We start from the raw sequence: 62,925 nt of genomic DNA on the forward strand, positions 1-62,925 counted from the left end.
AAGATCACTATTAGAATGAAATGAAAAGGGTTTGCGGTGTTGAATGATGTGTGGCAAAATTCTCAAAGTCGACGAATATAGGTTAAACATTCCTTGTGTGGCAGACTTTTTTTTCACTTTCGAAAAAGGAAAGACTCATACGGATAGTGTGTTCCTTCAAAAACAATATTTAAGTGGTTGGAGAATCTGACTTTTTTATATCTCTCTTATTTTACCAATTGCGCATTGAAATGCATGTCGTTTTTAAAGTTTTTAGTAAAATTTTGCCTCTAAGATGACACGCCAGGGTAATATCACTCAAGTCTACTTCACTAACTACTTGAACTAAGAGACGTGCTGCATGTTCCGCGAATTTGAGATCATCTTTCCCTTTCTCAAAGTGAAAAAAAGTGGCAAACACGGAATTCTTTGCCTATATCCGTCTACTTAGAGAATTTTGCCAATAATGTACAATGTAGTATACCTGCCTGCCATAAGATTGGAGAGAGAAGCGCTGCGATGGGCTCTGGGGGAGGAATGGGAGTCTCCTCGGGCATCACGTAGAGCTCCGGTGGGCAGTAATCGGGATCAAGCAAACCGCGGTCAGGGATGTAGTTTTTCCCTATGCGGAGATCTGTGGCTGCCCCGAAATCAATCAGTTTGATCCGCCCTTTCTTGGTGACTACCAAGTTTGAGGGCTTCACATCACGGTGAACTATTCCCGTGTTGTGAATCTTCTTCAACGATGTTATTATCTGACGCATTACTTGCTTGATTATCAGAGCATTCCTCTCCATTGATTCCACCCCTTGCAGAACTCTTCCAAACATCACAGACTCCAAATTCAAAGGAAAGTTTCGATCTTTCATGTAATCTCCCAAGTCCAAATCTCCCTAAATCAAAATTACTCACTCAATTAATCAAAAACTAATTTATCATGCTTCATCTTCACAAAGGAAATTAAGAATGATCACCTCGTATTTCCAAACAAGCCATTTCTCCCCCTTTGTGAAGAGAGTGTTGGTTTTATCTGCAACAAAACTACCAAGAAATTCTGCACAAGTTTCTGGAGCTGCTCGAGATAGCCTGTAATTGAACCACTCTTCAAACTCTCCACACTCCACAGCGCCTTTTACCCCAAGTTTGACCTGAATTCTGATGATCAATAGAGCAACGATTTAACATTAATGGCGGATTGAACTATTACCTTTTTGAGGATAACCTTATCCTTAAAGCTGTCGTCAATCCGATTCCGTCTCGATTTACTCCGGAGATTCTCATCAACGGTGTAATTTTTGGGCACGACTACTCCGGAGTAGACGATCCCAAACGAGCCCTCGCCGACTCTATCGCCGACTAAGAAATCGGTCCTCTTCAAACTCCGCCGCCCGCTCAGCGCGTCCACTCCCGCCTGCAGGGGAGCTAGAATGTAGGCGTCAATCGCTCCGACGAGGACCCCGGGCCTCGCCGTTAGGTAAATCCAGGAAATCCCTGCGAAAACTAGCAATCCCCATTTCTCGACCTCCGGAAGATCTGCGGCGAGGTGCTGGAATTGGGTGAGGGATTGCTCCAATTGGATGGAATTATAGGTCAATAGATTGTCGTTGAAGAGCGCATTGCATTTGATTGAGAAATTCCTTCTGGCAATGGACCAAATCAAAGGCAAATTAGGGTTTGAGCGGCGGAATTGAAGCGCAGTGGCGGTGGGGGATACGAGAGAGGCCATGGAAATTGGGCGTTGTTTGGTTTGGAATTGGCGCCTCAATCAGTTTATCCTTTACCATGTCTCCGTTTGTGGACTTCATTCAAACAACAATGCTTTTCCTCCAACATTCAATTTTAACCATTTTCCAATCTTATTTTTTTCCCCTAAAAATAAAATCATCTTTTCTTTGATAGGTTAAAAAGAACAAAAAAAAAGTGGGTAAATGTTTGAATTTTGAAGGCTTTGCAAATCACAACTTTTATATTTCAAACCACTCTCCCTCCATGTTTTAAGGTGCGAGGAGGCAAGGAATGACGAGGCACGTCCCTGATGATGGATTCGGCAATCAAGGAGATTCTAAACCGAGGGGAGGCGCAGAAGCAGCTCGACCGCCTCAACCAGATCAACTTAGCTTGCATGGTTATAACTAATAACCATCTTCCTTTGATCATTTTCAATCACATTTTAGAAACAAATTCGTCAATATATATCTGTGGCTACTGCAGATGACATCTCGTCTTCGATCACTGAGAGACAAGGAAGAAGAGAAGAAGATGAAAATGAACAAGGTAAAACCTTTTAATTGCTGCATTTATCTTCTTTTTACACCAATAGTTTCTCACCTATTTTTTTTTAATATTTCAGCATATATTTATATTCAAGGCAGGGAGAGTCTGAGGCCATCCACTACGCTGTCTCTATACCGTCCCTTAAACCGTCTCTTAACTACTATTTGAGCACTATTTGAGGGCCCCACTGTCCTTTTTTCCTCCATCACTTAACTAAGGGACTGAACCTGCAACGCTCCGTCTCTTAACCGTCTCTATACCGTCCCTTAATTACTATTCATTCAATTTCATTTATAATTTTTTTCTACCCAATTCAATTTAAACAAACACGCTTTATTAAAAATCACACTTTATTAACAAACACACAAACTAAATAAACACACAAAATAAAAAAGAAACAAAATAAAAAAACACACAAAATAAAAAAAAACTACTCCGCCGGCGAATCATCCTCTGGAGGCGGTCGAGGTTTAGGGGGTGTCGGAAGGTCAAGTTGTGCTGCCATAGCAACAATTCCATTCCACCAGGCCGTGAATTGGGCGTACGAGAAGTGGGAAGTGTCCGCCATTGTGGCGGTCATGTACGCCACCATAAGTGTGTCCGAGCCTCCCCGCGAGCCTGAGGCCGGCTGGCTTGATTCGCCTCGGCCCTTCCTTGCTCTAGCCGCTTTCGCCGCCTTCGTCTCTTGCGGCCGACGGCGCCCACGCACGGATCCTCCAGCATCGCCGACCGTACCCGCAAACTCCCGGGATTCAGCCTCAGGTTGGCTGATACCATCGGTGTCACCACCAGACGCACCACCAGACGAGTATTGGCCACTCGCCGTATGCTTCGTGCGCTTCGAGGTTGAGCCCGAGCTGGAGCGGAAACCTCCGGCCCACCGTTCCTCGTCCTTGACGGCCTGCCAAACATCAACAAATCTGAATTGATGACCCTCGTCCTGGTAGTAGGCGCGCAAAGCGGACGTCAAAATGTCGGTGGCCGTGGCGCCGCTTTGGTAGCGCGCCTCTTCAGTCGAGTAGATGCCGCAGAATTTTTTGATCTGTCGGTCGACTCGGTCAAAGTGAGAGCAGAACATTTTAACTTTGCGCTTGCGGGAGCCTTTCAGCTTTATCTGGTGGTAGACCTCGCAGACCTTTTCCCAGAAACACTTCCGGGTTTGTTGATTCCCGAGGATGGGATCGTACGAGACCGTGATCCAGGCGTTGTACACCGCCATCGTTTCGAAGTTGCTGTACGGATGCCGGCCAAGATCCTCTTCTTCTTCTTCCTCCTCGTCCTCGCCCGCCTGGGGTTGTACACCGCCAGTGCCACCTCCACCGCCTCGGCCACCTCCACCGCCAGTGCCACCGGGAAAATCCTCCCGGATCTGGGATAATCCCTACGAATACCGCGTGGCGGAGGGACGGACATATGCATCAAGGTCAAAATTGGGTGGTTGGTACCCCCCGGCGTCGCCGAACCCTGAGTCCCAGGGGTTGACGAACCGGAACCGCCCAATGTGTTGATCATGGTCTCCCAATCGCCGAACGCGTTGAGATCCCACCCGCCGGAGCCGGAACCGCCGTAGTTGCCGTCGCCGTCGCCGGACATCTTGAGTTGGTTTATGAAAATTTGAGAGAAAATTTGAGAGAAAATTTAGATGATAGGAAGAATAGATGTGTTGTTGTGTGTGAAATGAGGATGAGTTTAGGAGTATTTATAGAGTAAAAAAATTAATAAAAAATCAAAAAAATTATAAAAAAAAACAAAAAAAACGGTATTATTGCCGTTACAAATTTTTTTTATTTTTATTTAAATTTGAATTTTTTTTAAAAAAATATTTATTGCGTCAGCACGTGACGACGCCCACTCGCGGGCCGGCGAGTGGGCGTCACGCACGACGCCGGGTTGCTCCACGTCGCCTCGGCGCGTGGCGAGACGGGACGAGATGGAGGCTGCAACGCGTCGCGCCGGCGTCCCGTCTCGCCGGGACGAGACGCGAGACGCCGGCGAGACCCGTAGTGGATGGTCTGAGTCCACAAGCTGCTTGATTTCAATTTCGAATCAATCCGTTTGTTGTGTTGAGTTTTTCTTTTCTTGTCTAGTTTCATTTGAGAAATGAAACTCAATTTTCACTGTCATGAGACTTTAATTAATTCCATTTGTTTCACTATATTTTCGTGAAAATCTTATTGGGCCTACTTTTAGCTCTTTTCTTCACCTGTGTATGCACTTTATATTTTTACTCAAGATTTAAAAACCATCGACGGCAAATGAATAAATAGTTTAAGTGATATCATAGTGTTTTAATATAAAATTTAATAAAATAATAAAAGTTTTAATGTTCACGTTTCAATGTAATTGACTCATATTTTTTTAAAGGTTATCTCTAAGTAGTTGAATTATTTTTTTTTAAAAAAAAACTTATCTCTCGCTCGAATAGAAACATACCTCTAACAGGTTAGTATTGTGTGTGACTCATCATATTCATGCTTGAATCTAGCATGTCGACATCGTGTTCGGATTGAGGATTTTCTTAAAAGGTCGTATTCGATTGAATTTAATGAGTTGGATCATTATCAAGTCAACTTGTTAATAACCAAACTGTATGAATAGTGGAGTAAGTCCCAATCGATATCTAATATTAATTGTTTTCCTATTTTAGTTTTGATTAGTTCTTGTCGGTTAGCTTAATTTCATGAGTAAAACTTATCTAATCTAAACATATTAAGTTTGCAAGTTGGTGCGTCCCAACTAATATGTTTTTGATAAGTGTAATTATTTAGTACTCCCTCCGTCCCGAGCTACTCGCTCATTTCCTTTTCGGCACGGAGATTAAGGAATGAGTGTATAGGAAAGTAAAAAATGACGGCTGTAGGTGAAAATTTTTACTAAAAATGGAAAGAGTGCAAGTAACTTGGGACGCCCAAAAAGGAAATACGTGTGAGTAGTGCGGGACTGAGGGAGTATAATATAAAATCTAAATGTACCTAAAATATGAAAACTTTCCTTAACTTTTTTGGCCTTTATTTCTTTTATTAAATTTTTTGATGCATATAAAATTTATTTTTCAATGTACCATTTTGTTCGTATATTAATGGATAATGAAGAACTTAAATTTTCTTAGCATATTCATTAATTAATTAACTAATATGCATCAAAAAATAAGTTTTCTTGCACCTTCAATATTTAACTATATTATTGAATATTTTGGAGCATTTACTTTTTTTTGAAGTAAATAAAATAAAAGTTTCTTCTGTATTTAATATATTTTATTTTCTTGCTTTAAATATTTCTTAAATTTTTTATATGTTATAAAAAATAATAAAAATTGTAATTAATTAAATAATATGTTAACAAAGTTTAAATTATTGCCAAAAACCCGAGGATAGTTTTTACTATATTTTAGGTTTAATTTTTCACATTCGATAGGATTATACTTGTAAAAAATATTGGTTGAACACAACAATTCTTATCGCAAATTTGATATGTATCAAGACTAGTGATTTTTTACTTTTTATTGTAGTATAAGGTAACTCTCATATGCTCCTTCCGTCCCACTCAAGATGGTCACATCCTTGAATGACACGAGATCTTAAGAAGGGTTGTTAGGTGAAATAAAGTAGAAAGGAAAAAAGGTAGTTGAATATTTTAATGAGGAGAGAGGAGATGAGGTTATTTCCAAAATTAAAAAGTGATCATCTTGATTGGGACAAACAAAAAAGGAAAGATGGTCATCTTGAATGGGATGACGAAAATTCGAAATGAGCAAAAACCATACTTTTACCTTACAAAATTTCCTTTGGGTATAACGAATTTTCGATATGACCAATTCAGTACTGATTTTGTATTGATTTTTGGTATGCCTAACCGAAATTCATTATACTGGATTATAACGACATACCAAATATGGGAAGGGTATAACACGATATTGTGATATAATATTATATTTAAATATAAATATATTCGGTATTCATGATATATATTGTTATTACGGTGCATACACCACATACAATATCTCATACTGTATCATAAAAACACGGTATGACCAAAGTTCGACATATTTGGTATTTTCGATGTGATAAAATCCGGTATGCTGATATTTAAAAGGGTAAAATAAGTCAAACAAAAAAAATGAAAAAATTATTATTACGACAATGCAGTAAAAATATCAATCTGATTGTAAAAGAAAACATTTTCTTATGACTAATCGATAATTTTTGATAATTTAGTTTAGCTAATTAGTTGTAGCAGATCGTTCTCGTCCTGGGTTTCTGGTGGGACACAAGATTGTAATTTGTATCATCTGAAGGAGTTCGACATAGATTCTGCTTTAATCGAAGGTGAAGCTGTTTCAGGAAATTGACCAGAACACCCTCCTTTCCATCCTGGAAAAAAGGGTTTTTTGTCATTTGATCTCCGTCAGCAATGCCCCCTGAGAGCACGGGAACGCTTTGTTTCATGGGGTGGTGCAATAGATGTGCAGCAGAACTATAAAGCCGTTGAAATTTCTGGGGCTTCATCTCCCATTTCTTGATTACAGGTAGTGAGAAAACCTCAGACAACTCAGAGGTCTGAGGGGTTTCTTGACTTAAGCATGCATCTTGAAGCTAATATAGCACGTCATGATAACCCCAGGTTGATACATATAAATGATTCAAAGAAGACATGTGATAACTCTCAATTTTCTGGGAACGAGATTAGGACGAGCAAGTACACATTGCTTAACTTCTTACCCAAAAACCTTTTCATTCAGTTTCACAGGTTGGCTTATTTGTATTTTCTAGCCATTGCCGCTTTGAACCAACTTCCACCTCTTGCAGTATTTGGCAGAACTGTTTCCCTGTTCCCTCTTCTTTTTGTGCTCACTGTCACGGCTGTCAAAGATGGTTATGAGGACTGGCGGAGACACAGGTCTGACAGGAATGAGAATAATCGGGAGGCACTAGTGCTACAATCAGATGGATTCCTTCCCAAAGGTGGAAGAAGATTCAGGCTGGTGAGGTATTGAAGATAAGTTCCGATGAAACTATTCCTTGTGATATGGTGCTGCTAGGAACGAGTGATCCTATTGAAATTGCCTACATAGAGACAATGAATTTGGATGGTGAGTCAAACTTGAAAACAAGGTATGCTCGACAAGAAACTAAACAACTTTTTCTTGGAGGGACTATGATATCTGGTACCATAACTTGTGAGCAGCCAAACAGGAATATCTATGAGTTCATGGCTAATATGGAGCTGAATGGGCATCGTCTTCCTCTTAGCCAATCCAATATCATTCTGCGTGGCTGTCAACTTAAGAACACGGAATGGGCAGTTGGGGTTGGGGTTTATGCTGGGCAGGATACGAAAGCTATGATGAACAGTGCAATATCCCCTTCTAAAAGAAGCAGACTGGAGACCTACATGAACAGGGAGACATTATGGTTATCAGTTTTCCTTTTAATCATGTGCTTTGTTGTTGGCCTAGGGATGGGTTTATGGTTAAACCGCCACAAGTTTCAGCTTGATACACTGCCTTACTACCGAAAAGTTTACTTCCAAAAGGGAAAAGATGACAAGAAATACAAGTTTTATGGAATTCCTATGGAGACATTTTTCTCGTTCTTGAGTTCTATCATAGTTTTCCAGATAATGATTCCGATATCCCTCTATATCACGATGGAGTTGGTGCGGTTGGGGCAATCATATTTCATGATTGGTGATCAGCATATGTACAGCAGTTTGAGCGATTCTAGGTTTCTGTGCAGATCTCTGAATATTAATGAGGATTTGGGACAAATACGATATACACTGTCTGATAAGACAGGGACACTAGCAGAAAACAAGATGGAATTCAAGAAAGCAAGTATCTGGGGAAAAAGTTATGGTGACACTAAAGCTGGTTCACATGATACAGTTGCTAGAGGTATAATATGAAAGTCTTGCTTTACTTGGATGATAATGTGAATTTATGTTGATGCTGTTTTATTATGCATAAATTCAATTATTATTGCATTTTTATCTATTAGGAAAACAATCTATGGGTATTCCTATAGCTAATCAGAAGAGTCTACGGAGTGACACTTATTCTTTTGTAATTTTATGAATCTAACTTGTAGAAGTTGTGAAGATGGAATCCACGAGCTCGGCGCTGCATGACAAGTTCGGTATTACATATCGGTTGTTAGCCGAACTGAATCGAGTTCGGTGATTAGCCGAGCTTCATCGAGTTCGGTGATTAGCCGAGCTTAATCAAGATCGGCGAAGTAGCCGTTGTGAAGTAGCCGTTGCTCAGTCATAGCCGTTGAAGTATTAGTTAATTTTCGGTTAGAGTTAGTTTGTAACTGCAGTGTGTAGTTAGTGAGCTGTTGAGCGCGGTTTTTTGTAGTAGTCTAGCTCAGCTACATATACTCTACTTCTACTTGAAGAGAGAGTAATCCATTGTATCAAGATCAATATTCAATAAGAGTTTTTCATTGTTTTCTCAATATCGTGTGTTACTCCATACTTATCACAAATCAAGTTCTTCATTCATTCTTGCAATTGTGGCTTGTTCATTCCTGATACGTCTTGATTTTATAACAAGTGGCGCCGTCTGTGGGAACGAAGAACAAAGCTTAGGCAATTGAAATTGTTTCCTGGCTGTTTTGAGGTCATTTCTGCTACTGCACATCATCCGTTTGAAGAATGGCTACTGCAAGGCTAGAGGCTGAAAAATTCACCGGTTCCAACGACTTTGGACTTTGGCGAATGAAGATTCGTGCAATGTTGATCCAGCAGGGGTTGTCTGCTGCCCTTGAAAAGAAAAAGGAAGGTGATGAAGGGAAGGCCGAGTTGGATGAGAAGGCTGCGGCCAAGTTGGCAGAAATTCAAGCTAAGGCTCACAGTGTTGTGATCCTTTGTTTAGGCGATAAGGTGCTACGAGAAGTGGCAAAAGAAACCACTGCAGCAGGCGTGATAGCAAAATTGGAGAGTCTTTATTTGACTCGCTCTCTTGCTAACAGGTTGTGCATGAAGCAGAGGTTATACGCCTATAGATTCCAGGAAGATAAAGGCATTTGTGAACAAATGGAGGAGTTTTCGAAGATGATTGATGATCTTGAAAACATAGATGTCACTATAGGAGATGAAGACCAAGCTATCCTGCTGCTCAACGCGTTGCCAAAGAATTTTGATCATCTTCGAGATGCGATGGTGTATGGGAGGGAGAAAACCATCACCTTATCTGAAGTAAAGGCCGCATTGAGAGCAAAGGAATTGCAGAAAGGTGCTTCAAGATCTCAAGAGAGTGCAGCTGAGAGCCTACACATCAAGAAGTTCAAGAAGCCAAAATTCAAGAAGAAATTTGAGATTTCTAAGCCTTCAAGCTCTGAAGTAAAGGAGTCAAGATCCTGTTTCTGGTGTAAGAAACCAGGACACCTCAAGAACGATTGCTTTGCTTGGAAAAAGAAGCAAGCATCTGAGGGGAAGAAACTGAACAATGCGGATTGTGTTGAGCGAGTAGAGCTTCCAGAAATCATGAATGTAATGGATGGTGGAGTTAGCGGATCTTGGATAATGGATTCGGGGTGTAGTTTTCATATGTGCCCACATGAACATTGGTTCCAAGATCTAAGTCCTGCTACTGGAACGGTGCTCTTAGGGAACAACCAAGTCTGCAATGTTAGAGGAATAGGAAAGATAAAATTCAAAATGATGGATGGATCTGTGAAATTGCTCAGTGATGTGAGGTACATTCCTGAGATTAAGAGGAATCTCATATCATTAGGCTTGTTGGAAGTAAAGGGGTTTTCATTCTCATCTCATGAAGGCAAGATGATGATCAAGAAAGGAGATCAGATGGTTATGACTGCAGAAAGGAGAAACAGCCTGTACTATCTGATTGGAGAGGTTGTGATTGGTGATTCAAATGCTGTGGCTGCTGAAAACTTGAATCTATGGCATCTACGGATGGGACATCCAGCTGAAGGAAGCCTCAAAGAACTAGCCAAGAAAGGTCTTATTTCTGGAAACACATCAAGCAACCTTGGTTCCTGTGAACAGTGCATCTTGAGCAAATCAAAGAAGAAGCCATATCCATCTGGTATGCATTTATCTACATCTCCTTTAGAGTATATCCATGCTGACTTATGGGGGCCAGCTCCAGTAACCACTCTTGGTGGAGGGAAGTACTATCTGGCAATTGTAGATGATTATTCAAGGAAGCTATGGGTTTATATCCTAAAAGAAAAATCAGACACTTTCTCTAAGTTCAAGAATTGGTGCTTGGAGGTAGAGCTTGAGAAAGACAGCAAGGTGAAGTGTCTTAGAACAGACAATGGAATGGAGTTTCTTTCTAGAGATTTTGATGAGTTTTGTAAGGAGAAAGGGATCAAGCGTCATAGGACAGTACCCACAAATCCCCAACAAAATGGGGTTGTTGAAAGAATGAATCGAACAATCTTGGAAAGAGTTCGGTGTCTCCTTTTCGCTTCTGGTCTGAGCAGTAAATTCTGGGGAGAAGCAGTTTGTACTGCTGCATATCTTATCAACAAATGTCCCTCTTCTAGCCTAAAGTCAGATACACCAGATTATAGGTGGTATGGGACTCATGGTGACTACTCAAAGTTCAGGGTTTTCGGATGTGCAGCATATGCACATGACAGAAAGAGTAAGCTTGAGCCTCGGGCAATAAAGTGTGTGATGCTGGGGTATCAGAAGGGGGTGAAAGGTTATAGGCTATGGAGTGTTGAGCCTGGTAATCAGAAGGTTGTATTGAGTAGGGATGTGGTTTTCATTGAAGACCAGATGCCTTACTTGAGCAAGGGAAAACAGAAAGATCAAATTCCCTATGATATGTTTGAGGTGGAGCTAGGGAAGCTAAGCCTGAATCCATCTGCGCGTGACAGTGATTCAGAGAGTGATGAGCTCAGTGATGAGCAACAAGGAGACTCCATTTCTGATCAAGGTGGAGTAAATCCGCAGTCTGCTGATGGTAACCTAAGGAATTACCAACTTGCTAGAGACAGAGTAAGGAGAGAAAATATAAGGAAGCCAGCTCGGTATGCTGAAGCAGATGTGGTATACTATGCATTGTGTGCTGCTGAAAATCTGGAGTATGCGGATCCTCAGTCTTACAAAGAAGCAATGGTGAGCAAGGACAGAGAAAGATGGATAGAGGCTATGAATGAGGAGATGAACTCTTTACTCAAGAATAACACTTGGGTTCTTGTGGATAAAAGCAGCTTGAAGCAAGAATCTAAGGATAGAAAACTCATAAGTTGTAAGTGGATCTTCAAGAAAAAGGTGGAGACAACAGATAAAGGTAGGATCAGGTTTAAGGCTCGGTTGGTAGCTAGAGGCTTTACACAAGAAGAAGGTGTTGATTTCACAGAAGTATTTGCTCCAGTGGTAAAGCACACCTCAATAAGGATTTTACTTGCTGTTGTGAACCACAGAAACTGGGAATTGCAGCAGCTTGATGTCAAGACTGCATTCCTTAATGGGGACCTTGAGGAAACCGTCTTCATGAGTCAGCCTGAGGGATTTATAAAGAAGGGAGAGGAGAACAAAGTCTGCTTGTTGAAGAAGAGTTTATATGGCTTGAAACAAAGCCCAAGGCAGTGGAACAAGAAGTTCAATGAGCAGATGGTTATTCATGGTTTTCTCAGGTCTGAGTATGATGATTGTATATACATCAAGAAGGCTGGAGATACTCCTGTAGCATACCTCTTGCTCTACGTAGATGACATGTTACTAGCTGGTCCATCTGTGGCTGAAATCCAGAAGATCAAAGCTGATTTACAGAAAAGTTTTGAAATGAAAGACTTGGGTGAAGCTAGAAGGATTTTGGGGATGAATATCTTGAGAGATAGGAGCAAGAAGTTACTGTTGCTATCTCAGTCAGAGTATATTGAGAAGATCTTGAAGAAGTTTAACATGGAAAATACTAAGGCAGCCTCCACTCCTCTGTCACAAAGCTTCAAACTGTCAAAGGAGCAGTCTCCGAGAACTGAGCAAGAAGTTTTGGAGATGAAGCAAATTCCTTACTCGAATATTGTTGGAAGCGTCATGTATACCATGATTTGTACAAGGCCAGACCTTGCACATGCCATCTCAGTCTGGATATTTGTTTACTTTGTATGGTTCTGTTATAAGTTGGAAGTCCGGCTTACAAAGTGTTGTGGCTTTATCCACGACCGAAGCAGAGTACATTGCACTCACATCAGCTGTGCAAGAGAGTTTTTGGATACAAGGTGTGATCTCTGATTTTGGGATAAATCAAAGAACTATGGTAATTTTCTGTGATAGTAGTTCTGCAATTTGCTTAGCTCGGCATCAGTATTTCCATGAGCGTAGCAAACATATAGACGTTCGTCTTCACTTCATCAGAGACGAGGTTGAGAGAGGAAGAGTGAAAGTGTTGAAGATAAGCACTTTGGACAACCCGGCTGATATGCTAACAAAATGTCTTGGCAAAGACAAGTTTGAGTATTGCAAGGATCTTATAAGTTTGAGCAGTGGAGGAGCTGTGGATTCAGGTGGAGAATTGTGAAGATGGAATCCACGAGCTCGGCGCTGCATGACAAGTTCGGTATTACATATCGGTTGTTAGCCGAACTGAATCGAGTTCGGTGATTAGCCGAGCTTCATCGAGTTCGGTGATTAGCCGAGCTTAATCAAGATCGGCGAAGTAGCCGTTGTGAAGTAGCCGTTGCTCAGTCATAGCCGTTGAAGTATTAGTTAATTTTCGGTTAGAGTTAGTTTGTAACTGCAGTGTGTAGTTAGTGAGCTGTTGAGCGCGGTTTTTTGTAGTAGTCTAGCTCAGCTACATATACTCTACTTCTACTTGAAGAGAGAGTAATCCATTGTATCAAGATCAATATTCAATAAGAGTTTTTCATTGTTTTCTCAATATCGTGTGTTACTCCATACTTATCACAAATCAAGTTCTTCATTCATTCTTGCAATTGTGGCTTGTTCATTCCTGATACGTCTTGATTTTATAACAGAAGTCCAGATGACTGTATAGTGTATTGACAAACAAGTTGCATGCTTCTTGTATCTGACATGCTCCGAAAAGGACTGCCATTTAGCTCATTACTATATTTGCAGAACAGACACCTCACCAGTTCACCTGTCCTTTTTTTATGCTCACACCTTATTCTTTTTATCCCCTCCATCGTGAGTTCCAAGAGAGAGCCACAATTTAATTTTCTTGTCAATCTGATATGGTCTAATCACTTATTTCCGCTCTGTTCTTTTCTCCTATGGCTTCTTTCCATTGCACATGATGCTATAGTAGTGCTCTATGTTTTTTAAGACCTGCTGTATTTTGTGTGTACATGCTCATGTTGCATAACTTAGATAGTATCATTTGTTCATGTCGTCTCTTTCATGATCTTGTCTTAACCTTGTGATAATATGTGCAGTGGAAGAGCCTATGGCGGGTGGAAGAAAATGGAAGCTCAAATCTGAAACCACTCCAGATCCTGAATTCATCAAATTATTGTACAAAGATCTTCACGGAGAAGAAAGAATTGCTGCGCATGAGTTTTTTCTTACGCTAGCAGCTTGTAACACCGTGATACCCATTCTTACTGGAAGTCCTTCAAGTATTTCTTGCAGTTCATTGAGTGATGGCCCTACCTCTATAGAGTACCAAGGTGAGTCTCCTGATGAACAGGCATTGGTTGCAGCAGCCTCTGCTTACGGCTATACTCTTTTTGAGCGGACATCTGGGCATATTGTGATTGATGCCAATGGTGAGAAATTAAGGTAGTAAGCTCTCCTCATTACTTTAGTTTTAATCCCCTCAATTGTTTTTGATCCCCAATAAGCATATTTTTCTTGATGAGCTTTATAATATCTGCTATTCACTGTTTCCTTTTTTGCTGAATTCAGTACGTGGATATTTTTCGTTGTTTTTGTGGCTTACAGTATATACCCTGTGCGATGCAGGTTGGATGTATTGGGTTTGCATGAGTTTGATAGTGTGCGTAAAAGAATGTCTGTTGTCATTAGATTTCCCAATGGTAGTGTGAAGGTGTTGGTGAAGGGGGCTGATACATCAATGTTCAGCATCTTAAAAAAAGATCTTCCATGTGATGATCACATGAAAGATGTAACACAAGTACATCTGGAAGATTATTCATCTGAAGGTTTACGCACCATGGTTGTTGCAGCTAGGGACCTTAATGGTGAACTCCTTGCAGAGTGGCAACACATGTATGAAGATGCGTGCACATCTTTGACAGATAGAGTTGTAAAACTACACCAAACTGCAGCCCTCATCGAATGCAACTTGACTCTTCTTGGAGCCACTGCTATTGAAGACAAATTACAAGAGGGTGTACCTGAGGCCATTGAGTCCCTACGGCAGGCTGGAATAAAGGTGTGGGTTCTCACTGGTGATAAGCAAGAGACATTGCACTTTCTTGCCGACTCTTGACTGCAGATATGCACCAGATCATTATCAATGGAAATTCAGAACATGAATGCAGAAAACTACTATGTGATGCCAAGGCCAAATACCATGTCAATTCTGCAAGTTGCTTTGATAATATGACAAAATTGCAGGGGAAGACTGAACAGAATTTTCAAATTTTTAAAAAGATTGCTCTTGGTGCATGGGCACTGGAACTACCAGCGTCTTGGCTATCTCATTCTCTACAACTTTTATCGCAATGCTGTTTTTGTGTTGATGCTTTTCTGGTATGAAACTATCCTTGATCTATATGTATTGCACAATAGTTCCTTACAATTCTCAGGCTTTCCAAGTTGATATGCATGCATACTGTAACTGCATAGATCTCCCTGCTCAAACTAGTGCTTTCTCCTATCAATTTCGCAGGTATATCTTATGTACAGCCTTTTCTACTACTTCTGCATTCACAGATTGGAGCAGTGTTTTTTACTCTGTCATATATACTTCAGTACCTACGGTTGTTGTTGGTATTCTCGACAAGGACTTAATTCACAAGACATTACTCAAATATCCTATGCAGCAGGGCACCGACAAGAGAGTTACAATATTCATCTCTTCTGGATTACAATGGGGGACACATTATGGCAGAGCCATGTTCTCTTCTATGTACCGTTGTTCACCTACAGAGAGAGAAGTATCGACATATGGAGTATGGGCGGTTTATGGACAATAGCAGTGGTCATATTAGTCAATGTGCACTTGGCAATGAACATTCAGCGTTGGGTATTTGTTACTCAATCGTTGTGACATATGGCTGCATGGTGGTGCTCGATTCTGTACCTGTCTTCCCAAATTATGGGTTAGTCCACTTCATAAGCCTCATATTTTTGAAAATTATCGTTTCTTGCGACGCACCAACTAAGAAATTGCCGTTGTTTTTTGCAGAACAATATACCAACTTGTGAAATCACCCGGTTATAGGGGATTGTTTATTTTCAAAGTTTGCCGTCAGATGTTCTGGCCGTCTGATATCCAGATTGCTAGAGAAGCTGAAATATTGAGAAAAAGGAGACCTTTTTTTCGGTCGAATTCAGATCAGGATTCAAGCTGATATACATGCCTGCTTGCTGGTTTTATGAAGACACACAGCAGTGGAGCTGATTCTAGTTTGTTCCTGCCTGTTGTATAGTGTTACTGTAGAGGATAGGTATTTTTAGGCAACTACTATTGATTAGACGAATGAAATGAAAATTTGTTTGCTAAATTGTACTATTTTGGTCATAAACATACCGTCGAAATACGAAGTTTATTCAAAACATTCTCTTTATGAAAATCGAGTCCTAAACAAATGAAATCGTCGTTGCGTCGGTCCTTTTTTACGGTTCCTTAAAAAACTAACGGTCAAATGACGATTAGTGAAATTTTAACTAAATTAGAATATTAATTTATGATTAATTAAAATAAAATAAAAATAGAGATGGGATGGGAGAGAAGAAGAGAGGTAAAGTGAATTTCTTAATTTTTTTATTTTAATTCATCATGGATTAATATTCTGATTTAGTCAAAATGTTACTAATCGTCCGTTGAAGAAGAGAGGTAAAGTGAATTTCTTAATTTTTTTTATTTTAATTCATCATGGATTAATATTCTGATTTAGTCAAAATGTTACTAATCGTCCGTTGACAGTTAGTTTTTGACGGAATCGTAAAAAAATGGCCGACCGACAACAATTTCATTTGTTTAGGACTCAATTTTCAAAAAGTGAATGTTATGGACCAATTTCGTATTTCGGCCATATATTTAAGACCAAAAGTCAAAATAGTACTTTACTTTTTTCTTTTATCTGATTAAATTTTTAATACTTACTAATATTTTATCTTAATACTCCCTCCGTCCCATTAAATATGCAATATTTGGAAATTGGCACGAGTTTTTATATAGTATTATTTTGTGAGTTAATGAAGAGAGAGTAAAGTAAGAGAGATGAAAAAATAGAGATAAAGATGTTATCATTTTAAAAAACGTTTCATTTAAAATAGGATAATCCAAAAATAAAAATGCTTCATTTTAATAAGAAAGAGGGAGTACTACTGTAGAGCCATCCAGTTACTTGAGTGGCAGGGACACTTCCCAACTGTCCGAGATTGTGACAAATTTTATGACATTAATTAATAAAGAATACTTTTATAATGAAATAGAAATAAAGTTTTGTCGTTTGCCTCAACTTTCCACGCAGATGACAGTGCGAATGCAACTTTTCTGTGTACATGGAACTTGTAATTTTCTTGATAATATTCTGCCTCATGGGTGTGAACGCACCTTTTTTCCAACCCAACTAACACTCCATCATCTGTGGCTTATTATACTCTCTAATCAAGTGATTCCAAGTGTGAGGTGAAGGGTTTTTTATGACACCCTAAATAATAAAGGGAAATGCTACGTGGCCACATTATGGCCTGCCATAAACTGGTTTAATAGCAAAAAAATCGGTTTACTTAAAATATCCGGTTTAGTTAGGAATTGATTTTACTTTTGTGTCCTTTACATGTTTGGACAAATAAACTAACGAAAAGGGAGCAGGAATTTAAATGTACAACTAATGGAAGCAACATACTTGTATTGATAAATGGACCAATAAATGAACGAACAGGGGTGGGAATTTAAATGTAGATGTTGTAGACAATTAATTGAAATCTTATAATTAAAGAAGCATGCTATCTATCATCCACAATTTTAAGTAAATAAAATCAGTAACTCCATCGCAAATTTTAACAATAAAATCTGATTAGTAGTTTATTTGTTTAATTGAATTTAAATTCACCTTAATTGTCCAATCAATCTAAAAATGAATGCAAAATGTAATAGATTAAATTGATAATTTCATACACTTGTTTGTTTGACTAAAAGTAAAGTTTCCATAAAAAATTACTCTTAAGAAAATAAATCTGAAAATATGATTTCTAACCACTTTACTTTCCGGTTTAGAAAATATCAAAATATTTCAATTTTTTTTATTTATATTTAATTTTATTTGGATTTTATATTTAATTTTATTTATTTAAAATAACCAACTAATTAAGAAAAATGTGGAATACAACAAAATATTAATTAAAAGTGGATATAAAAATAAGTAACAAATAATCCTTGAACAAATTAAGTTCAATCTAATAATCTAGTCAAAATTTTAAAAGGTATGGAATCCGATTACTTAATTTCATATTATTATATTAATTTGGTGTTAGATTTAATTGGGATATTCAATTAAACAATTTAATTGAAGTTAGATTCACTCGATTATAAGATGTAACTAGATAATTCAATTGAACTTAGAATCAATTGAATAATTCAGTAGTGCTTATATTCACTTGAATTCTTCATCTGAATTTGAAATCGCCTTTGGCCAATTGATTAAAATAATACACTTGAGATTTTTTTACATATACTACTCAATTGAATCTTCGATCAAATATACAATTCTACTGTTTAAATTCACTTGATTATAAGATCTAAACCAAATAATTCAATTGAACCTAGAATCGATTGAACAATTCATGGTGTTTAGATTCAATTGAATTGTTCATTTAAATCTATAATTTACATTTATTGTCCAATTACATCTAAACATAGTATATAAAAGGTAATCGATTTAATTGATATACTGATACAACTAAATTCAATTGAATCTTAGACCAAATCGAACAATTCTACTGTTTAGATTCACTCGATTATATGGTGTAACTAAATAATTCAATTGAACTTAGAATCAATTGGACAATTCAATTGTACTTAGGTCCACTTGAATTGTTCAATTGGATCTAAGTCTCACCTTTATTGCCCAATTACATCTAAACATAGTACTCCCTCCGTCCCATAATAGATGGCACACTTAGGAAATAACACGAGATTTTAGAAGATGTTATTTTGTGTTAGGTGGAGAGAAAATAATGTATTTATATTAATGTGATGGGGAGCTTTTTTTCCAAAAAAAAAAGATTTGTGACATCTTTTATGGGACAAACTAAAAAGGAAAGTGCGGCATCTATTATGGGACATATGAAGTATATAAAAGGTAATCGATTTAATTGATATACTGATACTACTCAATTCAATTGAATCTTAGATCAAATCGAACAATTCCACTATTTAGATTCACTCGATTATAAGAAGTATTGAATTGTTCATTTGAATCTAAAATTCACCAAATCGTTCAACTACATTTCAAACATATAATACAAAAAATTAGTAGATTAATTTGTCCAATTATGATTAATTTTCTTTAGTTGAGTTACTAATACGCTTATTAATAACTTTTTTATTAAAAAAAGTTATACTCCATGCTAACTGAGATTTAGTATCATATAGTATTTCAAATTTATAAATATATTTTGTTAAGCTATAATTTAATTTTGTAGTATAGTACACAATATATTATTAAGAATGAAAATTCTTAATTAAAATAAATAGAACAATGAGTTAATTATTCGCATCCAACTATTTGATTAAGAAATTATAATGACATTAGTGTATGATTAAACAAATCTTTTAGAGTGCTTAAGATCTAATATCATAAAAATAGATAGATAAAATACTGAATTATTTTCATCCTACTATTTGATTTGCAAAAAAATCTAATGAAATAAGTGTTTTACTGCATAATTTTATATGTTCTTAACATGTAATTTCACAAAATAGGAAGATCAATTAGTGTATGATTAAATAATTTTTTATTGTGGTCAAATTTAATACTATCAAAACATAGATATATAAAGTAATGAATTATTTTCATTCAATTATTTGACTGGTAAAAGAAATTTTATTGACATTAGTATTTTTTGCAAAACAGGTAGATTAACTATTGAATTATTCTTATCCACCTATTTAATTTAGTAAAGTTTATAATGAGATTTAAATTTGATTAAATAATAATTTAGAGGTGGTTCAGTTTTCAAATATCACAAAATAGATGAATTAATTATTGATTTTTTTTTCTTGTATGAGAATTAAATCCAATATTCGACTAGGTTATTTAATTGAGTGTAAGATAAAATGAAAGTTAAAACAAGCCTAAAATCAATTCATTTGTTCAATTTAATCTAAAATTATTTAAGAATTTTAAATATTCAATTTAATCTAATATTATTAATAATAGAAATTCTAAACTTAATTCATAATTTTCAATCGAATCAAATATCAATTAGAATACTCAAATGTTAAATCGAGACAAAGTTCACTAATACCATCTTTCAAGATTGATTTCACATGCAATATTTAGTCCTTATGAGTTCAATACCAATTCATTCTATAGGTGAATTTACAGTAAAAAAAATACTAATCCACATATCAAATATTTGGTGTATTATGCTGTAGCAACAAAAAAATACAGTAATAAATACAATTACGAATACTATATTTTATTCTAAGACTACTCAGTTCTAAATTAATATATATATATTTTGTATATTCTATTTTTAGGCTTATCATTCATTATTTATTTTAAGAATACTCATTCCGAATGAAGAACATTATTTTTTATATTATATTTTTTGTTTACATTTTCATTATGAACTATATTCTTTTTTCGGGGTTTATTCATATTTTTTTATTAATCCATACTTTTTTTTGTCAAACTGATTGTACCATAATTAAGCTTTATTAGGGCGTGTAATGCCATGTACATGAGAGAATATAGATCACATTTTCATGGATTAAATTTCACTAATAAGTGGTAGCTATAATACGTCTTTATACTTATATTAATGTATGGACATTTAATAAGAAAATCAATTAATTATGGTCTGCTTTGATTCAAATTCCAACATGAGGCTATTAAATACGTATTTTAATTCAAAATTTGAAACATATGAATTCTCTCACACTAGCGTGAAACGAGATAAAGGGATTAAGGAAATTAGAAAAACAAAAATAAGATTAAGGATATATGTGTAATTTTCATTTATCCACTATCTCTAACTAATATCTATACATATATAAAAGTTGAGTTTTGGGGGCATTTTAGGAATTTAAAATTTTGGTTTGGGATAATAATGTGCCATTATAAATATTTAAATGAAATTATAATGTGTACGGTTTTTATTGTTGTTATTTAGCTTTAATGACATTATCATTAGATTAGCCGGCAGTTTTTAAAAAAAACGCCATATTGATATTTAGCCATATCATTTAATTAGGAATATTTGAATTGTCGTTACTTTTTATAAATGATAAATATGGCTACTATTTGCAAATAAGTACTATAAATATAATTATCATCACTTTAAATCTTACATTAAATATTTGTTCATATAGCAGGCTACTTATATTCCCGATATTGAAATTTTATTCAAAGATATAAATAAATTACTTTTACGTTTAGATAAGTTAAAAAAATATCTTAATTATATATTATAAAGTAATTAATAGCCAAAATTTGAAAATGGAAACTTTCACGGATAAGGGCAGCCAAGGGTCCTTTATCCCACCACTCCATTTTCATACTACTTTTATTAGTCAATTATTTGAAAATTAAATAGCTGCGCATTGATCACCTTTTGTTATTGCTAATTGCATTGATCAACGTTACCTTTGCCAATTAATTTCTTCATACGTTCCCAGGCTTTTCTACTTCCTACACAATCGAACCATTAATTTCTTTTATGGCTAGCAATTTTTTTCTCCATAAATTTTCTCACTTATTGAATCATCACACATCATAAAACAATTTCCCTCTCATGACTACAAATGTAAAAAAAAATGGCTTTCTCCACCTCCAGAACCTCTATGAGATTCTAACTAAATGAAAATTAACACTCTTTTTCCTCCATTAGGTATTAGGAATTCTCCAACGTATCATCATACTGGGGTTTTGAATCATTATGCTAAGAGTCTCTTATATTATCTTGCAGGTATTAGGATCTATTACATTGATGATGTTTGGTGACTTTACAACTAAGGCTACAATTGTTCAAGCCGGGCATGCAGCAATATTGATAATCTATACATAATGATGAAGGTTAGCTCTAACTCTAATGCATAGTATTATGTAATTTTGATGTAGCTTTCCATTGCTTATTATCTACTATGTTGGTTGAGTTATCCTATGCAGTTCTCATGTTAAAACATGGTTTGGTTTGTAACTTTATATAATGGAAGGGAATGACTTGGTTGTGAATAATGAAATAACTCTACTCATATCCCTCACTAAAATCTTTTGAGCTTACCACACTAGATTGGTCGGAATCTAACAGTCTCTTTATAAACTTGGACATGATCCTATTTTCTTTGTGTTAATCTATTAATAATATTTATATTGCACCCTTAATTTGTTTTTTGTTTTTTTTTATCTATTTGTGATTGGAGACTTGTTTTTTCTCTCTTATTTATATTGCCCTTAATTTGTTTTCTATACATATATAAAGGGAGAGTTTTGGGGTATTTATGGAATTATCATTTAAGCTTAAATATATAATTTAAATACTACAATCTAGACATTTAAGAATAAAAACTTTCTCACATTTTTTATTTATTTGTGTAGTAATTAGAGAAATGCAAAAGGTTCCCATGATATCCTTCCACAACTCACGCCATTATTTATGTAGTAACTAGAGAAATGAAAAGGTTTTTATGCATTTGTGTAATAATTAGAAAAATGAAAAGGTTTTATTTATATAAAACAAGTTACGTACATGATACACTCTAAGAAAAATCAATCTATTTAGTAGTATTGTTGGAAAATGATGGTTTCAATTAATTTAATATTATGTGGTGTTTAATTTTCTTTTATGTATTTTCTTGAATATTGTTGTGTTCGATTTATGGTTGGAAATGTTTCGATACTATGATCCATTACTAACATTACATTATAATCATGCATATGTTTCCATACTAAATTATCTAATCTAACAAAGCGTGCGAAAAAATCAAGCGGTCAAATTTAAAAACAATGTGCTTTGTCTCTTCACTTCCACTTGAATAATTTGAAAGGTCACAAGATATAAAGGATATTTATTATTAATTTAATTTACAATAAATAATACTATACCATTGAGTTACTATCAAATCTTCTATAAATACCAATTCTATTAATAAAAAAAATACTATTTCAGTAAAGATGCTTCTGTCCGTCAAATCATGTGGAGTATTATCTTTCTCTCCCAGCTATTTAATCTAATTTGTGTTTTTAATTATGTTATTTTACTTTTGATGTTTATCTTATTTTAGTTTCTTATCTTTCCTTTTTATTACTGTATTTTATTCTATTCATTATATTATTGCAACAATTAAAAAATATATGTGGGCAACTATTTTGTAAAATCTTCACTTATTTTTGCAGGTATACTTTTGCCTTGAGAAAGCTTCAAAAGTAACAATTCTGCACCAAGATATGAATCCACAACCTGTTGGTTTGAAAAAATAGATATTATCATATGGGAAGACATAGTTTAGTTGGAGATTCGCGGCTATTCAGTTTTACCTTACTTAACTCGTAGAATTATCGCATCACCGATTACTCAATATGTATGAAATTATAAACAATTCAAGATATTGACATACTGGTTTACCTCTCTTGCTTTCATTCTTGCTTTCAAGAACTACATTACTGCTTTCATACTTGCTTTCAAGAGCAACATTATGAAGTTACAATTTTTCTTATATGCAATTTTTCTTAGGCATATTAGAATTTCATTGGCTAGTGAAAAAAACTTGAATTTCATAAAACAATTAAATTGAAGCATGGAATTTGAAAACCTGCTAATAATGATGCATTGTTTTCCACGTCTATTGCTTGCGCAACATGAAGCATGGAGTTTGCGAGAAAATTAATAATATAATACAAATTTATTTAATTCAATCAGTTAATTTTCTTTCTCATTTTTAGCGTCTTTTCATATTTCATTACTTTGATTAATAATAAAATATAAAATACAATCCAGTAAAATTTAACCGTAGTTAATAACGTATTGATATAAAATTTAAAATTGCCAATTTGTGGGGTTTTAATATTGAGGAAATTAAAAAGTTTTATTTAATTCTAATCATTAGTGGACAAAATGAAAAGTTTTGGTTTTTACTGAATTTTGATTGAGGTTTCAACATCCCCATGATATTATATTTACGGAGATTTAATATTGCCATTGATTGGTATTTATAAGTATGAGGAATAACGACCTTTTGTTGTATGAGTATGCGGATTAACCGAAAGGTTGTAAAGTAAATTCTGAGATTATTGCTTCAATGGCCTTCCATTTCATTTTCCAAAATTTATTATACATTTATTCGTTACTCATTTCATACAAATACAATGGCGGAAATTATTGTCATTCATTTTCCAAAATTTGATAACATTTACGTAACGCTTAGTTTTTAATTTTTGAGAAATTAAAAGGTTTTAAAATTTTTAATAATAGGTGAAGAAAGTGAAAAGGTTTTGAGGAGTTATCTTCTATTTTTTGGACTATAAATATATGACATTTGGTAATTTATCCACTTACATATTTTTTTCATCACGTTTTTCACTCCCTCCATATTTTCCATTACTCTTCTTGTTTAACATGAAGTTATGATATTCTTTTTTATTTTTTTCTATTATTAAAGTTTGTTTTAAAGTGATTAACAAAGTAAAATTGAATTGGGACGGAGGGAGGATTTTATTTATATTTGGCTCATTTGTTGGTCATGATGAGTATATTTTAACGTTAAGGGTTTAGGATTTAGGTTTCAAGGTTTGAGTTTTTAGCGCATTAGGGTCACTATATTGCAATATAATGAAGCTCGACTATGATAAAGTATAGTGCTAATTTAAATGGATACAGAATACAAAAAAGATTACACACAATTTTGTGACAATATTATTCTGCGTCGGCGCTTTTATACTTCAAAATACAATTTTAAAACCGTTTTGAGGTTTGAAAAGCTATCGTCCAATTTTAAAACTTGCAATACTACCAATTTGTTTTCGGAATCAAAACTTGATCTTGTGTTAATCAATTAACAATTTAAAATCGTATGATAAAAAATATTTTGTCGTGCATCGCACGTGGGTTGAAACTAGTTTTATTTAATAACTAACACTTAAAGTTACTAATTTAGCCTCGTGTGGCTGGCCATAATATGGTCATTTAGCATCACTCAATAATAAATGAGATTACTTTTTACAACGAATGAAGTATAGAAACATCAAATATTGAAAAATTTCAGGATCGCCCGTTCGGTTGCTATAATATTGCATACTCCTTCGCTCCTAATAAATATGAAACATTTATTTTTTGATATACGATTTTATGCGGTGTTATTTTGTGAATGAAAAAGTAGAAATGATGTTTGATTTTAGAAAATATTTCATTTTTAATGGGACACCTAATTAAAATATTTTATTTTAGTGTGAAGTAGAAAGTATGATTTGTTGCTTTTTAAATTTTGATATTTGTTTGATTAGAATAAGAATCTTAAAATAAGAAAAGTTGTATAGCTTTCTAAAATTCTTATTTTACAATTTTTTGAATTATTACTATGGATGTAATCGGGATTTGGCTTGAGAAGGGTTAAAAATAAGCATATCAGAAAGTTCTATGTTATGTATTTGAGAGAGAGCATTTAATATGGAGTATTTAGTTGATGTATAGAATTGAAAAAAATCTATATATATAGATCTTTTAATATACTTAGTTGATATGTAAAAATTAAAAATTTAGACTGTGCCCCCACATTATTCGTCTTTATCCAGACAAGTTAATAATGTTTTAATCGAATAACATAGAATAGATTTTAGTCGTTGATGTCTGCTTCAAGAAACCTTATCTTCGATTTAATGTGGAAAAAAAAGTAAGTATGTTAGAGCACATATAAGTCATAACTCTGAAGCTCAAGGGTCTTATCACATGTAACCTAACAATGTACTTGATTATCCCATAAATTTAATTATTTCATGGTTTAGAACCCATCAACCCGGACCTTCAATTTGATGGGTCCTCACAACAAAGCAACCTTTTTATTGGATAACCCCAACCACCATCTTTAATCCAATTTCAAACCAAACCAGAACATCAAAAATATGATTGATACATTAACAAATTAAAAAGTGGCCTTTCGCGGGTACTAAATATTAATGACTATTAGGTTTTAATTAAGTTCAATTTATGAACTAGTACATTATTTCTATTATTTTAATTATTATTATTATTATTATTATAGAAATATAAATGAGTCACTCATCCCTATAAAAAATTTCATAAGATGGGATGATGTATTAGAATCATCACTAAGTCAATATGAAATAAGAATAAAGGTATTTAACACGCCCTTGCACGTGTGGACTAAATACAGATTGGACTCTCACACGCAGACAAAGAGATCCACATTGACGTGAGTGAGTTCTAATACATGTAGAAATGAGTCAATAAACCCCGTAAATGGCCTTATAAGGAGGAAATATTATCAAAAATATACAAATAAGACATGATCATCACTAAATCTATGCGACAAATCACAAAAAATAACTAATTTTAAAATCACTAGAAATATCAAATTTTAATAAACCCTTTAGTTATCTTTTTAGTTTACCAAGAGCGGATATGTTCACACATAAATATGGTGATTAGTCAACTAATTAAAACGAAAAAGAAAAAAAGGAGGAGCCAGCCGTAATTGCACATGGTGATGACATACCCCATGACAAAGCAGTCATTCGTCACCTCTAATGCGCGACAGTAATAACCCACGCGCCCAAGTAACCGTTCACCACACGACTCCTCCTATTGAAGCGCACACACGCTACTTGATTCCACGAATCCAAACAGCGCGTGCGATATTAAATCACATGAATTTCCTACAAATTTCCGACATTTCTAAAACCATTAAACAGTTGATCACCGTATAAAAAAGGAGTCTTGCACGAGTAATAATACTAGAATAGCATCAAAACTTGAAAGAAAAAAAAAAGAGGAAACAAAAAGGATGGCATCTTGTTGTAGCGAGAGTGAGAGAGTGGAGCAAGTGATAAGCGAGTTGAGCCGGGGCAGGGATATAGCGGACCGGATCCGGGTCATTCTCCGGCAGACCGGGTCGGATGGTTCGGTGCAGATCCTTGCGAGGCAGCTCTTAGACACCTTCAATCACTCTCTCACCATGCTCACTCACGCCGCCGCCGACTCCGGTGAGGTTTCGCAGGCCGCCAAATCAGAAGATAGTTGCAAGCCGCGGCTGCCCAAGGATCGCCGCGGATGCTACAAGAGAAAGTTCGTTCATAATTACTCCCTCCCTCTCTCTTCCTTATTAAATATTTAATTTTTCATTTCAATTTTATGTTTTACTAGCTCGTATATTCAATATAAAATTCATTTATAAAAGTAGAACTTATTCTGATATTCTACTAATTTTGTTTTGTGAAGTTAGAACAATTTTTTAAGATCTCAATAAGTAATTTATGGAATTGATGAAGTGAGGAGTTGTGATGTGGTCCTTTTGTAATTAACAATGGCAATTAGTACTCCCTTTATTTGGATTTAATTGTGAAAGGCGACTATTGCCCTACCCAATCGACCAATAATGGTATCGTATCTTGTTAGATATATGATGAAGATTACTTATTAATTAACAAAAAAATTGATTAATTTGTTGCAGGAGAAGTTCAGACACAACAATAAAAATGAGCTCGGATTTATGTGAGGATGGACATGCATGGAGGAAATACGGACAAAAGGCCATCCTTAACGCCAAATATCCTAGGTCTTGATTCTTTTAATTTACTCCCTTTTCTACTAGTACTACTACTAGTTTGAAAGTTGTATTTTACTACTGATATGGGCAGAACTAATTCCTTCCTAGTATTGAACCGTCGAACCAAAATATAGTTCATTATTAGATAACACATAGTTCATTTTAAGATTATTTTAGTTCAATCTTTCTATAATGGAGTAAAATGATTTAATAATGAAGTCCGTGTAAAATGAAGTAAAATTATCAAAAAATGAAGAAAATATCATTTGCTTGATTTATTTTATCCACTAGATTAGAAAAATGAACTGACTATATTTGGTGTATAGTTCAGTCTTTATAATTAGTTCGACATTGAATACAATTACCTCTTTTGACATATATATGTGTGTGCGCGCGCAGAAGCTACTATAGATGCACTCACAAATTTGACCAAGGATGCCAAGCATCTAAACAAGTCCAACAAATTCAAGACGATCCACCTTTGTATCGGACGACGTACAACGGGCAACACACATGTGAAAAATCGCCGCTGGATCATCATCACATCCTTCCCACGCCACCCGATTCTTCTGTAATCTGGAGCTTCAATCGGCCCGTGGATTCGGTAAAGCAAGAAGTTCAAATAAAATCACCACCGGAGGACGACTACATGTCACCGTTCCTTGATTTGTCCGGAGATGTGTATTCTTGCACTGCAAGCACTCATAGCATTGAGGATGTTGTAGGCTCCATTGAAGATTTTTTCGAATTTCAACCCTTGAGTTGAATCTTTCTATCTCAATTATCTAGATTGGAATAATTTAGAATTCGTTGAGATCAGGCTAACTAGGCTACTCATGTTCTACTTATTTACAATTTTAGTGTATGTAAATATATATAACCTACTTTACACTATGTATTTCGATAGAGCATCCATATAGTACATAGCTAGACACAAGATCTTTACATATTATGAAACTTTTCAAGTTCTACATTTCATACATCTAGTTCAATCTTGCTACATTTAATTTCTTGAATGTTGCATATTAATTCTTGATTCTTGACTGATGTGGCTTTATGAAAGGATTCATCTTCTTTCACGTTGCCATGATCACGGCCTTCCGCCATGCCCTTGAATGCTCATGCAGAAGCAGTAACACTACCCCTCAGTTCGAACAAAGATAAAGGACATACACCGAGGCTATTCGGCTATTCCTAATTAGCTTAATTCAAGAATAATTGATAACTTCTAATATTGGAAACATCCTCAATTTGATCAAACGTTGGCACAAAGTGAACAATCGAGCTCTATGTGCTTTGTCTGTCAATGCAACACCCAATTGCTTGCAAGGGCTATGGTACTTGATAAGACTTGTTTAGTACATTGGATTTGGGTATCTGTTTACCTGTTTTTATAGGATATAATGTGCATTTGAGGAATGTTTTGTGTGAAACTGGAAATTGGAACAGATGGGAAAATTAAATATATAAGGGTTGCTGGAAACTAAGGGCTTGATTGATTGCCTTGTTAGACCCACGATAGGCCTACGTTAGTGTCTTTTCCCATTGTTTGATTGTCGCATTAGTGCTAGCCCAAGATCCAGGAAATTATTTGTGACCCTCTATTTTTCAAGTTTCATAACCCAATTTCAAAGCAAACCATATACCTCTCCTCCTCTGCGTTTGTGGCCAACCATGAAGATCAAGATACGAAAAGATGATCCGTTGACCGATTTAACCCCGCTTTTGTCTGTATAATCCATTAGTTCACTTTCGAATAGTGTTATTTTGCCCAATTTGGTTGTATGCGATTCCCCTCAGAGTCCAATATCAACATCTCGCCGGTGAACTCAAAACTTTGCGGCAGCTACCCGACGGACTCAAGCTTTGCGGCAGCTACCGACATTTCATTGAAAATCAACCTAGCTGAGGCTGACAGAGTTAATGGCAAAGATGTATGTTATCATTACCCTTACTTCCTAAGATGTGAGCAAATAACTTCATATTTGTACGTAGAAAATTTCAGATTAAAGCATTTTTTTCAGGACTTTTTTTAAAAAAAATAAAAAATTAACTCATATATAAGGGAGGAAATTACAACTGATATCAAGAGAGCTCGAACTCGGCACCTCATGCAATAATGTCTAAGCTCCTTACCGCTAGGACAAAGGCTCTAGACGCATTTTTTTTCAGGACTTTGGACTTCTTCAATTGTACCAAAATTTGAATCAAGCCCCTTTTTAGTTGCTGTATTATGTCAAATTATGTTCCAGTTGGTCTTATCCCGAGAGATGTTTTTGATAATTATGATATACAACGTGTGGTTTTGAGTTTTCTAATTTGAATGATCTGCATCAGGGTTCACCACTTTCACAATAAATGACAAATATCATGTTAGTAATTGAAGAACTGATGAGAATTCATGACTGTAATATTTTGCTGCTACTTACTCTCGATGATTGACCGTCGAAGGTAGAAAAATAAGAGAAGACGTCTTGCCAGAACGTTTGCGTTGATCGATAGAATTCCTGGACAAGTCCGATGCATCAATAGAATGGTTGGTATCACAGATAGGACATGCATTGATAATTTAAGGATAGACAGAGAGACCTCTGGGCGACTATATCGCTTCCTTCGAGATCAGATCGGCCTTATAGACCAGAAATTCGTGACGCTGGAAGAACATGTGGCTATGATTTTATGCATATTGTCTCATCACAAGAAGACGCATATTGTGGGCTTCAACTTTATGCGGTCTTCTCATACGGTTTCCCACTGTATGCATATTGTTTTACATGCTGTGCTACGACTATACGAAGTCTTATTAGTGAAACTTGAACCAATTGGGCAGGATTGCGTTGACACAAGGTGGAAATGGTTTCAGGTTCGCACAATGAATTGAATGCTCATATGTAATTACATTAGAATAATGCCCGTAAAACTAGCTGTGTTTTTTTACATTATTTTCTCAAATACAGGGTTGTCTTGGTGCCTTAGATGGAACCTATATAAATGTTCGAGTGCCACTCGCAAACACATAGAGGTACTGTACCAGAAATGGCCATATAGCCACGAACACTCTAGCTGTGTGACCGATATTTGAGATTTGTATATGTGTTTCCGGGATGGGAGGGTTCGGCTGGTCACCAACAACCTAGTCTCTTATCTACTTTTTATCCATCTCTTAACTAAATTATTCATGGGGTTCACACCACTTTGTACTTAATCTCTAATTCAAGAGACAACACCTGCAACCTTTCGTTTCTTAACCACCGTTCATCTCTTAATCATCTCTTCTCTAACAATTCATGGGTCCCACTAATTCATTTTTTTATTTTATATTTTAAAATTTGAAGTAAACTATTTAAAATACGATATTCGTTAAAAATAATATATTCACATACAAATGAAATTTCAAGTTGATATTCAAATTAAATTCACATGATAACAAAACTATAAACATGCTATTAGAAAAAAAGAGAATGTAATAAAATGAGAAAAATATAATAAAATCAAAATTAAAATCGTAATGTTGGGTTTGGGTTGAACCCATAAGCTCTAAGATTTTTCAAGACACATTTACCTCTAGACTAAGCTTTAATTTTGTGTTGGAATCAAACAAGCAATACAAAACTCCTTGATTCTTGATTCTTGTGGGCGGTGCGGTCATCACCGTCAGAGGACAAGAGCAAGCGATAAATGCGACTACCGAAGGCTAATTTAGAGGCGCCGTTGACGGCATGGCATGTGATACGTGAATATCTCCAAGAATATCTCCAAATCTCTCTTATTTAGTTTAGTATTGATTTAGCATATCTTTTCATATTTATTAGGATTATTTTCTTGTTCCTTAAGTTAGGGTATCCACTATTATAAATAGTGGACATTGTTATTCTTTTGAATCATTCAATCAAGAAATAAACTACTTCCTCTCAATCTCTCTATTCTCCTTTCTCCCTCGTCCAAATCTTCCTCCAAACTCTAGTTCTTGCGAAATCGTCCGGTTGAGGAACTTCTTCCTTAACAATTGGTGCTTTCATTGAGAGCTCTTCCTCCGAATCGCTGTCTACATGTCGTACAGCTACACCGGATATCAACTCCGGCAAGCGGATTACCACCCATGGAAGCCCGTATCTCAACCTCTGCTCCATCCGATCAGAGCGTTAGATCAACAACCATCATATCCATATCCATAGGATGAGAGACTCCACCCACAACACTATCCCTACCAAGCCCGTCAACCCACTTCCTGGGACCCGCCATGGCTGCGCCAGGAAACTGCGTATCAGCAACCATCGTCCTACGAGCCAGATTTGTACTCGCCACCACCCTCTTGTTGGGACCCGCCAAGGTTGTGCACGCAGCATGGATACTCTCAGCCTTATCAACCGCCTCAGCAGCCACACCACACCGCGCTCAGACAGCCCACTTGCTGGGACCCGCCATGGGGGCGCACGCAACAGAGTTCTTCGACCTATGATCAACCGTCGTTTTATATCCGCAACCTCCCGATCAACCGGATTGGCAATGTCTCCCAACGACTAATGATGTCGGCCATATGGAGCCTCTCGACATGCCACGTGATCCAGTGACACCGGAGTCTGAACCGAGCCTAACGGTGGCTGACTTGGCTTCACAGCTCGAGCGTTTGACTGCTATTGTCAGGGAATTGGGGTCTCAGATGGATTCACGTGAACGTTGCCTGGGTGATCCACACTCCGCAATGAGGCCGACGAGCCATCTCCGCACAGCCGCCCCACTGGCCGCTACAACTGCTGTCTCGTCCACGAATCTGCCCCCGCCAGCTCCTTCGTGCAGCCCCGATATCAATGGAGATGAGGGCGAATTGTTAGACGATGACCCACTCCCACTAGCCGTGATATCTCAGTCGGGCGACTCCAATACCATTCCAACATTGATCCCTCATTTTGTACTTGTTTTCCCCGGTTCTATAAAATTGGGGATTTCAGAGGGTGTGAAACGCGATTCCTTTAGTTCTTCTCTCGGCAAGAGTAGAGTTACAGAGAAATTTCACAATTTGGATGATATAGGTTTTAATGATGGCGCGAATCCAATTGATGGTGATGCTGCAAGAATGAATCATCGACCAAGATCGCTTGACGGTGATAAACGGTGGATTCCTCCGCGCAAGGACACGTCGTGTTTGAGCATTCTGGGACGCGTGGACAAGCTTCCCATTTTAACGATGAATTTTGGCAACCACAATAGTCATCCTTTGATGATTTTTGATGGAGGTGATGCAGAGAGACGCTCAACTATTCGGTGTATGTTTGATCCAGGAGGATTCCTCGACACTCATTGTTGCTTCATGGTGCTCACCTTGAGGACAAGGTGGATTTCAACCGTGGGGGAGTTGATACGATTATTATTATTATTATTTAGTTAGTTAATTATGGATTTGCATATCTTTTTCATATTTTTTATCTTGCTCATTAAGTTAGTATCCACTATTATAAATAGTGAACATTGTTCTTTAGTTCGATCATTCAAGAAAATATCAATTATCCTTCTATTTTATTTTCTCTTACTCTCTTTCCGTTCAAACGTGCAAAACGCACAAAACCCTAATTTTGACGCCAGATTGATCGACGGGCAAAAGCTCCCGCGACGTTCGACGCAAAATCAACGAGTTAAGGAACTTCATCCTTAACAAGTGATGCTTTCATCGTGAGCTCTTCCTCCAATTACGTCATGATGTCACGCAACTATGCCGATTATCAGTCCGGACAGCCAGTTTACACATATTGGCAGCAGCCATATCAATTCTACGCTGCCCAAAAGCCACCCACTCATAACCAATACGTCGCTGCTCGCTCATGGCAGCAGAACCGTGCCTCCTTCGACCAGCGGGACAGGTACCCCCCGCAGCTAGACCCAGACCCGCCCGACTCCGTGGATTGGTGGCAGCCATACCATCCCTACAACCAGAGCATGCCCGCTGCCCGTCAGCCTCACGCGTATCAGCCGCAAACGCAGACCTTTATCACACCCTTCGGACAACAAATTTCCATCGACATGGACCCAATCGTCCACCAACGAAATCCTGACGCCGGGTATCACCACGGTCAGTCGGAGTACCAGCCCCCGCGCACTCCGTCTTATTGTTCAGATTTTTATGGACAACGTCAGACTCATCCCGAAGGATATCATCCATGGCAGCCGAGTTACCATTTGGCCGGACAGCCACGGCAAATCGACCAATCACTGAGCCACCGCACAGCGCCGCTGCCTGCCGCTGTCCCGCCACAATCCGGCTCCACACATCTGCCTCTACAGGCCAGAAAGTTTACTGATTCGGAGCAGCAACGTGATCTCCACAATATTCCTAGTCTCAAGGTTCGATCGCTCTCCCCTGCCCAAATAGCCGCCGTAAACGATTACAACGAGAAGTTACGTGTGTATAGATTGGACCAAGCCGCCCTGCTCGCCCGTGTGACCGCTTGGTTTAGGGAGAATATTGATGACAAAAATCTAGCTGAGGATGTTCCCGAAAATGTTGCTCACAATGGGGGCGCTAATCTAGAGGTTCCAAAGGACGAGTCCCTAGAAGAGATCGTCAAGCCAAACGACGAGCCCCTGGAAGAGATCGTCAAAACGGACAATATGCCACCGAAAGTGATCGTCGGGTCATATGATGAGAAGATTGGTGATCTTATTGTTCCAAAGCATCGGGAATTGGAAATACAAGAGGATATAGAGACTTTTGTTGAAGAGAATGTTGTCTGCTATGAGGATATCGTTGTCCTAATTACTGGTCTGTTTGATAGACATATTGGAGCAACACAGATAAACTCCAAGAGTTCAAGATCCCATATTATGTTCACAGGCATAATTGAATCATGGTGCCGGTCAAGTTTGCAAAGTTCGATCCGTTATCAACAACGACGGCTCAAGTTTGATCCAGGAGGAGAAGCTTCTGTTAGCGACCATCTTCATGGCTTCGTGGTTCCCACCTTGAGGATAAGGTGGATTTCAACCGTGGGGGAGTTGATACGTGAATATCTCCAAGAATATCTCCAAATCTCTCTTATTTAGTTTAGTATTGATTTAGCATATCTTTTCATATTTATTAGGATCATTTTCTTGTTCCTTAAGTTAGGGTATCCATTATTATAAATAGTGGGCATTGTTATTCTTTTGAATCATTCAATCAAGAAATAAACTACTTCCTCTCAATCTCTCTATTCTCCTTTCTCTCTCGTCCAAATCTTCCTCCAAACTCTAGTTCTTGCGAAATCGTCCGGTTGAGGAACTTCTTCCTTAACAGCATGGTTCGTGGAGCGGACATGGGGTTGAATCTTGTCATGCTAACCTCATTCATCTGGATTATCGCTAAGGATAAAAGATAGTAGTACAATCAAACAAGCTCTTTCATCTTGCTTCTTGTTGAGGATTACAAGATACAATCAAACAATTTTCAATTGAATACAACTAACTCCCAAGTAAAGAACACCAGTAAAAAGTTAGGGGTTTACAGAAATTTAATCGATCACAACAAACACCCAACTTATTGCATAGTAGTATTTAGAAATCCAAAATCTATATTAATAAAAAAATTGATATATCTCATATAGTAATTGTTATTAATCAAAAGTAGATCTGCAAGTTTTGCTTTCTTGATTTGAGCTTCTTAGAGCATCCGCAATGGCGGACTTCCGCGCGGAATTCCCACGGACGTCCCGGAATTCCGTCACGGACGTCCGCCATTAGGCGTACCAGGCGCGGATACGGAATTGGGTTGAGGACGTTGATGCAAATCAAATTGTACGTTTTTATTCCCCTAACTTTACATGATTTATATAGTTTGATGCTTGCAAAAGTATGTTTTATGGTGTAGGAATGAAGCCCGGATGGTGAAACAGTTGTGCAAAATTTCGCCAAACTGCCCAGAAAGCTCTCAAAGGGAGGCACCCGGTCGGGTGTATTTTTATGCCTGCTAATTCCACCTGGCCGGGTGCAATTTTTATTACACGTAGAGTCCAGAGCATGCCACCCGACCGGGTGAGTTGTGCGCCAAAAATTCACCCGGTCGGGTGAGATTCGCGAAGCATAGAGAGTCCAGAGGCATGCCACTCGACGGGGTGATATTTTCAGTTGCAAAAAGCCACCCGGCCGGGTGGAACAATTTCAACTGCATTTCAGCAGTTTTCTCGGCAGTTTTGTGGGAAGAAAGAGGAAAAGGGAGAATTAGACAGGGAAGGAGGACGGTTTTTGGGATATACGAAATTGGATAGAAATCAGAGGAGAAGAAGGAAGAAGAAGAAGAAGGGAGGAGGACCCCGGAATCCAATCTTCATCATCTCGGAGACGGACTACCATCGACTACCGGAGAACACTATTAATCTTTCGTTTTTTCTTCTTTAGCATGAGTGGCTAGTTTGTCTTCATTGCTCCTAACACTAGTAGGATTAATTGATTGTAGAGATTCTATATTTAATCATTCGCTTTGGTTTTCGTCTATGGTTCGGATTTTATTTATGCTATGTTTTGATGCATCAAATGTAGTATATTAATTGCCTCTTTCCAACGTCTCTTTAACTTGGAAATTGGATGAAAACTTAGATGAAAAACTTGTTAATTTTATCTTGTTCAGAGATAAATGTACAAGTGAATATTGATGTAAAAAAGCCTTCAAAGTTGAATTAATACTTACTATGCATCCGTAGGAGTTTAGTTTGATGAGAAGATGTTTATGTGTTAAGTGTTCAGCTAATCATAATATTTGTTAGTCTTGAGAAGTTAGTCTAGTATTTACCGCGCTTCCGCAGGAATATTAGTCTAATGAGTATGTACTTTTGGCTATGTGTTCAGCTAGCACTAGTACTATAATTCTTAAAGTATGTTTAGTACTTTTTAGAGTGTAAAATTGATACATCGTTCTCAATGGCTTATGAACTTGAATATAGAATCAATACTATAGTGATTCATCTGAATGTTGTTAGGAGCAATCGTTCTTTATCTCTTGAGTAACTCTATTTTCGTACTTTAGTTTTTAAATTTAGTTTATTAATCTTGTCAACTCAAATTAAATAACATAAGCCTCCCTGTGGTTCGACACTCGAAGTATTACATTCGACGCTGTATTCTTGCAATATCGTTGTAATATAAGAGTTATTTTTATTAAACTTGTGTGATCTTGCACTTGATATTTGAACTCAAAAATTACACATCAGACGTCGCAGGTCCGCGGAATTTAGCGGAATTCTGTGCGGAATTCCGTCCTGACGTCCGCCATTGAGTAGACTGTCACGGAATTCCGCACGAACGTCCCGTATTGTGCATTAAATGTTTTTTTTGATTTTCTATATATACATCCTGTTGAACTTCATTTCATTCGCACCACTTGTTTTAACGAGTATCTCTCTCTAAATACCATTCTTTTGAATCATCAATGGAGCACCACTTGTTTTAGAAAATATGTAATTTTTTTAATGAAGTATGTTTTTTTTAAATAAAGTGGTTGCATTTTCTCCGTATTCGCGTCGAAATTTTAATCTCGTAAATTGTTTAATTTGTGAATTTGTGATTTTTTTAATGTGGGAATTCTGCGGGGGGAAGTCCGCCACTGTGCAGTGGGAATTCCGTATGACGTGGCAGAGTAGTGGGAAGTTCTTATAACGTGGCAGGAGGTGTTTTTGGGAAGTACGCGGGGAATTCCGCTGGGACATCCGTACCACTGCGAATGCCCTTGTTAGTATGAAATATTTGGTCATCAATATTAACGTCTTAGAAAAATTGCCCACTTTTTAAAGTTTGTGACATTTACAATATCTATTAAAGTTCATGAAAAATACTCCCTTTGTCCCACTAAAGATGACACACTTTCCTTTTTTATTTGTCTCAACTAAGATGACTCATTACTAAAAATAGAAACATCTTTCTCTCTACTTTATTCCATCTCTTTTACTTTTATTCTCTCCACTTAGTATACAAAATAAAGTTATATAAAAACTCATGCCGCCCAAAGAAGGGATCATCTTTCTTGAGACAGAAGTATCAAATATCTGCCAAAGTTAAGATGGTTTTAACCAATGTTTTAAAAACAGGACCGGCAAGCGAACCGGCGTCATTACTGGTTCACTGGTTCAACCGGTTCACTGGTCGAACCATTGGTTGAACCGGAATACTGTTTATATATATATATTTATTTATTTAGTAGTAAATAATAAAATTTAATCAAATGTTTTATCAATAAATATTATAGTATTATACATTTAATAGTATTATTATAGAAAACAAGTCTTGTACTAGTATATTAGAATATTTAATGACGTTAAGTTTACATACAATAATAAATTATAATACACAATATTAAAAACTAGTATTAAACTCTATGTATAATTATAAACTCCTATATTATAAAACATTAGTGATTGTAAAAGTATAATTAAAATATAAGAAATATATTAAAATTAACAATTTTTTAAAAGAATATATAAAATTAAAATGAATTATCTTAAAAGAATATAAAATTAAAAAGAATATATTTTTAGTGAATGATAGAATATTATTAATTTTTTATCAATAAATATAATTAAATATATAAATTATACTAGTAGTAAGTTATTGTAAATAAAAAATTTAATATTTATGTATAAAAATAAATAAGTTCATAGTATTATTTTCAAAAAGTAATGCGGCAAAATAATATTATACACAAAGATATATGAATAAACATAAATTAAAAACATATATTTAGTAAATACTCCTAGTATATAATCAAATAGTAGTAAACTTTTAATATAATTAATCACATATTCTTAATATACATATATACGTATTAAACACGAATTATTAGTTTATATAGATAAAATATTTCGTGTTTAACATATGAAAATAATTTATGTTCATATTACTACCAAGAAGTCCTTGTGGTGTAGTGGTAGAATTGTTGGTAAGTTCACCGAGAGGTCTTGAGTTCGAGCCATATCAAGGCCAAAACTTTAGAATAAAATTTTGAAAAGCATTTAAACCGGTTTCCGGTTCCCGGCCAGACCGGTCCGACCGGCCGGTTTTAAAACATTGGTTTTAACACTTATTATCCTTTCAAAAATGAGCACATTTTTAATACTAAAAATATCATTGTCTCTGCTTTCTTTATTTTATTCGCTTTCATTTAACACCCGTGCCAAAAAAAAGAAATACGTATTTAGTACGAATGAGATGGATGAAGTAATAGTTTTTCTTAGCTACATCTAGCTAAGTTAAACTTTATAATTAATATTAATAACTTTTCTTGCTAATTAAGGGTGCGTCTTAAGACTAAATCAACGTCAAGAATTGGTCAAAATTACTTATAAGAATTGTAGTTATATACATATAGATCCATATGAGTGTGTTATATTGCTAACTTTTTGAGTTGCTAATTCTGTTAACTCATCAATGTAGGGTATTAAAAATATCAACACGATGATAATAAAATGTCGCCACATAATGTCAATACAGTATAGTAAAATGTACAAATTATATGTTGACATTTTAATGTTATCGTGTTTACTTTTTTAATACATTGCGTTAATGAATTAGTAGAGTTAGCAACTTAAGAAAATTAGCAATTGATCACACCTCCACATCTGTTTTGGATTACTAATTTATCCTACATCCTTTTTCTTTTGTTATAAATGATTGATTTCTTTTAATATGAGATTTAGATAATGAAATTTATTAAGTGATAAGAAAATAAATTAGAAAAGAATAATAAAGTACAAAGATAAAGGAAAAAATACACAGAATTAAAATAAAATTAGCATGGATAAATATGTCGTTTTTTACTAAAAATAAAAAATAATTGCTCAATCATTATATTGTGACAAATAGAGTGTTATTTTTTTAACCATTGAATTAAAAAAATCCGAGATATTTATATATTTTTAAGTAAAGTTGACTCCTCTGTAAAGCTTTTTCACTTTGCTTACTCGAAGTTGCAAAATCTGGAGAAAATCGGACTTCTAGGCCAGTTGGCTATAGAAATAACAGAAATGTACCCGTTTTGTTATCTGTTCCATTTATGGGGAAAACGCTAACCGCATTGGCGTTTCTATAAGTAAAAACGCCAACAACAATTGCGGGTTTTAATTTAAAAACGCCAACTACGTTGGCGTCTTTTAATTGCAACGTATTTTAGTCGTATTTTTTTTATAAATACAGTATTGAGTATAAAACGCCATTCGCATTGGCGTGTATAAGAGAAAACGCCTTTTTCGTTGGCGTTTTTATTCAAGTAAAAACGCCGGGTAGAATGTCGTTTTGATAAAATATGCCAACCTGGTCGGCGTGTTTCAAAGAAAACGCCACTGTCATTGGCGGCTTTATACAGATCTGATATATCGCCTTCTCCTCCCCCAAATCGCGAAAAACTCAGCCACAATACACACACAATCGCGATTTTATCTGCTCCACGCGAATTCACCCTCCATCCATCTATCGGTGCTATTTTCTCCCAAATTTGTATATTATTTTCGGTTAGTATGCTTATCTTTTACATTATTTGAGTAATTATTGGATAGTTAGCTAGGGTTTGTAATTGGTTGTGAATTGAGTTGAAATATTGTGCAGAATTATTATTGTGTAGAATTATTATTGTGTAGAATTATTATTGTGTAGAATTATTATTTAGCATATTTGGCTCACTCTACATAATGATGAATATAAAAATAATACATATTTATTTGTGTTTTACATTATTGCAGATAGTATGACGTGGTGTGTCAATTTATATTGGGGTGGAAAGATAATTCCCGGAGCAGTTATTTCGTATGATCCTCCTTTTGCTAAAGGATTCATTATGTTGGATGAAACAATTTCGTACGATGAGCTAGTGGAAAAAATTTGTGAAAGGATGGGGATAATCATCCGTCTAGACTCTCAACCGCCAGAATCGGGAAGGGTATCCGTAGCTTTTTTACGCGGAAAAGGCGAGACAATTGAACGTTTAACAACAATTTAGTCGAATTGAACATTGTTTTGTTTATAATCCTCGGTCTTCTGTTTGGACTTATGTATTGTGTAATATTTGGACTTCTGGATTTACAAGCATGCAAGAGTCGCACCACCCCAACTATAGGTACTACATCGTTCTATATCCATGAAAAATTGAATGTAGAAAAATGGAATTTTATTACCAGATGCGTTAGGGATCAACAGACCACCAAGTAACAACAGACAATACACACAAGCACGTTGCGCGTACATGTACTCTTCGTGATCATCACTCAACTCAATCCTCAATTGAGCTGATAAGGCTGTCTGCTTCCAGTTCATTTCTTTCAAATCAACTTGATCTGGAATAAAGCCAAGAAAATCCAGACAAACCTCCTTCCAATGGTTTACATCCTTAGTGGGGATGTAACCCGTCAGAGCTTCATCGTCAGTGTTGAGGCCCCACAAGACCTCCACGTCTTCTAATGTCACAGTCGCTTCACCGGCTGGAAAGTGAAACGTGTGCGTCTCTGGCCTCCAGCGTTCAATTAAAGCGGTGATGAGATGGTGGTCAATATCTTTCGGTTTACCACACCTCAACATCCCGCCAAACCCCATCCTGTCTACAATCGCCAAGACACGAGGATGTATCGGAACATCCCAAATGATACCTTCGTACCTTCTGCAGCGTAGGTCTTGTGAGGGTTCTCCAGCCCATATATTGTTAGAGACGTGTTGTCTCTGAAAATATGGTACAGATGGATCCTCAGGACCACATAATAGTCTTCTGCGAGCACTAGAAGATGATGTCATAATTCGCCTACACAAAGTTACGCAAAATTAATAACAATTCGCCTACACAATATTACACAAAACAAACTAACCAATATACATCGACATAAACAATTTCAATAATTTGTGAACATTGAACCCAAATAATGCAATACACTTTAAAACTCATATAAATCATAACAAGTTGCCCGAATTTTAAGCAAGAACAACACTAGGGTTTAGGTTGTTAATCCATATTTATACCCTAACTCAACACCAATATCTCAACTATTAAGCAACAATAATGTCATCCAAACAATCAAATATGCTAAATAATAAATCTACACAATATTTCAACACAATATTTCAACTCAATTCACAACCAATTACAAACCCTAGCTAACTATCCAACAATTACTCAAATAATGTAAAAGATAAGCATACTAACCGAAAATAATATACAAATTTGGGGGAAAATAGCACCGATAGTTGGATGGAGGGCGAATTCGCGTGGAGCAGATAAAATCGCGATTGTGTGTGTGTTGTGGCTGAGTTTTTCGCGATTTGGGGGAGGAGAAGGGGATATATCAGATCTGTAGAAAGCCGCCACTGGTATTGGCGTCTTCTCTTAAACTCGCCGACCTCGTTGGCGTCTTTTATAAGTAAAAACGCCAATCCCATTGGCGTGTTACACTCGAAACTGTATTTATAAAAAATACAACTAAAATACGATGAAATTAAAAGACGCCAACTTTGTTGGCGTCTTTATGTTAAACACGCCACTGTTGTTGGCGTGTTTTACTTATAAAAATGCCTATGCGGTTGGCGTGTTTCACATAAATGGAACAGATAATAAAACGGGTACATTTCCGTTATTTCTAAAGTCAACTGGCCTAGAAGTCCGATTTTCCCCAAAATCTGTTTAGGATTTATCTGCGGGTTATATCGATCTTTCCGCTAGTTCGGCAGTTTTTACAATCTGGGCTGCCACCAATCCACTTTTTTATACATAAATCTTCGATACAATTTGTGTTTATCGAAGAAAGATCGAATCTTTTCTTTAGTTGATCAGTTTTAAAATTGATCGGTATTTTAGGTTTTCTAGCAAATAGCAATCCTCTTTGAACCTCGGCTCTGATCTGATCCGATTGAGTAGAGTTAGAAGGATGAGAGAGAAATTAGGGATTTTAGTTTGTGTGTTGTTTGTTCTCTTCGGTTCCTGCTTGGGAAGATTTCTAGTGGAGAAGAACAGTTTGAAGGTGACATCGCCCGATTCACTGAAAGGTGTTTATGAAAGTGCAATTGGGAATTTTGGGGTTCCTCAATATGGAGGAGCGATGACTGGCTCTGTTTTTTACCCTAAATCGAATCAGAATGGGTGCAGTAGCTTTGAAGATGTCGAAGCTTCCTTGAAGAAGAAGCCTGGAGGCATTCCAATCTTCCTTCTTGCTGATAGAGGGGGTAAATTTCGCCCCTTTTCGATGAATTTAATCATCAATTTTGTATGAATGTTATGTTGATTGTACTTGATTTTTGGTGTTGAATTCTACTTTTGGTGTGTGTGTTCAATTTGGTTGTTAGAGATCTATGAATTTATAAATTTTGAGATGGGACAATATGTATATGTTGTTATGAGCTGATCGAGAATTTTTCATAAGATTTGTGTAGACTTGTTAGGGTAATTATAAGAATTCGAAAATTTTTCGTGTTTATGTATTTGTTTGTTTCGGAGGGATTACATCTGGAATTCGCAAAATTTTCTTCAATTTACAGCTTTCTGTTCGTTCTGATTGTCTTGAGTTTGCAAGACCTCTTTTTTAAAATTTAGAAACAACAAGAGGCTTACATTCAATGTTGAATTATCTCTATATGATTCCAGATGAATTGTTTCCATTACCTCAACTTATCTAATTAGTTTGCATCTCTTCCAGAGTGTTATTTTACAGTGAAGGCATGGAATGCGCAAAATGGTGGTGTGGCAGCTATTCTTGTGGCTGATGACAGGAATGAGCCTCTTATCACCATGGATAATCCTGAGCAAGAAGATGCAAGTCCTGATTATCTGCAGAACATCACTATTCCATCAGCCCTTATCAGCAAGGATCTTGGAGACAGAATCAAAAAAGAATTAGCTAAAGGAGAAATGGTGAGTATTAATCTTGATTGGAGAGAAGCCCTTCCTCATCCTGATGAGCGGGTTGAGTATGAGTTCTGGACAAATAGTAATGATGAGTGTGGCCCCAAGTGTGAAAGCCAGTTAGATTTTGTCAGAGATTTCAAAGGAGCTGCTCAGATACTTGAGCAGAAAGGCTACACTCAGTTCATTCCACGTTATATAACCTGGTACTGTCCTGACGCTTTTAAGTCGAGCAAACAGTGCAAGTCACAGTGCATCAACCAAGGGAGGTATTGTGCACCAGATCCTGAGCAGGATTTCAGCAAAGGATATGATGGGAAGGATGTTGTTGAACAAAATCTACGTCAAGCCTGCTTCTTTAAGGTGGCAAATGAAAGCAGAAAGCCATGGCAGTGGTGGGACTATGCTACAGATTTTTCAATCCGCTGTCCAATGAAAGAGAAGAAGTATAATAAAGAGTGTGCAGATCAAGTAATCAAGTCACTTGGTAGGTTTCATGCTTTTACGTACATTGATAAGTGCTTATAGTTCTGTTCACTTCTATTATCGAGGTTTAATCACTGAAATCTCTGGTATCTGCAAAGAGGTTTTGTGTTTACACAAATGATCTATTTTTCTCTCAGTGAAAGTTTAGTGTGTGTTTTTGCATTTTGGTACTGTACATGATTACTTTTTTCTGATTTTGCGTACCATGCTGAGAACTGCTGTGTGTTTATTGATGTGGCATCTTCCTCGAAAGGTGATGGCAGAGTTATTCATTTTTCCCAATTCCCTTTCTCATTTTCCCTTTCTTTTTTTATATGTTTGGGGTTAGAGATATCTGGTTCTCTTTTTGCATGCTGTTACTCATTTGGGTTAGTTAGTTGATTATCCTTGCTTCTCTCCTCCGTACTTTTATTTGAGTTTATTCGTTTTGCTGTACCTCCTCTGTAGGAGCTGATCTTAAGAAGATAGACAAATGTATTGGTGACATAGAGGCAGATGTTGATAACCCTGTTCTGAAAGCTGAACAGGAAGCACAGGTTCGGTGGTAGTCAAAAAATCTCATGTCAGTTTCGGTAAGTATCCTCTGTTAGAGCTACTAAATTTGAATGATACTTGATCTCAGATCGGAAAGGGCTCAAGAGGAGACGTGACCATCTTGCCGACTCTTGTTGTGAACAATAGACAATATAGAGGTAACTGCTCCGTAGAATCAATTGTCCCTAAGATTAGCAACGAAAAAGGATCTGAAATCTTAGGTAACGTGTTCATATGGTTCAGGGAAGCTGGACAAGGGGGCGGTTCTCAAGGCTATTTGTTCAGGTTTTGAAGAGACTACAGAACCTGCAATCTGTCTGACTCAAGGTTATTTTTGTTTTAGTAGTTGTATATATTTATCAATGAAGTGCATCCATGCCCATCTATAGATTGTATATTTCCTACACTGCTTTGGTATAAATATAATTGTTGTCTTTTGTGTTTGGTGGCCAGATATACAAACAAACGAGTGTTTGACTAACAATGGCGGGTGCTGGCAGGATACAACTTCTAATATTACTGCTTGCAGGGTATCCAGATTTTAATCAGATTCATTTTAATCTTTAGGTTGCTTTACCATTTTTTGTCCTATCTAAGTAAGAATGGTTTACAGGATACCTTCAGGGGGAGGGTCTGCGAGTGCCCCGTTGTGCAGGGAGTGAAATTCTCCGGTGATGGTTATACTCATTGCCAAGGTAATTTATTTTCTCTGAATCATCATTAGCACAAAGATATATACTGAATAAAAGAAAATGAGATATTACCTCACTCTTGCTTCAAATTGGCCGGCTTACATTCAAATGCTATACGCTAACCATGGATTCCTCATACTTTTCTTCATATAACAGCTTCTGGTGCATTAAGATGCGGAATTAACAACGGAGGTTGTTGGAAGGAAACAAAGAACGGACATACATACTCCGCATGCATTGTTAGTCTCCAACCCCCCCCCCCCCCCCCCAACGAAGAGCATTTTTCTTTTTCCATCACACAAGAGTAGGCATTTTTTTAATATGTTGATGTTCGATTTATATTTCAGGACGACCATACAAAAGGTTGCAAGTGTCCACCTGGATTCAAGGGTGATGGAGTTAATCATTGTGAAGGTAAGATGACAGATAACACCACTTTTACTTAGGTTGCTATTTGAATCTGGCCAGTTGTTGACTTGGTTTAACTTGAATGCCATTTAGATATTGATGAATGCAAGGAAAAGTTGGCTTGCCAGTGTTCTGATTGCAAGTGTAAGAACACCTGGGGAAGTTATGAATGCAGCTGCAGTAGCAACCAACTGTACATACACGAGCACGATACATGTGTAGGTAAAAGATTGTAATCACACATACTCCGTAACTTATCATTCGCTGATTTGCAACAAGTATGAAAATCATACATCGACAAGGGTACATACCCACAATTATGATTTGATCTCCGTGCTTAAGATTAAGAATACTACTATGTGAGAAGCAGATTTCGATCATGTTTTCTCCGATCTATTTAATTGCTCACAGATTTCGTCATCTTTTTTTACTATGGAAGATGTCTGATGGTAAAACGGTGTTGTTACTTGTATGTTAGACACACAATAACTTCCTTACTTGCTCATCCGTGCAGGTAAAGATTCTGTAACAGAATACAGCTGGAACTTCGTGTGGGTGATTATTCTCGGTTTGACTGTGGTTGGATTTACTGGATATGCTCTATACAAGTACAGGATCCGAGTAAGTAACAGGACGAGATCTTGAATACTCGTCTCTTGACTAAAACTTGCAAGAATTTGTGAGCTTAAATGTTGTAAGTAAATGTCTCTACTTGAATATTTGTGCAGCGATACATGGACTCAGAGATCCGGGCTATCATGGCGCAGTACATGCCGTTGGACAATCAAGGAGAGGTGCCGACTCACACGCCGGTTTAAGTAGCACCACCTTATTGTAAATTAGCAAAGCAACTCACCATCGCTTTATTTGGTTGTGTGATGTTTGCTTCCGTTTGCCTCTTAATGGTTTCTGTACATTTTACTATCTAGCTTACATAAACTCTCCTACTCATGGAAAATGTTCGTTGGATTTATATTTTATTTAGATCTCATAGCAATTTAAATCATAAATTTTGGTCAAATTTTATTCAATACTATAAGGTTTCAAAACAGTATTAAATTATCAAGTTTCAATTGTTTTCAAATTGTACTAGTGTGTAAAATGACATTTTAGGTGATGTCGGATATTGTGTCACTACATTAATAATATATCGTTATTTTGTATATTATGTAATATATTTTCTATAGAATTAAGACAATTAAAAAAATTTAAATTTTCTAATTTTTTTTATCCTACGCCGTGGTGGTAAATACGAGGAGCCAATAGAGGAATTTTAGGCGGCCGCCGAATAATCAAAAATACGCAAAAACTGAGAAACGTGATAAATGACTTTAATTAGGGTGCATGCATTCTAATCAGTAGTTTTCTCGCGTTAATTGTTGTACCACTACCTTGTTATTGTACCACTACCTTGTTATTTAAAGGGAATTGTTCCGTGAGACTCTAATCCGGAAAGGGGAATACTCAAGTGCGATATCTGTTAAGCGAAAGAGGTGGACATTCTTTTCAAAACGTGATTTTAGTATGAATATGTGAATTTGTCATGCCATGTTTTACTTTTACGATTACCTATCTGCTTGGCTATGCCAATCATGTTAAATCGAATTCGGGTCCCAATAGGGCCGCAAACCCTACTCGGACTAGTGTACACATATGAGGATCGTGAGCTAGCTTTTGAGTTGGCCGATCCAGTAACCGTCGTGGAATGTGGCCACATTCCCGGTTCACATACGTTCAGATATGTTATCTATGTTTATGTGATTGCGCAATCAATTTTATGAAATTAAAGGAAATTTAGTGACTCGGACCTTTAAATAAAAAACCTCGTGTTCACTCAACTGTGGCTGACAAATTTAAATGAAACTTATATTTGGCACTATGTCCACTGAGTATATTAAGTACTCAGCCCTGTGTGATTCTTTTCTAACGTGCAGGTTGAGCGTGTACGAGGAGGCGAAGGTGTTGAGTAATGATTATTAATAAGTAACAATAGGTAGCCCAAAGTAGTGTGTCCTCACATATGCTACTTTGTCTTGGTCTCTTCCGCTGCGATAAGACTATGTACTAGGAGTTTATGAACCCAGTTATTATACTCTGATTTCATTTTGACTATGTACCATTTTCGTCTTCGGAATTAATGTTTTGAGTTAGACTTATTCCTTATGCTTATTCCTTCGATTTTGAGACTGATTTCATTTTGACTATGTACCATTTTCGTCTTCGGAATTAATGTTTTGAGTTAGACTTATTCCTTATGCTTATTCCTTTGATTTTGAGACTATGTAGTCACGATATAGTTGCGCTAACTAGCATTAAGGAGATGTGGTCGTGATAGATGAAAAAGTAGAGATAGAGATGTTTCGACTTTAGGAAACGTTTCATTTTTAATGGAACAATCCAAAAAGGAAAATATTTAGGAAAATGTTTCATTTTTAATGGGACGGAGAGTATATGTATTATATGCCTGAACCCAAAAGTAGAGAAACCCAATATATAAAGGAAGATTCATTATCATAACTCATTTCTAATATGCAGATATGATTAATTCTACAGATTTATTTCGCATATTAAAAGAAAACTAGCAAAGCATCGCAAATCTTGGCACATCATATATCGATGGCTTTCCTCCCACCCGTCCTTTACTTGATGCAAAGTACTTTGTTCGTGTAATCACGACTTACATCGCCACAAGGATTAAGTTTCGGCCCCTAGTTCCTGACTGGACCCTCCCGTCTGCTCTCTGTCCCTGATGATCCTATAGAGATAGAATGCAAGTACTCCGCCACTACATAAATATAAGCTAGCCGTCAAATAGGAGCAAGACATTTCATACATCAAAAAATGAGAAAGAACTCTTCTTGATTTAAAAATCAGAATAAATGTAATAACATATCATATGAGCGCCATCTGTTATTAATTTAAGATCTTAGAGTGCATATTTATCTGCTATGTTCGGCTCTAGACCCCTCAAAAAAGTTCCCCACATGTTATGGAATTCCTCCACTTCGTCCTCTTAAGAACAACAAAGGGCTAACCCAGATTAACCAGTCTTATACCTCTTCGGCTCCACATTTAGACAAAATGCATGCACTACTTCTACTTCTAAAAAATGGCATTTCAGATGGAATTTAATGATTAATTTTAAAACTGGAACAACTGTATAAAAGTTTATGAGATGCAGGATGAGAGAAAACGGACCTGATAAGTGTTGTAATGAAGTTGGAAATAAATGATCGCTGCAAATAAAAACAAAGATGGACTGAGTTAGAACAATGGATGTGTATGACTAGCTTAGAATTTAGGCACGACAGATTTACCATGGCCAACAGGCGCAGTTCCCTCACAAAAAAGATTGTAGCAATTACTGCAGAGACAACATGAAGTCGAGGTAGGAGTTAGAATAAAATAAGGTAGTAATCAACACAAGATAGATAACTAGCATAGCTAAACAAACAAATCTAAACAATTCCACTTCATCTAACAATGAGACATTCCAGACAGACGGTGCATATAAATTCTCTGATACTTGATCACGCCACGCCTTAACAGTATTACGCAAACAGTATCAGGAGTCCACACTCTACAGATACCATTTGGTCAGGATATACATGACTTCTTGTCAATGGATAACTGGATTTGATCTGGTTTTTGCACGGATCTTCTTTCAAAAATGTTTTTATGACAACTAGAATGTAAGCACATAACCTTAAATGCACTGAAGCGCGTATGCTACAAGTTTTTACTATTAAAAATAAAACCAATCAATTGCTAGAAGATACCCCTAAATTTTACAGAAATAAAACCATGTTTTATCTATTCACTAGAAAGACACTGTAAACTTAACATTTTTATGCAATAGGTAACAACATAATGGTCGTTATAAATTCATGAAATTATAGTGGACTACACCTGTTTGTCCTTTCACAAGCAAGGACGACGGCTCCCCCTTCTTCCATGATTTCAAACTTGCTATACTCAGGGCCAAAAGAGTACCACCAAGTACAATACCAAACCTGATGGCATGGATGCTTCCAGTTAACATAAACGAAAGAAAGCCTCCAACAGAAAGAAGTGCACCTGATGAAACAGAACAATTTTTGGATATAACTATGTATCTCAATTGTACTTAATCAAGTCTGACAATTGGATGAAATAAATAATGCACTTGTATCCATACCATAAGGTATCCCAACATAAAAGTCTCGGACTTTAGACACATCGTTGAGCTCATCCGTTGAAGTAGAAAAAGTTTCTACAATATCCTTCACCGGTTCAGGGGATTTCTCTGCAGCTGCGGCCAAGTATTCTTTACTTTCTTCAGCAGTTTCTTTAGCAATCTCAACCAAATCCTGTCTTGCCTTTTCTGCTTGAATCTTTAACTTCTCAGAAGTTTCTTTTAGAACGACGAATGCCTTCTCAGAGTACAACTCATATGCTTCCTTAGACATGCTCTGCATTTTTATAGCTTGCTCCTTGAAAGATGAGAGAACCTGCTGCCATGCTTCCTCTGATTCTTGAGCTTGCCCTTTCAGATCCTCCTTTTCTTTCTCTATACCAATATCAGAAGGCTTCTGGCGACCAAGTCAAAACAAAACCATATATTACATATTTATATTGAAACTTTAAAAAAAGGAATAAGAAAAGTTTAATAATGACTCCTAAGTCCTAACAACAATAAATTTCACTATATCTGCTAGCCTCCTATATAATTTTCAGCTAATTCTGGAATTGGGTCAGCAGCATCTATCTTTAATCCAATAAATATTATGGAATAATTTATGCTCACAACGCACGGTAACTACACCATGCATACAAAATGTTTCATGGACAAATATTTGAAGTTTGCATAAATAATACAAATTGATTCATCCGTGTTTCATTTTAATTTTTAATACATTCCATTATCTATCTTTAAACGTGGTCAACTCTCTCCCTGCGTGGAGGACAAAAAGTTTCATCTTTATTTCATGTTTGGTACAAAATGTTTCATTGTTGTTACATATTGGTATAAAAAGTTCATCTGTATTCATGTTTTATACCTCACGTACGTAAAGGATTGACGACGTCTAAACATAGATGACAAAATGTAATAAAACAAAACGTAAATAAAACATTTTGTATCATTAATTATGCAAACTTCAAACTTTTTGTACCAATATGAAACAATGGCAAAACATTTTATACGAATTATGTAATTTCCCCTCAGAACGCAGAGAAAGCATCGAGAGAATAATGACACCAAGTCCTTAAGAATCAAAATTAAATGGATACATTTTCATCTCAAAATACAAGTGGATACCGACTGGAAAATCAATATGAATAGCTAGGCATATTCTAACATAGCACCATTATATCTAATACATTGACACAATGCAGAAAACCGAAATCTGATAGAAAAACAGTTCAAGTAAATATAATGGAAGAAACGAAAAAAATAATTAAAAAAAAAAAGACGAACTCACCGATTCCTCGTGGGACGCAGCAAAGGAGAAAACGGTGCGATTCCTCAGAGTAATCTGGCGTAGATTAACGCCGAGCAGCCTAGGAAGCGACAAGTTGACATTGATTTTAGGGGGGAGCAAAGGTTGAAACCCTAGAGTGGTCGGCGGCGAGTGGCAGAGCGCCATTGTTGAAGCAGGTCTATTGATGTTAGGAAAGGAGTTTCTGAATTTGATGGATTCCAATCTAACGCTCATTTCGCTAATGGAATTGCTTTGTGTTTGTGTGTAGACAGGAATTAGGGAGATGGGGGTTTTGGCTTCGGCGATGCAGGAACACGATACTGATGTTTGTATTTAACGTGCGCAGTGTGCGCACGCAAAACAAATGCCTCTTATTTTTCATTTCGAAAAAAAGTGAAGTGACACGTAATCCTAAGTTTTGCCAAGGCGGGGCCCACTGAATCTGGTAGCGGGGCGAGTCTCTTCGCATTTAAAAGATCCGACCCGTTTCTTTATTTTTATTAATTTTGAATTTTTTTAGAACAAATTCAATTAAACGTATCTTGATTAAAAACACATTTAGCTTTCAGTCTGATTCGGTTCAGCTTTTATATGAAAATTGAAATTGAATCTATCAATTGACGTGGTAGTACACATTGGATTGAGAGAATACTTTTATAAATGAAGTAATGACATTTGTTGTTTTCATTTTCTTCTAAGTTAACAGAAATTACAACAGGGATGTTTGAACCGATGATGGTTTGGTTGTCACACACTGCAGAGGAAGCGCCTATCCACGACGGAGACCTGACGCCCGACATCCCATCCGCGCTGAATGTGATTGGTGGGCGATCGACACCCATTGCAGGCGCGACCTCATTCCTCCATTCTCTTTCTCTCTACTAAACAATGAATCCTGATGGGAGTCTCTCTACTTTGGTGGTGGGAGCCCCATGAATCCCAGGCAACAACCGCTGTCTACAATTACTGCTACGGGCAGGGTATTGACCCGCATTACGGCGACGAAGAGCATAAACTCTGGCAGCTACAGCAGCAGCGGCAACGGAGGTGATCCGATTGACTTGAGTGAGCAGCCTATGAGCCGTCCGATTGGCGTTAAAGCGACCAAGCAGAAAGGGAAGGAAGGCCTAGCGGGGGGAGGCTCATATCAGTTGTAGAAGCGTCGTTGACCAGAACGCGGTTCGATATCATCAGAGGAGCACTCCAAATCCCAGCTCACTCAACTCCTCAAACATTCCAAGGGAAGGTTGGGAATGGATACCGATGCTTGAACGAGGAGTTGACAACCTATCAGCGTTTTTTTTAATTTGTTTTTTTTTTCATTTTTTCCTCATAACATTTTTTAATGTTTATATTAATTAAGTAGGTTTTATTTTTCTATGTTTGACCTTCAATATAATTAATTTTGGTATTTTATTTTATTTGATAAACACTAACGATTAATAAATTTATTAGATTTAATGCTAATATGCAAATGAAGATGGGCTGCTTTTATAAGGCAGAATTCTCAGACGTTAATGCAGGAATTTAGACTGAATGATAAAGTGCTGAAGTGGTAGGACGAAAATGGAGATGGGTTGATTTATTTCCACGACTGTGAATGCTCTAAGATTGATTGATACTTTCATCAAAGAAATTACGTCTGTATCGCGTACCCGCGGATACCCGATCCCAAATTTCTCAAAAACTAATACCCGATCCGAATTTGATTTTGGGTATCCAATTACTCAACTCGGGTATCCATTTCTGAAAATTCGGGTATCAGTCCCAATTTTGATTTTAAATTTGTTTTAAGAATATTAACTACAAACTTTTAGAAATACAAAACATATAGTTCTAATTTAATACAAACTTGAAGTACTAGTATTTAAGAAAAAATAACTACAAACATTTATAAATATAAAATTCTTGACGTGGTTCAAATTTAAGAGAAAATAACTTCAAACTTTTAGAAATTCAAAATTCATAAGTTATAACATATTAAAATAAATTTAAATAAAACAATCTGTTTACTTAAAATTGACCATAATTTATAGTAGTATTTTTAAACTTGTAGCTATATATATTAACCGAGCAATGCACCATTGCCACTTTGATATACCGAGCATTGCCACCATTGACTAAAATAAAATTATGAACAATTTAATTTTCAGCACTTTGATCATAAATTTATAATGAATTTATCACTTTGTTGAATAAATATAGCGTTGTTGAATAATTTTCAGCACTTTAATTGCTTAACTTTTTAAAAATCAAAATAAATACATAATTTATTATTTTTTTTAAATCAGATAATTCGAGTATACCCGATCGGGTATCAGGTAGCCTGATACTCTATTATCCAAAAATCTCACTACCCGATCCCGGTCCGAAAACCAAAAAATTGGGTTTCGGATATCCAATTACCCAAATTTTTAGGGTTTGGATATAGGGTATTGATAGTCCTAAAAGAAATGGTATAGACAAGGAATGCATCTTTATGAAAGAAGCATACTATAAAAGTAAAAATGGCCAAGGAAGATGTGGATTATTTATGCTGCAAAGCAAGGCATAAATTCAAAACCTCCCTCCCAATCAATAAAAGTACAACTCAGGTTGGGCCGCAATATTGGGCTTCGTATTATCTGGCCAACCTGCAGTATTTATTTTGTTTTAAAAGCCCAATTGATAACGGATCCTGGAACCTTTTACTTGTGTTACAAATGTAAAAGCCCAATAGGAAGTGGACCAATAACATACTATTATGGAAGTAAACTATCAAAATTAAAATGAAGGTCGCATTTATATATTAATTAATTCTGCAGAAGCTCAATTTTCTATATGAGGACAACGCATCATTCACGGCACTCAATTTCTATTTGCGCAAATCCATGCAAAACACACCAAATTTCAACTTTTAATTCAAGCCTCAAGTCAAATGTCAATCAAAAGGGGCCACCAATTGCACACTCATTCAACCAGAACACTGCACACCTAAATTGTCTCCTCCTCTATACCATTTCATTTTTATTTTACTTCACCTAATAAATTGAAATAAACTCAACTCAAACTTTTCCGAATTCTTATTTGTTTGCTATACATCCATCTATTCACAAATTTTAATTCTTATTCTAAGGTTTTAATTATGTAATTTTTTTTATTTCAATTATATAAACTTCATTGTTTTAATGAAGTTTAGTTGTTTATTTATACATTAGTTTAATTAAAAAAATAAAACAAGAACGAATTAAAAAAAAAGAGAAACAAAAAATAGGTGAGTGATGTAGTATTCAACTTTTTAAAGCGAAAAAAATATGAATAGTACTCATAAAAAACATAAATAGTAATACTGTCAAGGTTTTAAAGCTCAAAAATTATATACTCCCTTACTATATATAAATATAAATAAAAACAGAATTCTACTACTCCCTTCCTCTTTCCTCTCTACTAGTTAGACAATATATGAGAAAATTTGAAGCCTAAAATATTATACCTTAAAAATGAAATAATATGTCATAATCCTAAACTAGTAATAATATATATAAAATATTGGATTTTGATATGCAAAACTTAATCTTACTCCAGAAAAAAAAACAAAATATACCTACTATTTTTAGATAGCATGGAGATCATTTTTAGTTTATTTTTATTAAAAAAAAAGTTTCTAATTAAAGTGAATTGTATATAAAGAATAGTTAAACTCGGTAAAAAAAAGAATAGTGGATTTCCAAATTCAAGTGATTAGCACTATAACTAACTCAGATTTTTAATTTGCCAACGAAGCACAATTAGTTGATAAGACGCTTCACCTTTAATCTATAAATTGGGGTTCGAGTCATCACGGAGTAGATGAGAAACTATTATTGATCCTCTAAAAAAACTCAAATTTTTAATTCCAACAGTGGTTGTGAAAATTTAATACGGTTTAAAATAAGTGGCTTTCCTTACATAATTTAGTGGAGTATTAGCTTAGTATATAGTAAGTATTTAAGTTTAGGTATTAATGCAGAGTCTCGAAAGCAGTCAATGAAAAATTGTCATTTTGTATCTCTAAAAACTCAAAATGAGCCCTTTTTCTTCAAAATATTATTTATAGAGCAGAGTAAAATTTTGGATTTGACCCGTTTTGTATTGGGCTTTTCGATATCAACAAACACATATCTTTGGATTTACTCTTTACTCAGATTTTACTACCACGTAACGCCAATTTAATTCCATTTGCATGTGCTAACTTTATTCAACTAATTTCCACTATTAATCTTGGATTACGTAATCTTCTACATTAACGATCTTATCGTGCCAAACATTAATTGGCATTATCTAACAAGGATTTTTGGCTTAACTATAAATAAGGGTATACGAATTATTTGTTTATTTTCTAACTTAGTCAACAAGGACCAAGGCCAATACTTTAGACCAGATCTCAAAATTTAAATTCCCAACGTGGTGTTGAATTAGTTTAGAATTTTTTTTAAAAAAATAAAGGTATAGTTTGATGGGTGTGTTTGTAGTAGAATTATATATCACGTTATATGCATAATTACACATTGAATAATTGTGGAAAAAGGTGAGCAAACTTCAAATTCAAGTCTCGTTTACCCACATAGGTATAATGGTAATGCTTGAAAAGTCTGAAAAATAAGAGGAAAGGAGACAAACATAATTGAATTGTCTTGTTGATGCATTTAGTTAGACCATGTAAAAAAAGATGGCAGGGATGAAACTTTAACATATATTTTCTCTGTCTAAAAGTTTGAATTTACATAAGTTTTTCGATTTTAATTATTTTTTATAAAAAAATATCAAATAAATGTATTTTTATCAAGAATCTAATGACATCTTTGTTAGAGGGAAGTGATCAATTGCTAATTAATTATCAATCACAAATTAAGACCAAATCATAGCCATTAGATTAAAAGATCTAGTGGTTGAAATAATGTGACATGTATTATATTTTAAATTAAAAAATTATTAAATAAACTTAAAGAGTATTAATGTCAACTCTCTCTCATCAAAACCATCTTAAAACTTTAAATTTACGTAACTCTCTCGATTTAAATTATTTTTTCGCAAAAATATAACAAATTAAAGATAATTTTATAAAGATTTCAACGAGATCTCAATTGCATATGTTCCTACGATGTTTGTGTGATAAAATTGATAAATTATATTTCAATTTTTGTACATGTTGATAAACAGATTTTATCAACAAAGGCAAAAAAAATCTCAATATAGTGTATGCAAAATCTCAATATAATGTAGGTAAAATATCAATAAAACTGTGTTGATATTTTCTTGTACTTGTGTTGATATTCTCATATCATATTATTGATATTTGTAATACACTATGTTGATATAAAAAACACCCACGAAAATTATCATATGATAACATAATGACGATATTACCCTTTTGTTGATATTTTGTCTATTATTTATTAAAATTTGTGAGCATTAATCTTATCTACTCATTTCAAAATCTAAGGGTGTAGATTTAATCTTAGTTTTGGATTATGGTGTTATAAGCATTAGAAGAGGACCCTATATATACTTATATTTAAATCAAGAATTTTGATATTATTTTCAAAATGTTCTCCCTCCATTTCTAAAAATAGTTTTCTTTACCATTTAGTTTATCCTACAAAATGTATCCATTTTTATTTATTGTTAGCATTTGCATCACATATTAATTACACTATTAATAACACCCACATCGCTTGGAATAATACCCAAAAATTGGAGTAGTCAAAATTTGGCTACCCTTTATAAATTTTAGTTGATGTCCTAGAGTTATGCAACGAGATTATAATTGAAAATAAAATGTGTTTTCTTTTGCCATTTAATTTATCTTATAAAATTAGTTTATTATTCTATTTTTTTATAATAATCTCAGTCACTACTTACACTACTTTAATTATTTTCTGTTAAATACTCTACCAATTTTATATTAAAACTAATATCATTTGAAAATTTTATATTTGAAAAAATGAAAAGAGTATTATACTAGTAATAAATATAATGGAGACAAACCAATTATTTTATTTAGTTAAAATGATTTTACATTAAGAGCATGACTATTACAAAAAAAAATTGCGCCTTTTACGCTAGTAAAATATCTTATGTGAAACTAGCATTAAATAAACTTTTTAATTGATTCGGAATTATAGGTAGCCCTTAAAATAGTAGAAAAATAATTGCTTAGTAGTAGTAGTAGTACTAATATCTTACATTTGAAGTTTTGACATAATAATATTGTAAGTTGCTTTATTAGAGAGTGCGTGGAGAGAAGAGGAGAGAGTAAACACAATGAAAAGCATAGAATTTGAAGAATTTATGAGACAGAGAGATTGAGAAAAGCAAAAGTGTAAGAGCATTCAAGGCAAAGTTGCAACCGCACTCACATTAACTTTAATCACCACAAATCATCACTCACTATATTTCCTTTTCATTCTTCCAAACACTATGAACATCTCCCCCTCCCACATTCCTCCGCCGTTTTCCCGATATCTCTAACCAAAAAAAATACAATCTTTTCGACTTTGCAATCTGCCGCGAATGCTTTTTTGAATTGAATAAAATTCAACTGAGAAATGCTGTTGCCGGTAAAGTTAGTAGCTTTTTTGTTTCTGGTTCAATCTTGGTTGGTTTTGGCTCAATCTCTCTCCCCCACGGCTTTCAACGACGACGTTTTGGGCCTCATCGTCTTCAAAGCGGGCCTCGCCGACCCGCAATTGCGCCTCGTTTCGTGGAGCGAGGAAGACAACGTCGCCTGCAAATGGGCCGGGGTGAAATGCGACCCGAATACCAACCGGGTCACCGAGCTCATCCTCGACGGATTCTCCCTCTCCGGCCACATTGGGAGAGGCTTGCTCCGGCTGCAGTCGCTCACGCTTTTGCAGCTATCAAGAAACAATTTTTCAGGGGCGATTCCTCCAATTCTCGCCCAAATTCCATCTCTAGAGGTTCTTGATTTGAGTTACAACACTCTCTCAGGATCAATTCCTGATGAACTTTTCCAGCAATGTGGGCGTCTGAAGTCGATTTCACTAGCTAAGAACAGTTTATCTGGCCCACTGCCGCAGTCCTTGACCTCTTGCTTGAATCTGCAGAGGCTCAATTTGTCTTCCAATCGCCTCTCAGGTCAGTTGCTACCTGCGCTATGGTCTTTGACTTCGCTAAGGTTTCTTGATTTGTCTGATAATTTGTTGGAGGGGGAGATTCCAGGAGGGATTGAGAGTGTGGCTGATTTGAAAGTGATTAGTTTGAGAAGCAACCTTCTTGTTGGTTGGCTGCCTCAGAATCTTGGAAAGTGTTTGAATCTCAAGAGTGTTGATTTTGGTGGTAACTATTTTAGGGGCAGTCTTCCTGTTTCAATGAGGGAACTTGGTTTGTGCAGGTATCTTGATGTGAGTACGAATTCATTGACAGGGGAGTTTCCTGATTGGATTGGAGAGATGGGAAGGTTGGAATTCTTGGACATTTCTGGTAATAAGTTTTCTGGTAGGGTACCTAGTTCTTTAGGCAGTCTGCAAGCGTTAAAGCAAGTTAATATGTCAAGAAATAGGTTTAGTGGAGGCTTGCCTGAGTCATTTGGGGGATGTGTGAGCCTTAAAGTTGTTGATGTTGGGCACAATTCATTCTCTGGCAATCTTCCTTCTTGGCTTTTTGTGTTGGCTTTGGAGAGTGCTTCTTTTAATGGTAACAGATACAGTGGGGGCATCACTTTTTCTGCTTCTTGGCCGCAGTCGTTTGAAAGCCTTGAAGAGTTAGATTTGTCGTCCAACGCGTTAACTGGTGGGATTCCAGCAGCTATTGGGAATTTCAGTAGGCTGCAGTCCTTGAATGTTTCGCGCAACTCTTTGGCTGGTTCGATTCCAGCAAGTATTGGGGAGCTTAACACGACTCGTGTTCTTGATATGAGTCGCAATCAGCTTTCTGGGAGCATCCCTCCTGTGGTTGGACGTGCTGTTTCACTGCAGCAGTTGAGATTGGACGGCAATATGTTAAACGGAGCCATTCCAAAAGAGATTGGGAATTGCTCATCTCTAACCTCATTGTGAGTTGTCTTAAAAATACTATGTTTAACTGTGAAATTGTTTGATCTGACATGATCTTGCTTTGTATATAGGGTCTTGTCGCAGAATAATCTCACAGGTCCTCTGCCTGGTTCGGTCACAAACCTATCAAACCTTGAGGTGTTGGATTTGTCATTCAACAATTTATCAGGAAGCCTGCCGAAAGAATTGACAAATCTTTCGCATCTTGTCTCGTTTAATGTCTCCTTCAATCACCTTGAGGGGGAACTCCCGGTTGGAGGCTTCTTCAACACCATTCCCTCGTCGTCTGTTATTGGAAATCCATCCCTATGTGGCTCCATAGTCAAGCAATCATGCCCGGCTGTCCATCCCAAGCCTCTGGTCCTAAACCCCAACTCATCCGTCTCTAATCACGGCCCTATTCCACCAAGTCTTCGCCACAAGCGAATTGTGCTCAGCATATCTTCCCTTGTGGCCATTGGTGCAGCTGTCTTTATTGCTCTTGGTGTGGTTACAGTCTCTATTCTCAATATGCACGCGCGTACCTCCATGGCACGGTCTGCTGCTGCACTCACATTCTCCGGGGGCGATGAATTTAGCCCTTCCCACGACACTGAAGCCAACTACGGGAAGCTTGTCATGTTCTCTGGAGAAGCTGAGTTTGCTACCGGCGCTCAATCTCTGCTTAATAAGAACTGTGAGATCGGCCGCGGGGGTTTTGGGGCCGTCTATAAGACAGAGCTTCGAGCGGGACGCTCCATTGCCATCAAGAAGCTTAACACCACGAGTTTGGTGAAATGTCAAGAAGATTTCGAGAGGGAAGTTAAAACACTAGGAAAAATCAGACATCCGAATCTGGTGACACTTGAAGGGTATTACTGGACACCTTCGTTGCAGCTGCTGATTAACGAGTATGTCTCGGGTGGCAGTTTGCACAAACATCTCCACGACAGAGGGGACGATAGCTGCCTCGTGTGGCAGCAAAGATTCAACATAATCCTTGGTATTGCTAAAGGGCTGGCGCATCTGCACCGGATGGATGTCATTCACTATAACATGAAGTCGAGCAATGTTTTGATAGATGCTTCTGGTGATCCGAAGGTGGGGGATTTCGCCCTGGCCCGGCTGCTGCCAGCATTGGACCGCTATATCCTGAGCAGCAAGATTCAGAGCGCACTCGGGTACATGGCCCCAGAGTTTGCGTGCCAAAGTGTGAAGATCACTGAGAAATGTGATGTTTATGGATTTGGCGTCTTGACTCTGGAAGTGCTGACTGGGAAAAGACCGGTGGAGTACATGGAAGACGACGTGGTGGTACTGAGTGACATGGTGAGGGAAGCGTTAGACGAAGGCAGGATAGAAGAATGTATTGACACGAGGCTGAAAGGTGGCTATCCGGTGGAGGAGGCAATTCCGGTAATAAAGCTCGGTTTTATTTGTACCTCGCAGGTGCCATCAAATCGCCCCGACATGGAAGAGGTCATAAGGATTTTGGAACTCATCCAATCTTCATCAGAGAAGGAAGAAATGGAATCATAATCAGCAAGAGGAAGATTTAAGTTAAAAATTGTTGGTATCAGGTGAAGAGGAATCCAGTTTGTGTTCAATATACAAAGAAAGTAGGCTTGCTATGAAATCTATCATTAGTTTTGAAATCTCATTTGTTTTATTCTTTACATTACTGGAATTTTGTTCATGTGATCTCTCTAGTAATAGTAATAGTATACTTGTGATTGATCTTGATCACTAGAGTCTTTAAGTTGTCTGAAAATATGCCACCTCATTCTCATTACTTATTTGCTTTTTGGTTAGGTTATGGTGTAATCACATGCAAACTCTAATATCATATAAACTCCAAACTATGATCTGGATCGTTAGAAAATGTAAATAGATGACAAAATAATATCAACAGAAAATATGAACACAAGATCAATGGTTAACGGTTGATGTTGTGTTGACATCAAAATTTTGAAATTTTACAATGTTTCTATACTATCTAGTGAAAAATGAAGAGGATTTGTCTATCTCCTTTACGTTGTAGAAATGGGTCATTCACGTCCAAGGACATATAAATGAGACATAATCATCATTAAGTAGATGTGGAACAAGAATGAGGTTTTCAATATATGTAATAAACGAGACATGAATCGAGCAAGTTGACACGTGGTCTAACTTAAGGCATATACAGTTTAGTTTGGTTTGTTCGATTATTACAACTTGGATGCTAAGCAATACTTAATGTTTGTTGATTCTAATTAACAAACAAAATTAATAAGCACCATCTTGTGATCATTGCTTACTATCTAAGTGAATTTTCAAGCACAGCTTCAGGCTTTGCATGTCATATTGTCTCCTGAAAGCAATGCTCATAGAGTGGGCCACCAATCAAATAACTATTAAGGATTGGAATAAAGGGAGAGTTATGGGAATTTGGGAAAAATGTTTAAAAAATTGTTCCATTGAGGTTATAGGGGTGTGTTGCTTTATAAGACAGAATGAAGAGCCATGCAACAACTTTTATTTGAATAGGCAAAGTTGGATGGAGCATAAGCATAAGCATGATGAGTATTAGTATGTCAAAAGGTGTAATATAAGTGGGGACACATTCAATGTTAATGCTCATTTGGCATAATCATTTCATTGATTAAAGTGAAGCATGCCCTTTATATTTCCATATTCCACCAAAAACTAAACCATACATTATAATTTTTCATCAACTACAATCTTCATTATTGGTATTATGGTATACATTTGTATTGATGATGTTGGGAACAATTGCACGCTTCCACTTTTCCAAGTTAAAATATTGAATAATCTAGTGATTTGATTTTGAATATTTATCAGACTACTAGCAAACGAAAAAAAAAAGATTAAAAAATGCTATAAGAGCAGCCATTTCTTTCCTTTCCTTTGTCATATGCCACGCACCTACTTTTCATAATAAAAAATATAAATATTTCTATAATTTAAACATTTGTCACACTAATAACAAATAACAAAGAAAAAGAAAAGCTGCACTAATAACAAATAACAAAGAAAAAGAAAAGCTATTAGACCATCTCCAATAATACACTAAAACCTAAAATAAGATAGTTAATTAGCTCCAATAGTACTCTAAAACTAATCCCCTTTTATGGTTTTTAAATAGTACCTATTTTTAGGTTTACACTAAAACAAAAAAAAACTTTTTAAAATTTTGTGAGTAAAAAAGGAATAATATAGAGAATCTTCTTTTAAATTTGAATTTAGTGTAAATGGTTTGAGTAAAATCATACCCCCTCTGTTCCGTAGTAGTTGAGACATTTCTTTTCGGCGCGCAATTTAAGAAAAATTGTGTTAAGTGAGTTAGTAAAGAAATAATAAAGTAGGAAATGAAAAAGGTAGAGAGATGAAGAGACAATAAAGTAAGAGACAGTAAAATAAGTGAGAAGAAATGTGTTGTCTTTTACTAAAAAGGGAAATGACTCCACTACTATGGAACATACCAAAATAGAAAAATGACTCCACTACTATTAAACGAAGGGGTATTTGATATGGCATTTACACTAAAATGAGTTTTAGTTTAGTGTAAATGGTTGTAGATACTCTAATAGCATCTATAGTTGATAGCCCTAAAAAATTTCCTATCTTGCATAGTATATTCATGGCACAAGTGATGGATGCACTTGAGAGCTAAGGGTACAATCGTACCCCCAAAATTAGAGGTGGATCGGTTTGGTATACCTTACCAAAACCACCATATCGTATATCTTATCGAAAATTCGGTATGAGAAAAAAACTATATTATTATGAGTTTATCTTATTAAAAGTTTTGGTATATCGAACTTTGGTATTCCTTATTTTAGTATGATGAATTTCAATACCGATATCGTACCTTATTTTCGCATGTTATACCAAAAATGGTAAGACTTTATATTTTGTACATATAAGAACATACAATAATTGATAATAGAAATTAGAGGTTTTTGAGACTTGGTGTGTTGTGGGTGTGAGCATGAAAGAAATGGCAAAATCCGACCTCATCCTCATGGTGGCTGGAACCAAAGGCTTTTCCAACTAGGTCACGTTAATAATGTTGACTTATTTAAGCTATGTTACATATTTTTATTGATGTTGGTGCTCGGTCAATCAGTTAATATATTTTCTCCACAAGTTAAATTAGTTGAAA

General features: G+C 36.1%; 5 protein-coding genes across 6 annotated transcripts in view; 3 read left to right on the top strand and 2 right to left on the bottom strand.

Moving 5' to 3' along the window:
• Positions 1 to 1,796, bottom strand: part of LOC121746626 (serine/threonine-protein kinase STN8, chloroplastic-like) — a 2,269-nt gene extending 473 nt beyond the window's left edge. Inside the window, exons 1-3 of the mRNA XM_042140532.1 lie at positions 1,187 to 1,796; positions 954 to 1,127; positions 468 to 872 (exon numbers count right to left, since the gene is read on the bottom strand). Coding sequence (XP_041996466.1) covers positions 468 to 872; positions 954 to 1,127; positions 1,187 to 1,705 — 1,098 coding nt within the window. The 5' untranslated portion in view covers positions 1,706 to 1,796. The remainder of the gene's footprint in view (positions 1 to 467; positions 873 to 953; positions 1,128 to 1,186) is intronic.
• A 24,713-nt stretch (positions 1,797 to 26,509) lies between these two features.
• On the top strand, positions 26,510 to 28,313 carry LOC121746636 (WRKY DNA-binding transcription factor 70-like). The gene is made up of 3 exons (XM_042140544.1): positions 26,510 to 26,856; positions 27,242 to 27,346; positions 27,737 to 28,313. Exons 1-3 carry the CDS (start codon positions 26,576 to 26,578, stop codon positions 28,101 to 28,103), a joined length of 753 nt encoding a protein of 250 aa, XP_041996478.1. The 5' UTR covers positions 26,510 to 26,575; the 3' UTR covers positions 28,104 to 28,313.
• Positions 28,314 to 41,942: 13,629 nt separating this feature from the next.
• On the top strand, positions 41,943 to 46,304 carry LOC121746618 (vacuolar-sorting receptor 1-like). Its single transcript, XM_042140520.1, has 12 exons — positions 41,943 to 42,487; positions 42,958 to 43,650; positions 44,097 to 44,185; positions 44,272 to 44,341; positions 44,427 to 44,510; positions 44,637 to 44,713; positions 44,797 to 44,878; positions 45,032 to 45,114; positions 45,223 to 45,289; positions 45,377 to 45,505; positions 45,798 to 45,904; positions 46,012 to 46,304. The coding sequence occupies exons 1-12, from the start codon at positions 42,193 to 42,195 to the stop codon at positions 46,099 to 46,101; spliced, it is 1,866 nt and encodes a 621-aa protein (XP_041996454.1). The 5' UTR covers positions 41,943 to 42,192; the 3' UTR covers positions 46,102 to 46,304.
• A 1,456-nt stretch (positions 46,305 to 47,760) lies between these two features.
• Positions 47,761 to 51,095, bottom strand: LOC121746651 (protein FATTY ACID EXPORT 3, chloroplastic-like). Of its 2 annotated transcripts, none has more exons than XM_042140571.1 (6): positions 50,746 to 51,095; positions 49,461 to 49,851; positions 49,193 to 49,360; positions 48,601 to 48,647; positions 48,482 to 48,519; positions 47,761 to 48,068 (listed from the first exon to the last, which is right to left on the bottom strand). In XM_042140571.1, exons 1-6 carry the CDS (start codon positions 50,977 to 50,979, stop codon positions 47,978 to 47,980), a joined length of 969 nt encoding a protein of 322 aa, XP_041996505.1. In that variant the 5' UTR covers positions 50,980 to 51,095; the 3' UTR covers positions 47,761 to 47,977. The 2 variants fall into 2 exon arrangements, with proteins under 2 accessions (XP_041996505.1, XP_041996499.1); XM_042140565.1 differs by having other exon boundaries at positions 49,461 to 49,854; positions 50,746 to 51,094.
• A 5,936-nt stretch (positions 51,096 to 57,031) lies between these two features.
• Positions 57,032 to 60,503, top strand: LOC121746667 (probable LRR receptor-like serine/threonine-protein kinase IRK). Its single transcript, XM_042140583.1, has 2 exons — positions 57,032 to 58,777; positions 58,850 to 60,503. The coding sequence occupies exons 1-2, from the start codon at positions 57,312 to 57,314 to the stop codon at positions 60,294 to 60,296; spliced, it is 2,913 nt and encodes a 970-aa protein (XP_041996517.1). The 5' UTR covers positions 57,032 to 57,311; the 3' UTR covers positions 60,297 to 60,503.
• The last annotated feature ends 2,422 nt before the right edge of the window (positions 60,504 to 62,925 follow it).

This window comes from Salvia splendens, chromosome 1, assembly GCF_004379255.2.
Source record: "Salvia splendens isolate huo1 chromosome 1, SspV2, whole genome shotgun sequence".
In the NCBI taxonomy this organism is placed as follows: domain Eukaryota; kingdom Viridiplantae; phylum Streptophyta; class Magnoliopsida; order Lamiales; family Lamiaceae; genus Salvia; species Salvia splendens.

What these genes read in the sequence shown, in the direction of transcription:
- LOC121746636 (XM_042140544.1), top strand. Translation starts at nt 26,576, where the DNA reads ATGGCATCTTGTTGTAGCGAGAGTGAGAGAGTGGAGCAAGTGATAAGC. An exon ending in CGCGGATGCTACAAGAGAAA is followed by an intron (nt 26,857 to 27,241) that starts GTTCGTTCATAA and finishes AATTTGTTGCAG; the next exon opens with GAGAAGTTCAGACACAACAA. An exon ending in CTTAACGCCAAATATCCTAG is followed by an intron (nt 27,347 to 27,736) that starts GTCTTGATTCTT and finishes GTGCGCGCGCAG; the next exon opens with AAGCTACTATAGATGCACTC.
- LOC121746618 (XM_042140520.1), top strand. Translation starts at nt 42,193, where the DNA reads ATGAGAGAGAAATTAGGGATTTTAGTTTGTGTGTTGTTTGTTCTCTTC. An exon ending in CCTTCTTGCTGATAGAGGGG is followed by an intron (nt 42,488 to 42,957) that starts GTAAATTTCGCC and finishes CATCTCTTCCAG; the next exon opens with AGTGTTATTTTACAGTGAAG. An exon ending in ATACATACTCCGCATGCATT is followed by an intron (nt 45,115 to 45,222) that starts GTTAGTCTCCAA and finishes TTTATATTTCAG; the next exon opens with GACGACCATACAAAAGGTTG.
- LOC121746651 (XM_042140565.1), bottom strand. Translation starts at nt 50,979, where the DNA reads ATGAGCGTTAGATTGGAATCCATCAAATTCAGAAACTCCTTTCCTAAC. An exon ending in CTGCGTCCCACGAGGAATCG is followed by an intron (nt 49,855 to 50,745) that starts GTGAGTTCGTCT and finishes CTTGGTCGCCAG; the next exon opens with AAGCCTTCTGATATTGGTAT. An exon ending in TTATGTTGGGATACCTTATG is followed by an intron (nt 49,361 to 49,460) that starts GTATGGATACAA and finishes CTGTTTCATCAG; the next exon opens with GTGCACTTCTTTCTGTTGGA.
- LOC121746667 (XM_042140583.1), top strand. Translation starts at nt 57,312, where the DNA reads ATGCTGTTGCCGGTAAAGTTAGTAGCTTTTTTGTTTCTGGTTCAATCT. An exon ending in TGCTCATCTCTAACCTCATT is followed by an intron (nt 58,778 to 58,849) that starts GTGAGTTGTCTT and finishes CTTTGTATATAG; the next exon opens with GGTCTTGTCGCAGAATAATC.